Raw genomic sequence first — 62,094 nt, 5'->3', positions numbered from 1 at the left:
AGCACCATCTTTAATCTCTTTAATCTCTGCAGTATTTTGGAGATTATTTAATACTGCTTAACACTCAACTGCATGTTTGAGAGGCTCATTATTCTCATGGATCATTACGCGACTTTGTTCAGCAAAAGTTTTGTTTGTAATCTTATTCAATACACCGTGATCCATTTTTGGGCTTAAACGAACAGATAGTTGATCTTAAGTTATGGTTATTTCCTGGTCAAATAAGGGAAAAGTTTGTCTGCACCCTTAATTAAGAGGAAAATATAACAGAAAAACAGTTGAGAAATCAGTTTTCATTTTTTAATCCTTTTTTTTTTATAGCTGCACATCAGAGAGAGGCTTTGTGTGAAGAAAAGCCCTTCTCTGCATGAGAATCACACCCAGCTCAGACAGAAACCATTGGTTAGTGCACAGATTTACAATATCCATGAATTTATGACTCAACTTGTTATCCTTTACAGTCTCGTGATCACAGATTGCTACACGTAAACATGGGAATGTTGATTAAAATAAGTGTTTGGTGATGATATTATTCTTATCTCTTCTATAGTCTAATTTGATTCATATCCCTCACAATGTCACTTCTGACCTTCAACCTGACTGAAAATGAAGCTGCACAGGTTTTATTGTTAGTGCTCAAATGTGTTTGAGATCCTGGAGACAAGGACGGAGCTCATAAAACCAAAGCACTGCACGGAGCCGGAGCCAGAACGAACAACATCCTGTAAAAAGCCTAATGGATTGTTTCATTTATCACAGCGAGCATAAGCAAGCAACAAAAGGAAAACATGCGGTGGTGCTTCACAGGGCTCATTTTCCCAGGAGTGCGGAGAAAAATGAGGCTTTTTACTTCCCGACATAATGGTGTTCCGGAGCATTTGAAGGCCCCGACGGTCTGGACTGCACACTTTAAAATTCACACCCAAACCCAAACATCTTAATGCTCTGTTGAGACTTCAGCAGATTTAATGTTTGAGCTCTCTGTATCTTCTACCTTGCAATTTGCAAATCTGATGTGATATTTTGGATACTGATCGCCCAAAAAGCTGAGGCTTGTTTAAAAAAAAAAAGTTCTGCTTTGGAGTTCCTCTCTGTGAAAACTCAAACAGAAAAGCTTTAAAGCTTATCAGCTTTTATATGACTTAATCTTTTATGAAATCAAATAAATTAGAGTTCAAGCTGTTACTTTGTGATACAAGCGCAGCCTCGAAACATTGAGAAGCTGTTAACTGCAGCAGCTCTCCATTCAGCTGTTTACCAGGTTACAGATAATGTAGAAGAATAAATGCAAATGCACTCTCTGAGTACCATTAATTCACACTTTCAAACCTATGTGGGTTGAGTTGTAATGGAAAATAATTTAGCTAAAAATCACAAGCAAAAAACCTCAATTTTTAGAGAATAAGCACAAAGTCATTTATGGGACCAGTTATTACTACACACTGAAGGTTATCAGCCTATTTTAATTTGGATGCACAGTTGTGGCATAAATCATTGGAAGACTTGGTATATTTAGGAGGTTTCACGTTTGTAGGATTGGCCTTTAATCATTCGTGCTCCTGATCCTTCAGCAGTAGAACCGTTCAGAACCACGGAGAAGCTGGATAATAAACTGGACAGATCTGTCGTAGATTCAAAGGAAAGCCTTTGGCTTGTGTTGCAGAAGGCCTGGGAGAACATTTGTGTAGAAATATGACACACCAGATATTCAAGTTCAAAGTGGATAAACACAGACAAACTCAGTTCATCTGATATTTGGTGCGCTCTGATCAAGCTACTGCATATTTCAGGAACACTAAAATCATGTTTTGGAGACCGAAGAGTCTGTATTTCCAGATCAGTCAGATGGTCTAATAAAGGTGGCTGCCAATGTTATAAGAGCTACGAGCAAAGACAAAACAAATATTTATCTGGAGAAATTTGAGGGGGGGCATATCCTTTATTGCAAACCATGCACCACCACAGGCCAAATGAGACGTTTGGACTTAGGAAAAGATACACACATAATAACTCAGAGACAAAATACACATCTTTTTATTCTTCATTTCCATTCGCTACATCTCATACATTAAAGACATGAACAAGAGAGAGGAAACAGAGTCCAGTCACCGAGCGCGCACTGTGAGACACCGACTCCCTGGCAACAACGCATAGTCCACCATGGTCACCGCCGCTGTCTTTGAGGAAGAGGAGGTCTCTGAGCGCCCGACGCATACAGGGACATGCAGTGAAATAGCTGGAGAGAACACACTGTGTACTACTCTGCTCGCAGACGGCTGCTAGTTCACAGTTAGATTTGAAAAGTGCACACAAGGTAGTGATCTTAAAAAAAAGAAAGCCTGATGGAGATCTCCTCTACTGCACTGGATGGGCGACAGCAGTACGTCTTGGATGTAAACATAAATGAGGTGACATATACGATTCACGAAAACTATTGGAGTTGTTTTCACAATATCTACAGTCACAAGATGGTAGCACGATTCCAAGTGTTTATGTTTGTTGCCATTACTTTCATAATCATTTGGTCAGGATAACTATTTGACTACAGCGATTAACTTGTCGAGAGACTTGTATCAATGTGGCAGGTGATGTCATAGAAAACAAATACTGTTTAATGCCATAGTAAATAGCATAAATATACTCCTATAGTAATATACTCTTAATATACTCTTATATTATATAGGCTGACACATTTTTACTAATGTTAACTCTGGCCCTGAAAGCAAAAGATTTAGTGCACAAATCACACCACCCGTAAAAAATGCACATGGCAACAATGCAGAGTCATGTTGATTCAAACCCCTCGGGAACAGGTAACCTCGTCAAATAGTTAGTTTAACAATCGGGAGTCTTTTAATTAGTCAGACGTCACATGTTCCAGCAGAGGTGACGCTACAGCGACTCTGGGAAAGTTATCTTCCATCCACGTTTTTTTTTTTTTTAAAGTAAGATGAAGACATTTGCAGAGCAAACATACTACTAGATGTTCAAATGGGGGTCTTAAACTCAGGTATAAATATAATGTTCCATTTTAAAGTATGGTTTGAATGCAACAGTACAGTCACAAACGAAGACTTTCAAATCCTGGTGAACCATTTTTCTCTTCATTTTCCATTTCAACTAAAGGGGGCTATCTTCCTTTATTTACAGATATAACTACGCATCATTTGATTGAACAACGTTTACGATTTTGCTATATTTATAATTACATACATGTATGGATACATGTCATGAATTACCCAGTGTAACGCTTTTTTTTCAATGCAGACGCCATTTAAGTTGATTTTCATAGCTGTTAATGGGTCTCATGCAGAGAGAACTGCCATGTGAATGTTGTCTTTGGTCACCTTGTGCACAAGCTATGAGTGAATGTGTGATTATTTACAACTGAGATGACTTTGAGACAGGTTTCTTTACCATCTCCCAACTGCCACATGTCCAGCTTCTAACACGCACAACCTCGACCACATTACTGAGAAGAATAATGGACACATCGCATCTCTGCATCATCGTCTTGAATTAGCAGCAGCCAGCAGGCTTCAAAAACTCTGAAGGGGAGGATTCAGCTTGATTGGGTGGAAATGGAAAGAGTTATATAAGAAAATGAGACGGCATGCCCCACGGTGACTCTGCATAATTTTCATATGGCGTTAGAAAAATACAACTTGCTGCCTGGAAGTGTAATAAACAATGACACATTCACCTGGCTTGCAAACTAATGCGCCTGTAAAAATGTGATGATCTCCGCACAAATGACGTCCACATAATCACTGTTTGGGTCGAAAATGGTGAACCAGGAGATGAACATTCAAGCAGGAAGTAAACAGTAGTTTCAATCTCAGTACTTATTCATGAGATTACTAATAATTCTATCTAATCTATGAATTTCTGCAGAATAACGACAGGCACAACTCTAATGTTTGTTCGGGCCAACTTTTTCGTCTGTGTGCTGCAAAAGAAGGCTAAAAAATGAACCTGTGCTGGCCATACAACTATTTGCATCACATCAATATGCACAAACAACCGTTGAGAGTTAAAGTTTATGCAGATGGAGTCGAAGCTGTGAGCTGATAATTGATGAGTCACTGTTACATGAACACAAAGCCCTATTTCAGTGTGACAAAACACCATTATTGGAGGCTGCAGACATACACATGTACAGATTGTCATGCATTAACCTATGACTGATACATTATACATAGTTTAGTGTTATTAACACGGCTTTAAAGAGGCCACAACACAGCTGAGTCAGTCCCATACAGTCACCACGGAAGATATGTTTTTTCCACTGCATGCTGGGTTCTAAAGTACAGTGGTCATCAGTCTACGCTTAAGATAAAGCAGAATTCCCAGTGCATCATACAACATGTAGTATCAGCAGTTAACAAAAGTAAATATGTCACTAAACAAAAGCTGGAGACAGTCACCACAGCTACAGCAACTTTCCGATATTGATACATTGGGCCTTTGAAAAAAACAAAAAACAAAAAAAAAACATCAGTTTTGAATTTAAACTTTAGTTTCCTTTCATGGCAGCGCCTCCAACTTTGTTCAGAAAAACGACTGTGACAGTCTAAACCACAACAACATATTTGACACAATCAAGTATAAAAAGGACGGGGGAGGGAGGATGCTTCAATCAAAGTGTTGCTTATGGCAAAGCAAAAACGCAGATGGAGCCCCAAAACAACGGCTGCGATCTATGCAGGGATGCTGCATCTGGTAAGTTTGATGTACAAAATAATCTCATCTTCTTTATGTCACCATGAAAAAAACAACAACAAACGCTAACACTGAATTGGACATCAGTCTGAGGTAATGGCGGCCATTCGCTTCGCCAAAAAATACAAATGCACATGACGCTTGCCCTTCTGCAACAGCTTCTCTTTATATTTTACCGGGGGGGGGGGGGTCTTTTTTACCTGTCTACACTGATCATCGCGCCTAATGCTCAGGACTGTGGTCAGTGGGCGGAGCACAGCCACCCATTGCATGTGCGTGCTGTGAATGCAAGCACGTCATATTACTGTTAATTTTCTCCATCTCGTATGTTTTCACCAAGGCACATAGCTTCTTTGTCACTGAACATACTCAGCCAGTTAAAACAATGAGAGCCGCTGGACTGGAAAATGTACAGGAAACCCCGTGGGACGTGAAAGCAATTCCAGATAATACTGGGTCGTGTCTGCTGAGAATCAGCACGAGCTGAAGGCCAGACACTGACAATTATTAATGACGCTCCTGTGGAACTATACAGGCTGCCCCCGACGAACCCCCTGCAGAAAACCTACTGTCGAGCGGCTCCTCTGCCGCTTTACTGCGTCGCTGTTGTGTCTGCGCGCGTGCACGTGGTTAACTCGATGGATATGTCAAAACCCTCTCGTCTGTAATGAGCTGCAGTGAAGACTTCAAAGGCATGCCGGCTCTGGCTTATTCGCAGCAAAGCTTAAACATGTCAAAACATAGCGAAAAACCCAAATTCCGACGACTTTTACGGAAACAGCAAGCAATCAAGACAGCGAAGGGACACTTTGCTTACTCACAACAGAGGAAGAGGGCCAGAGCTAAGAGAGGAGGGAAGGAAAGAAACGCGGCATTGAGGCAGGCTAATGTGATGGCGTGCTCCCTCCAAGCTACTACGGGTGAATCTACGTGTTTAAAGTTGCTTTCATCTACACGGACGTGCAAATATCAAAACCTCGAAAAAACAAACCAAAAACACAACCCCAAAAACCTGATGTGAAATGTAAACGCGCCCCCTTCCGCTGGCAACCTCGCCCGCCCACGCAAACACACTCACACAAGGATGGAATGGACTCCTGCAAACACGTCTGCCCTTCCAGCCAAACAAGATCAAGCCAACATCGGGTGGGACTCAGTTTAGGTTGTTCGCGTTCATAATAATGGGCTTCCTGTTGATATATGTGGCCCAGTAGCCCAAGTTGAAGATGAAGAACAGAACTGGGAAAATGATGCGTGATATTTTGTCCACTATGCTGACTCGGTTGTAGGATTTCTTGGCCTCTGTGTAGGGGTCGTCCATTTTGTGCAGGTAGTGCTGTTTGGCCGGCGCGCCGGTGGTGGCGCTTTTGGAGATGGTGGTTAAGCCCTGGTCCTTCGCCACGTTGATGGCGTAGGTCGTCCCGACGATGTTGAAGGTGTTGTTCGTCTTTTTGGTCAGATTCTCAGATTCTCTCCTCTGAAAAGAGAAGAGGCCATAAAGCAGAGGTCGTTAGGGTCGGGGGCAACAAACTTAACAATACTTCCATTTGAACTCATGAAGAGGAAATAGAAGCAACACCACGAGACACGACACACACAAGAACAAAACAAAAGCCTAACCATATCTTTAATCCTGGCCATGTTAGCCTGAAACGGTTCCTGAAAAGAAAAGTAGAAAAGAAAAAAATGTTGACCAATTATATTAAAATTACCCAACTTACATACTCTATTAATCAGTGCCTTTGAACATTTTATGGCATCAATATTATTGATTTTAATCTACAATTATACAAGCCTGGAGTCCAGAATAAGACAAGATGATGATAATTGAGGAGAAAAAGGCCGGAGAAATTAAGGGACATTTCAATTTTGCGTGACGGCAGACCCAGGCTGGACTTACAGAGCCGGATTAGAGACAAAGCAAGAAACACAGCGGCTAAAAAACATGTCTGACAAACTGCATCAATGAGAGCAGCCAGGCCTCTTCAGGCAAATAAAACAAACGCGGCAAGAAGCTGCCTCCTTCCTACTCTGGTGACAAAGCTGAAGGCCGCCATTATTATTGAGTCGCACCGGGAGCCAGGGTTTTGCCAAATTGGCGCGCTCAGATGGCTAATCGAGCCTCACCAGAGATTCCGTCGGCCTTAAAAAGAGCAGCGAGCTGCATGTGGCCAACGTGCGAGGATAAGTAGGACGCCGAGATTGATCGCGGGGCTAATATTCAGGTTCCTGCAGGAGCAAGCAGCGTGTTGGTCCGTGCTGGAGGTCATTTTCTTCCCATTTATCCTCGCTGTGGCCGCTTTCATCGCGGCAGCTCGACGGTGATTTTTTGCACTCGCTGCTTCCACTTTTCGCAGTGAGTCCAGCTCCAACGTGTGCTCTACTTTTTCAGCTTCATTTAATTTTCTTTTCTTTTGACGCTATCTTTTCTAATTAGCATAACTAATGCACCCTCTTTACTCTCCTCCAAAATACTTCACGGTGAATCTCCTCCACCGTTTGTTCTCAGCTGCTATGTTTATTCTTTAGCCCAAATATTCAATCACTCGTAAATTACCAGAGAAAACCTTTACAAATACAAAGTTTCATGTGTGAGACAGACACTTGTGCCACCACAATGTAGATTGTGACCACCTCTCCATGTAAAATATAATCAGAGGGAGGAATAGATGTGATATTAGCAGTGAGTATCATGGCAGCAAGATGGATCTGGTGTTCAAACCCTGGTGTTAAAACCCCTGATGTGATCAGTGTTTGCTCTTCAAGGCAACTGGAGAAGGATGATTGCGCTCATCTGCAAAGACAGCAGCTAACAAACCTTCAGACAGCTGGTTGCATTAGGAAGAGAAACGGTGGGCTTCTGCCTGAAGGGCTCCATCTCAAGTCAATTAGAAATGGAGGGATGAAGAGGCACACTGTCACGCCTATGGATACCCAGATTCTTCTCCCAGGGTATTGATTCAAATCTAACACCATCTCAAGCTTCCTCTATCAAACCAGAGGCTTGCATCAGCAGAAAGAGGCATCACATGACCTGGGCCACAGCCCCTGAAACGCTTCCGTCCTCGTCGTGAAGGATGCTCTTCATGCATTTACGCGACAAGCAAACCAAGTGGAGTCATCTTCTACCGCTGCTTATTTATCCTGCGCTTTAATTTTTCATGGCTTAATTATTGGTGAAGGCATGTGCAGCACTGGACAGGGTGCATGATTTTATAAACCTAACGCGACACAGCTCATTATTCTCCTCTGGGCGGCCACCAATTCTTGTGTACGTCTCAGAGTCAGTTAGCTAGCTGCAGGCCCAAACACACATCGCATATATTGACCTTGTCTCTGTAATTTTTGCAAATGGTTGCATTGGAACTTCTTTAGGAGTGTGATTAAATACCCTGAGGCTGGTGTGGCTGCGTTCTGCTGTTTGGAGCTGGGTACTCATGTGTGCACAACTGAAATTTGAGACTGTCTGTCCTTATCGAAGGCGGGAGATGAGGCGTTGGCATATTTAATAGCCTCCAGTGTGTGGGAGTGTGAGCATGTGGATTGTATTTGGGGAGACCGTGTCTGTGTGTGTCTGTGAGCGCGCTAGTTTTGGACCACCTGTATTTAACATTAATCGTCCCCTTCAATTTCTTTTCCCTACTACCCATTCTGGCGGGTTTGTTCATTTATATGAGCTGAGGTGTGCTGCAGATCTATTAGCACGAGAGCTGATAATGACAGGTTGCGTCTCCAGTATCTTCAACGTCAGTAAACACCCAATGGAACTCCGGCCTCTGCTAAAGAAAACAGCACGAATGTCCAAACGCATCTCCGAGGGCCTCGAATGCACCAGATTTCTCCCCCCTCCGCTACTTTTGTGTAGAAAGCATACCTTCTGTATCGCTTGGACATCAGTAGTTTGTTAAATAGTTGGCATTTCTAGCTCATAGATGCTCTCCTTTTAGCTTCTCTCATGATTAAATAGAAAAATATATTTTGTAAAAAGGCTTTCTGCCGGCTTATCGAGGCAGGGAGTGTGATGATGAGAGCGCATTGTCTCCCTCCGTGACCCCATTCTTTTTTATCTATCGTGACAACTGCATGCTCAGCAAAGCCCCCCGAGAGTACAGCCCAGGCTGTCGCCATTAAGACCAGGCATCAAAAGGGAAGGAAAGGAAAAACGTCAGGAAGGGGGGAGGAAATGAAAACCTCACTCTCTATTATAATGATCACTGGAAATAACTGTGTCGAGTTTGTCAAACAGTTCGCACACTTCTGGGCTGCGTCCATCAGGGAAGAGAGGGGTTTTATGCTTTTGTTGAGGAAAAGAACCGTCACATTTTCTGGAACTGCCATGCACACAGCCACGGAACAGCTTTTGTTAAACACATGCAGTGCCAAACATGTGGTTTAAGATCAAATGCCCTGTTTATCCCCCCAATAGGCTGTCTTGTAGAAAACAGAAACTCAAACTGGGCAACCAGGCCAGCACCGCTCAAATTACATCACTGAAATGATGGACACCACTAGGATGAGCTCCAACTGGCCGTGATGGAGACCAGGAATAAGCGGCCATTAACAGGAGATGGATGGATGTAGTGACCGTCCGCTCTCCTTTTTGTTTTATGATGGCAATAGCTCAGCGCACGAGTTCATTTTGATATCGATCGCCAATAATGAATCCCAAAGCTGTTTTATTCATTTAAGAAAATCAATTCATTTCAGTGAGGCACAGGTGTTCCAGAGTATCAGTGTTGGTGAGGATTTTAGTTTTATTTTATCTCTTAGATGTGCGCTTGAGTACAGCCGTTTCTCTCTCTTTTCCCCATTACTTTCACCTGTTTCTCACTGCTGAAATGCAGATGTGTGGCAGTGACTGCCAGTAATCAGGGCAATTTTGTAAACCCACACATTTGGTTCCACCTTCATGTTGTTTCCTGTCAAACGTGCTGTGCAGAGCTGGCCTGCTGGGGTGAAGGCCTCTATTCAGCCACACTTCAGGTTACTGCATGTTTAGACCATTTCTCAGCAGTCACACAAACCACAATTGGCTACCTCTAAACAGAACTGATTCTCATGTTTCCTCTTGTGATCCATGCCAAAAATAGGAATATGCTTTCATCCCTTTCATTACTGGGAAGATGAGGCTCTTTGAAGGAGCGGCTACATGGATTCAAGAAAGAATGGAGCCTTTCATTTCCCCACTCTTCTCTGTTCTCTGATAGCCTCGTGGTTATCATTTTTTGATGGGTTTATTCCAGGGCTATTTAATAATACGTATCCTACCTCATCCTACCTAAGCTAATGTGCTAAGGAACATTTGCCTGAACTACACACAAATCAAACAATTTCAGCCTGATTTTGCCCATGTTGGGAGTCAGCCTCAGGTGAACCACAGCATGCCCAACCTGGCTGTGCCAACAAGCCCTGATTTGTCAAAAGACCAGGACGACACCTGAACGTATGCTGGGCCAGTGTTTCTGGGGGTTTACCTCTGGTTCTGCTCTCTCTGCTCCACCCTACTGTCCCTGTTCCATTTGGCTGTTAATGAATAAATAAAACCTCTCTTTCGAGTCTTTAGAGACTCGTAGTTCTGTTAGTGTTCCCAAAGCTCGAAACTGTGGCTTAAAAGAAGGACTTCCTCCACTTCTTGGGACATTTTAAGAAGGCTCTCAAAACAAAAACCAAACCAACGACAGAAACTTTATTCCTGAAACTATCTCTGATTTGAAAACAAAAAGGTTGATAAAGATGCGTGTGTGTCATATCCATTATTTATTCCGTATCAGTATATATTTGATTAAAAATCACTCACCCTTATTTCCATGCCCTCTTTTTTCCCATCCCATGCCCAGCTGCGTTTGGTGAAGTAGTTGACCGTCGCAAACTCAATCAAGGCAGAGAAGACAAAGGCGTAGCACACCGCCATGAACCAGTCCATGGCGGTGGCGTAGGCCACCTTAGGGAGGGAGTTTCTAGCACTGATGCTCAGGGTGGTCATGGTAAGCACAGTGGTGACCCCTGAGGATGAAAGGAAAACATCAGAACACAGATCAGAGAAGTGATGTAGAGGAAAAGTCGCTTTCTGACTTTGCTGCTACTAAAATGTGGCACATTTGAAAATTGTCACTTCAAAATTGGCTCAGATGGGAAAATTTATCGACACATTCAATGTTTTCTGGGGGCAAATTTCTTTTTTTTGCAAGCAGATTGCAGCTGTCCAGCATTACATTAATTTAAAACCTAATTTTATCTCCAGGCACACGTGTGCACCTCCCTCAAGTCCGTAACATGTGGAAATATGCAGGAGAGTTGGCTTTAAAAGCCGAATGCTGCAAGTAGGAGGACTTAGCAACAACAAAGTCTAATAAACTGCTGACGACGTGAAAATAAACAGAGTTGCTGAATTATGCTTTACTGCAAAAGCAGGACATTTTAATTACTACCATCACGTTATCTCAATTAAACGCATAATGGGAATGAACATCTCAATATCTAAATATCAGCACAAAAATTCTTCTCTTAGACTTTTGGAGAAACGTTTGCAGTTCTGAATGTTCGAGAAGACAAATATCGTGCCTCACAAAAATGAAAAGCTCAACTGTTTGTTTCGTTAAACTATAGGATTTGCGGGGGAGAATTCCTTGAAAACTTTCAATGCGGCTGGAATTAAATGTGGGTACGACAATGTTTTCCCCATCCAACCATGTAAAATCAATCAATTCATCTGTTGCCACCTATAAAGAAATAGAAACATTCAGGCTTCTAAAAATGAGTTTTGCACCACAGAAGAAGGAGGGGGGATGGGGAGGGGGCGCAACTCATCACACTGAGTCATGGATGAAGAATCGGAATTTGTTGTGACAAAAAAGATTGATTGGTTCGTGCCGAGGACGGAGATGGGTTGCAATCTCACAAGCTGTCTGACAACCATTTAGCCTCTGGCGGAGACGCCCAATGATTCGGGGGCCTCCAGATCACCCACATAATGAATCCCCGTCTTCTTCGATATGCTGCTCATTGATTACAGTGTGAAAATCTCGAGAATCGAAGTGGCTAAAATCCTGCATCTGCCTCCTGGACGCGACCCCAGTGCCACAGGAACACACCGGGTCCGTGATTCTGGCACAACATCAAAAAGTAAGAGCATTTAGTCTGTTGTGTATCCACAGGAGGATTTCCGTAGATTATGCATGACTTGAACATGTTCCAGCGCGAAGGGCCAACCGTACTGGGGTTTTGTTAATTAGGGAAAAGTAGGAGGGAATGTAGTTGATTAACCGTGCTACCCGCTAAAACTCTTTTGGATAATTAGAGGACATGGAGGAGGTTCACATACGAGTGAGGATATTTGCAATTAAAAGACGGCACAAATCCTGATATGTGGTGCTGTAAAACCTAGTGATCATCATGAAATCTCAAGTGATGCTGACGTGAAGGCAGAAAAAAAGGGAAGAAAAATAAGAGCAGTTAACCTGACAAGATTAAATAAAGAAAGCCATCTGAATGACGCGTCGTTTCATGTGATCAAGGAAGGATCCTGCAGAAAGGAAAGCTTTTGGGAACGCCGAGTCTAAATCTTTCAGCGTTCCTGCGAGGAGAGATGTGACGCTGATTACACTTCCACTCCTGACGATAACACGGCTGGGAAACGTGAATCCCTCCCGTGAGGTGCTCCGCGTGGAAATGTTGACACATGTGTGTGTGTGTGTGTGTGTGTGTGAGTGTGCAGAGGCGAAGGAGCTGTGATTATTCTGGGAATGAATGAGGACAGCTACCTGAGCGGCTCTGAGGTTGTCAGTGCTGCGATGCTCCACATGTTCTTTTCCACCTAAGCCCCGCTGTATACATGCCCCATTTTCCACATCAAAATGCTAATTATTCAAACAAAACATGTTTGTTATATATGCACCAGAAGAAATGAGGGAAGGATCATTTACACCTTCTAAATATGGATGAAGTGACGAATTGACTATTATTATTCAAAGTACAAAGGGGGGATAAGACGATCAAATGTGGCAGCCTTTTAGATATCATTAACATTGTGCTTGGACAATACAAACAGCTGAGCCCGAACTGAGGATTTAGTCTGTGTTTATGGAGTTTCACTCATCCTACCTTGACCTTTATATAAATGCAGTTGTGGGAAGTGGCCACTTGGGGAGCTTTTGAGTGGAGCCATTTGCATTTAGGGCTCCTTTGTCTGCTGTGTTTGCGAGTCGAAGTTGGAGCCGCGACCCCGAAAACGTTATTGAATTTGCCCAGGTGCAAGCGCACTGCAAAGGACTCAATTGGTTTAACAACTGTGGAGGGTTTCCTCTCGCGCAAAAGAGCCTTTGAACTACTTTCAAAAAAGGACTGAGCAAAACATGAATAAGTCATTCAAACGCAACCAAATGCATGAGGTATAATTATGCTAAGTGCATCTTTTTATTCTTTCAACACCCTATTTGTGTGGCTACATCATCCACCTATGTGAAAGAATTGTTTTGAAATTACGAACGGTTTGATTTCATTATTCATTGAAACATCGCTGAGATGGAATGAAAACGCAAGACGGCACTCACCGAACACGGTGCGAGCAGGGACCGATTCTCGGTTCAGCCAGAAGGAGACTTGAGACAGAATGACAGTCATGATGCACGGGAGGTAGGTTTGAATCACGAAATAGCCAATTTTCCTTTTCAAATGGAAATATGTTGTCATCACAACATATTCGCCTGCAGCGGGAGGAGGGAGACAGAGAGAGACGCTTGGGGTCAGAGCAAGAGGAGCTGGAGTATTCAAGGAAAGAAACGCTCAATTTCAACCAGTAATTCATTAAAAACACTGCTGGAAGTTGTGGCTGGTCATCAAAACAAATGACGCGTTGGCATTTTCTGGTCAGAACACACATCACATGCTTGGAAACACTCCAAAGTGATTGTGACAATAGACAATCTCAGCATTAAAAAAACAACAAATAGTTACATTCTCTTCTCTGATGCTGCCTCTCAGTGATGCTGCCTGCAGTTTTATGACCCTCGACAGTGAAAATTTCCCCTCAGCACCAGCCCTTTTATGCCATGTCCATAATCTGTGCAGCAAAGATATGAGAAAAACATTCTGCCACTCCCCGAGGTGCTTTTTTGCTGGAAAGATTCAAACCGGAGCTGAAATGGCTCCAATTCTCGTCTTCCCCCAGCTCTAAAGTTTATAGAAAATATGATTTATTTACAGGCTCCAGCAAAACCAATGTGAGTGGGTCACGTTGCCTCCACGTTGGATTCTATTACCTGCATGGGCTCAGCTATTGTCTTTAAGTGGAAGTGAGATAAAGGCCACTTAAAAGCAAAAATATTCAGTGAATGCAGGTTTCATAGGGATGTAAATGCTATCAAGTCGATAACATTTACAGCATCATTACCGAGCTGATGTCGAGTGGATCTCTGTGATTCATGGCTCACCTCCTGCCTGTCAGTAACTCTCCCAAAAGACGTTCTGCACTGCTTCAGCAGTTCCAAACTTTTAAGATAAATGATCATTTCTAAGGACTCCCCTACCTGCACTGAATCTGCAGCCACACTGAGGCTTTTTAGCTGGTTTGAGGTTGATGTTTTTTAATGCTGCCTGTGCTGACGTGCACTGTACCTGTGCTGGAGCTGATGGTTTCTTTGCCAATAACATGTCCCAGTAAATCATACTGGTTCAGCCTGGAGCCGTCCTCTGCGACAGACACAGACCTCTCGTCCCCCTGAGTCCACAGGTAAATCACCTCATTGTTGGTGTAAGCGTCTAGATGGAGAAGGAAAGGAAACAGGGGAAAACGTGGATGACAGATCAACGCGTCAGTGTCGATGCTTTAGTTTATCTAGTTTAATAGATTCTTAGTTTAAAAGATTCTTTGCCTTTACTTGGTATTGATTTAAGTTATCAAGCTGTACTTGAGATACAAGCTCCAAATACACGTGTCTTTGATGGCATCATATATTGTATATCCTCAAATATTTACTGATGATGATTGATTGATGATTTCAAATACTCCCCAGTACTTAAATCTAATGAGATTTAAATTTAAAGCTAATACACACACCCGCCTACACACAGATACAAATAAATATAAAGTCCTCCTGGTAGTTAACTGTTAATCCATCCATCCATCCATCCATCCATCCATCCATCCATCCATCCATCCATCATCCATCCATCCATCCATCCATCCATCCATCCATCCATCCATCCATCCATCCATCCATCCATCCATCCATCCATCCATCCATCCATCCATCCATCCATCCATCCATCCATCATGTAAACACATATTCAATTATTTATTATATCAATATTTTGCTCTAAGACACTAAAGTATACTCAATATGTGGTGTATTGCATAAAGAGAAAGTATTCTTTAGCAGTATGTTTGTGTGAATATATTTGCTTTGCTTATATTAATACATACAGTGATGTGGTAACGATACAATCTGGTCCAGATGCAAACAGAGCCAGAACCAGTGGAAGGAAATTATTGTTTGTGGTGATGCCAGAAGCAGCTGTGAGATTAGTTTGTCTGTGATGTCACATTCGACTTACAACTTCCAAACTTGAGAGGACAGGCGTGCGAGTCCATGGGGAAGTCCTCCAGGTGCATGGGGCACTCAGCGTGGATGGTCAACCTGAGGATGCAGAGAGACTTCAGTGCTCACGGCTCCTTTTGCAGACACAAATCACAGGATCTGTTTGTGAATCCTTCCCATCTTTTAGCATTCGGGGCCATTTTAATGTCACCACGCGTTTGTTTCAGGCTAAAGTGGCTGTAGAGTCTACAGTGTAGATGCTCATAACCACCGTTGGCAATGAGCACTGAGCTGACTGGCAACAGAGAGGAGATCACCAGAATTGATTTCATGGGTTAAAGCTGCCGAGCTGTACGATCTGCTCCAGATGCAAAAAAAAAAAAAGCTTATTATCTTGCTCATACATGTTTAATCAAGCTAGAGTGACGGGCGTCAAACAATGCAGCAACCTATAAAACCATCCGACAGTGGACAATGAAATGGACCACAAACCGGGTTCTAGTCACTCATCTGCAACCACAGCAACTGAAACACAAAACACAACACAATACAAATGAATATAAATGATGTTAGCATCTTTTTAAAAGTACTGTATCCAGAGGTAATGGAGAGATAAATAACATATATCCTATAAACATTTACAATGAAAAAGAAACGCGATTTCTTAATGTTCCAGTTTTAATGTTTGCTCCAGCTGCAGCCACAACTTCCATAAACCGCCTCACTTCAGGCAAACATATTGCTTTTAATGAGCTCATTGTTTTATAATGTCTTATTAAATCTTATTAAACTCTCTTGGCTGTTCTCTGGTGCTGACTCATTGCTGAAAAGTGGCTCCATAACTACGCAAAACAAATGCAACGCCGCATAAATCAAGCACGCACGAAGCACAACTGGCAACTAATTGACCATATTCGTCTCACTTCTATGCTCAATTTACATCCTGACGCAAACAAGCAAAATGAAACGTTAGTAGCGAAAGTAATCAGATGCAAACAAAAGACGGAGTTTGACCTTTAGTGCAAACTCTCGTGCAAACCAAAAGCACAAACATGGCTGCTGTTTGAAGGCTACTTTTCAAATTTTGCAGAAATGAGTATCCCCCACTGGCCTCGAGGGACAGCTTCAGGAACCACACACGGTTCCCGTCGGAGGTGCGCTCAGACGGAGTGATAAATGTGCCCCCTCGCAAGAATCACGACACGGCTGCAACACACAAGAGCGACTCCCTGAGTTCCAAAGTAATGATGCACTCCTGCAGTGGGGCCCTTTTCAGCGCTATAGATGTGCTGATTGAAGGGATTTAGGCAAACGGTTTGGAGACAAGTATAAATCAAACCAAGTGTCGCAAACTTTGCATGTAAAAAAAAAAGAGGCTCCACTTTAAAGGAGTATATTTGTCAGGAGTGTTTCAGGGAGAGATGTTATCAGTCTCCCTCTCCAGCATCTCCAACAGTACATCCAGATTTTCAATTGAACCCCTGAAATAAATAATCCAGTCCTTTGTTGCAATACACAAGTAATATACATCTATAAATCTTTATTTAGCATTAATCTTCTTCACTGTTTGCCACCAATCTAACATGTAATTTTCAGACAATCTTAACTGACACAGGAAAACTGCGACACTGTGGTCATAACAAATGATCGAATGAATGGGAGAAATTCAGGTATGTCTGCAAGTGTGTGTATGCAAGGGCATCTCAGGGTTGTGGAAATGATGCAGTGAGGCTGCGATGTTTGGCAGGGAGCAGCCGGCAATAACCGGATTTAAGGCACCTCTGCAGCAGTTAGCAGCTAACACGGAAAGGAAGAACCCAGAGTTACGGGATCGTACGCCATCTGACACAGACAATAAGTGTCAAACACCAGCTATTGTCGTGTCGGCCCAATGCTTTTGTTTGGAGCGTGCCAGTAATGGCTCATTCGGTACGTCACAGCTGTCCCCCCGGTGCGTTTGCGTTTCACTTTCTCCCTTGAAAATCAATACCGACCTTCTGGACAAGGTCGAAACCCAACAAAAGATGATGTATTTAAAGGAGCCCATGTGGACGGTGTCAACCTTTGATCAGGAAATGTGGAATGGCTGCAGATTGTGAACAGATACCCCCTGATGCCCCCATGAGAGGAACTCTCCAGAGTCTGTGTTTGGCCTCTCCTTTTCTGGGCTGCTGGCGGTGTGTCAAAGTCAAGGATGGTTCTCTGGTTGGAGAGATCCTCCACATCCCAGACGAGCCGAAGCGATCAGGACTAATCAGCTTGTTGGGCTTGGACTGAATTCATGAGATTTCATGACATATATGGAAATACTGTTTCTCAGCAGTACTTGATTAGCTCTATCCACTTTCTTCCTCTGCTGTTCACTCGCCAACAGAAATGGAAGCCCACGCGTTGCTGGACCCTGTCCCAGTGATCACTGGGTAACAGATGGGGATGCACGCTGGACACACCGTGGTGTGGTTTAGAGTCTTCAGTCTAGCTATTATGCATGAAACCTCCAGTTGCCATGAGTCATCTATGCTAATTGCTGCACCGCCGGGGTGCCCTCTTCAAATCTAGCCACTCGGAAAATTCTACATGGATAAGATGATGTGATCCTCGAGAGGATGGCCGGGCGCTCTTTATCGATGCAAAAATGCTGAGCGTTACCGTCTAGCTGTCTGCTCAATGGCATAGCTTTACAGATTAAAAGTAAGGACAAAGAAGTCATGTTAAAACCGCCTCACCTCATTGTATATAGAAGCGTGCCGTTGTCGACCAGGCGCAGCAGTTTGTTCGGAGTCGTCATGTTGTGGGCAACAGACTTCTTTCCGTTGTGGAAAAAGGTGTCAGGAGTCCAAATCTTACTGGCCAGGAGGTTGTTCAGGGGTAGAACCTGCATAGGTCCATCAAACTTTAGCCTCTCGTCTCTCCAACTCTGACGGAAGAAGACGTCGATGGTGTACTCCTGAGGGAAGCACATGCAACGCAGAGTTCATGAACGCTGATGCCCTTTATTAACTCTTCACAGGCTTTTCCAAGCCTATATTTTGAAATGAGGGACAATCAATGGGGAAACGTGTGTGCCCTGGCCAAAAGGATAAAATCTAAACATTTCCTTTCAATAATATATTGCATCTTTAAGATGATGCATGACCACCACACTGTCACACCCCAATTACGTTATTCATGCTTTTGTTTATCCTTCAAAGAGCAACATCGGACCGGGGCGCAAATGAGAACCAGCTGAAGAAAAACCCTGTAAAACATTTGTTTCATGTTTTATTAATATAAAGCAAAGTTTCTCTGCTGTTGCCAACGCACTAAGTGTAAATAAAAGGGAATGAATCCAGGAAGTCGCCAGTCGAATGCAATTCATTTCACGCGATTCATCCAGCGCGAACTGTGTCCTAGCAACAGAGTCACTGCATCAGCTGTATAAGAACGTCTGTGCAGGGCGACTGCAGCTGTTTTATCAGAGTGAGATGGAAGCAAGCGGTCGTGCAACACTACAATTGTCAGTGAATAAAAGTCACCATATATGCCCATTTTTAATTCTCCTTGTGCTGCTGCCGACAGAGAAATGGGACTTGCGCTCTATACTCTATACGAGCTGCAACTGATTTCTAGGAAGCGCAGCTTTCTTTTCAAGTTGTAAAATGACAACCAGGTAGAAAGGGCTGCAACAGTCTGTAGCAGCTTCATCAATCATAGTGACAAAATGGAGCCAGAGCAAGATTAAAAGGACTAATGCTCCTTTAGCATAGGTACAAATGTTTTGCAGCCTATAATTATTTACCCTGAATCTGCTTTATGTGTCGACCAGATGATTCTGCGGAGGCCACAATGAAACAGTTGCCTGTTTAGACGGGGCTGCATGTGAAATTGGTGTGTGAGTGCGTTTCAGTTGGGCTTTTTTGAGCCGCTTTGTCTTCACACACAACATATGAGCCCTCGACGATTTCAACCGCTTCAAACCCCCAATGACCCATGACCCTCTAGAACTGCTTTTTTAATAACTTTTTCCCCGGTTATGATTAGGCCTATACACATGAGAAGAAAGTTAATATTCGCCATGACATCTGAAATAATACAAGGCAGGATATTGAATGGACTAGAGGGCACTGCCGACAGAGATTGACTGCCATGTCATTGATCCCCTGTAGCCTGCGTGCGGGACCATAATATAATAAAGAAATAGTTTTTCTCTCACAGCAGTGCACTTAATAAAGCCCATAGAAAGTGCTGCAGCCTCCGTCTTCAAACCTTTAAGTCACCATTTAATTTTAGCCGCTGCTCAGTAACATTCCAGGTGTCTGCAAACAGAATAACAACAGCAACACCATTTAAAATCAGGCTTCTAATACAAATTTTTTACACCTATTTAAAAGGAGATTTGCTTGTCCTGGGAATGGTCTTCATCAATACTTTCTGGCAAAAATGTGAGGGAAATCCGTTCTATGCTGGCACGCACAGAGCTGGGAGTGTTTAAATCTCCATCACCACAGTTAAACGCTGAATTACAGACTTGTCTTTTCTTTATGAGCACCAACCACGTTGCCAAATCTTTCCCCAATCAATACAAAACATTCCAGTGATGAATCGATGGTTTTGGCCCAGCTGGCGGAAGCTTTGCCGCTCCCTCTGAATGGAAGTCTTATGCACAAATAAAAAAGAAAATTAATCCAAAGATTGAAAGGAATGAGGAAAGATGCCGCCATCTCCCAGGCAAGGCCAAATTGCAAAGTGGTTCAGGTGCCAGCTGTGTTCCTCCAAGGACCCCCATGATTGATTTGTCCTTGACGACGCCGGGCTTCTACCTAAAACGTCTTTTAAAAAAAAGGAGTCGGAAAAAAGCTGGACTCAACTCAAAGCTAAATGACACTTTAAAACACACTCGCAACACCTGAATGACAAGATTACAAATTCATGAATACAGAATCACTCTTCATGAATATGGATGGTTTTTATATGGCTGTAAACTGATTTCCTCTAATATGCTGCGTTTATTATAGGGACAGACGGACGAGAAGGCGGCAGCTGGCAGCTAGTGTGAAGACAGGTCAATATTTTAAGTCTACTATAGAGCCAAACCACAACTGAAGTTCTCTCAGAACACCATCGATGGATGGTTTTGACTAACTAGATAATAACAAAACAAACCCACTTATCCGTGTTATAAAGCATCTGCTCTGGCACAGAAAATAGTCCCTGTGCAGGTGTAGTTCTGCCATGAAACACCTAAAACATCAAAATGGCCTTAAATGAATATTGCAGCTGTAATAATGAAATTGGTCATAGAAATTAGGGAATAAAAGAAGGCTGCAAACAGTGTAATGTAGGAAGTGGAGCTCATCATTTCTACTTTAACGACATAATAAAAGGTCAAATAGGAAGCGCGGCCTGTTATAGCCGGCTGTGTGAGGGATTTTCATCAGGGGAATATTATTTCTTTTCATTTTCTGTGTAAGGGTGTAAAGGCAGGAAAAGCATTAATGTATGTTAATATCTGCATCTGAGGGTTATTGCATATTGATTTTTTGTTTAATAATGTCTGCCAGGTAGAGGCGTTCTAATAGAAAATACTTTTTATAATTGGAGTTGGAGACCAATATGTTTATATTTGTTTCTGGAGCATGTCTGCACATGATAAAACAAAAATGTATTAAAAGCTTCACTTGCATTTCTCAAATGAGAGAATAATAGAATCTAAAAGTGTCTCGTCTGTCACGCTGTCCTGGTTCAGGTGAAAGCGTTTAATGATGCAGACCTTATTCTCATTGGCATTCGTGCTGTTCATGAAAACTGTCCTAATTTGTCACCACACATCACAAAACTACAGAGTGGAGCTCAAGAATGGCTTCATTTGCAAGAAGGAGGGAAAAAATGATCAAAAGGAAATGAGGGAGCCGGCAGAGAAGGCCGCAGCTCCGGATGTACAGCAGACTGGACTAAATGAGTCTAGACGGCAAAAAAAGATGATAAAGGCAGGAAGATTGTGCCTAATACATGATTAAATATTAATGCAGCCTCCACTCTTAAATTAATGACTTCATTAAATTCTAAACATTTAGATATGAGATCATCTAACTTTTTTCATAATTTGCTCACCCACCTGGACGTTTTGCTCTGCAGCCAACGTGAAGCCTTTTTCTTTTGCGTCCTGAGGTTTTTGGGCTTTACAAGTGTATTATTTCAACCAACTGCAAGTCAAAGATCAGGTGAGAGTCTTTCTCTCACATGTGTGCGGTTCACCCGCCTCTGCTGGGATTCAGACCTGCCTCATACTCGCAATGAGCTGTGAATCCCACTCCGACTCCAATTAGCTACAGCGTTCAGCAACTTCCGCAGCTCTGAGGCAAAATATTTTTTTGCACTTCACGGCGCTACGCGGCAGTCATCAGCATTTAGTGGTCTGAACATCTGTAACATCTGTAGAACATCAAGCAGTTCCTGAACAGACCTGTGACGGTTGCTATTTATATCACCTATCGCTGCTTTTATAAAAGAAATGTGGTCTGAACTGCCAGTATAAGCGTTAATTATGATGCCCAACACAAGCCTAGATGTCGTTCTTATCTGCTTCCAGCTTTAATAACAAACCACTGTATGTTTCTGGAAGCTCTCTGCAGGCTGTGTTATAGGAAGGAGCAGTCACCAATCAACCCAGGGTAGAAAACCAAGCATCATTGTATGCAAACAAGTAATATCTGACAGCTGAATCTGCAACCTGTTGAACAAAAGCCATCCTCGAGCCTTTAATTGTTGCCTTTCTCGATGTTTCTTTTCATCAGCGGCGTGTCTGAAAGCGCCGTACCTGCTCCGCTTTCCATCTGCTTGATGAATCACGTTGAGAAGCCGAGGAACGTAATGACTTGCCTGGCGAAGGGAATGTAATTAAGAAGTATTTCACGGTAGTTTTGTTTCTGAGATGTGCCGAGACGCTGGGGCCAATGTGAACTTCTCACAAACACAAGTATAAATGGGTGTCCGAGTCTCTGAATGAGGTCAATGTGACTGATGCTCGTTCCTGCAGTTCACCCTCAAACTTCACACAATCATTTGTTCCCTTCACATCACCTTGTCCGTGCAGCTCCGTCTAACTTTCCTGTATTTAAAGCACACAACTGCAGGCTAACTAAAGCTTTTCCCATTGATGGAATCCTGCTCAGATCTGCCCCCCCGACACTGTCAAAACGACTCCACCTGTGACAGTCCCGATCGCCTCCAATTTTGTCAGAGCCGACCTGTCAAACACCAGCGGCGAGCGGTGACACGACCTACATGTGAATGAGCTGCGACTCCGGAGGGAAACAAAAAGAGCAGGAAAACACCCCCTTCCCACATACTTACCAAAGATCAGCATCAAGATCGTCGTGGGACTTGGAGTGACGCAGAGATCTGCCGTGGTCGGGCGTGACTCTGAACACTGTGCCCTGGTTTTGGCCCAATATTCCAGTTTCAGTCCGATTATGCAATGCCCCCCCCCCACCTCCTGTGGCCACAGTGGGACAGTAAAGGCAGATGTGGCGTCTTGGGTTGCGAGTGAAGGCAGAAGAAGGAGCCCTCGGGGTGAACGAGAAGCAGACATTTCTAGGACACTTGATGTTATGGAGATGGGTAATTGGACCACTGGATGTACGCGATGCCTTGGGTAAAGAGTGTGCTCTGCCTGTTTGAACGGTTCCGCGCAGCGTTTATAGTCCCTTTTTTGTTTTTCTACCCATGCTGTCAGTGTGGCTTTAGGGACCACAATGACAACCAGTCAGTCTAGCATTCGGGTGCAGATGGAAGTATTTTGACAATGCGAAAATCCTCCTAACTGCAGGGCTTGTGTGCAATTTGTGGCATCTTTCATTGCGAATTCACCTGAATGGGAAGATTGGTCCGATTGACTGTGTTTTATTCCGCCGTACCTCCCTAAGGGGTCTCCTTGACGACGGTCGCATTCTCAATGGCTGCATCCGGAGTGGGCGTGTCCAGCATTGTGCCGTATCTCGGAATTCTAAAGAAGTCAAATGCTGTTGACGTCAGATTTGAGCTGCCCTCACATCCAACTTTCACCTTGTTGTAGCCAAGGACCGCGCAGCCCAATGGCACTGCCTGACGCGCACAATAAAAAGTGTCAGCACAGATGCAGCAGTTTCGGAGGTTGTCATGTCGTCTCGCTGGTATCAGGACTGTCAGTGTTGAGTGTTGTTGCTCATCAATAATCCATTCGATAAAGCAAGAAGAGGCATCCTCAAACAGATGCCGAAATCAAACGAGGTGACAGTTAATGTCGGGAGTGTGCTTCGAGCGGTGTTGGAAGTGACATCTTCTGAAAGAGTAATGGCGAGCCTGACGGGTGATGCGGTAGGAGCAAGAGCAGTAAAGCGCTTTCGGATTGTGCGTACTTATCCCCGTCCCTCAGTTCTGTCCCTTTCAATTTAAAACGTCGACCTTTAACCTCTCTATCATTCGACAATCTAAAGGAAACTATTAGGCCAACTATCACATAAGCCATTTGCCTGCTGCTCATATAACAGCTGTTGACAACTATATTTGTACATCATCCCCAGCAGGGGCCCGTTTCTCATCAGTAGTGATGGTGTGATAGGGAGGTGCTTTGACTTCTGAAAAGATGCAAAGTAGTTTTGACTGAACACTAATGCCGGGATGAGGAGATCAAAGAAGAAGTCCAGAACTTAAAAGATTCTTAACAGCTTGGAGCTGATTGTCTCCGCCGGCTTTTAATGAGCAGAAAGCAGCTCTGAATTAATCTGGCGGATTGTCTCAGATACTGAACTTTCCTTTTGTGAACACATCAGTGAAATCTGTGTAAAAGCTCCTTCCCACCTCTCCAATACCTCCAGGATTAGTCATTGACTTTTCTTTAACTGACCCAGAAAACTGGCCCCTGTGTTCGGTTCCTGCGAACTGTTTACCGCGGTGCCTCGTCCTCCGAGGCGCTTCAACAACACATCCTCTCCATTCTGAGCTCAGTAGCCTGGAAACTCATGGACCAGTAAACGCAAATGCGTGCCCCTGACCTATTGTAGATTCGCCTCCAGTTCCACAGTGTCTTCAAAGCCCAGATAAACTTTTCTGAAAATTGGGAAAATGACTCACTCCGAGCACCGTCACTCATTTATCCTTATACGCAAACGTTAGCCGCCCACTCGACACCGTCGCCCTTGCTAGTCTCTCTATCACTCACTTCCAGGGGCTGCTCCGCTCAGATTGCTGTGCTTCGGACCGCTCGTTATTAAAGTCCAGCGTCAAGACCTTATTTTCCCCAGTCTGCACCACCTCCTGACTACATCCCCACACTCTATAAGCGTCTGTCTTTTCCTTTCATTCCGCCAGCTTGCTGATATCTGTGACCTTTGTCCTCTCCATGGAGATCATCTCACAACAGCCCTGCAACAAATTCAATGAGAAGGTAACGATTATAAGACACGGCAGAGTGGAGTTTAGAGGTCAGCCTTTCCTGTGAACATGAACATAAATTCCTGTCTGTCCGTCTGTCCATCCGTCCACCCATCCACTGTGACACTACTAAAGGATGACTTTGACTGCTATAGTGGCCTGAAAACAGGCTTTGATTGCAATGGTATTAGCATGCCGTGTCCTCCCGTGCGTCATGTGTGCCGCTGTGACCGTTCTCTGCGCCGCCTGTCATTGATTCATGACTTTGCCGATGGGAACGTGCCAAAGAATGATCCAGGGAAGATTTGAGTCCTTTGAGAGACCCCAGAGGTAAGATCTGGTGAGAAAGATAAAGTACTCTATTGTTATGAAGAAGAAGAAAAAAAGAAAAGAAGGAGAAAAGAAGAAGAAGAAGAGTGCTCACTCTTGATAAAAAGTCAACAGACCAAGGTCTGTACCGGCAAGATGGCAAACAGGATCTTAAAGAGGAGGGCTGAGAAACTGATTATATAAGAATTGAGTTTAAGATTTCAAGGGGTCGTTGTTATAATATTTGAATTTTCAGGATACTAATTTGATCAGACTATTCTCTGATCGTCTAACATGATCCAGTACTTCAGCGGTTTTCTGAAAAAGAGCGATGGTCTGGGTTGGTCCAACATTTTTCCTTGCAGGTTGAGTCTAGAATATCCCTTAAGTCAGAAATAATTAAAGGTTTTAACTTTACTAGTTACATTTTAAGAATAATGTTAGCGTGCAAAGTACCATGGACAAGCAGACCTTCCTGTGTGACACGTTCCTTTTTTGGCTTCAGGCTCCTATGATGTCACACTGTTCTGTTTCAACCCGTTAAGACGGAACATGAACTAAACTGCACCACTTAACGGCCATATGAGTTAGCACAGCTCATAAGAGAATGGGTCAGTGGAGACGGAAAGCGGGAAACTGTCACATCCAGATGCTGAAAATAGACACTTTGACATGAGCGTGACACAACCCTCAGGAGTTGCAGCACAACAGTGATAAAAGTTTAGCTACTTGCTTAATTTGCACGAATAGGCCTCTCAAATCACCACCAGCTAGACTCTTTATTTTTATAATTGTTGGACTTTTGATTTAAACAATTTTGCTTCTTAAAACAACCCAACGCTTCATTGTATAGGCAGTGAAAAGGTACCATTAAATACATTGCATTGGTCAAGTTAAGGCAGCATAGCTAAACTTCAATTGACAGTATTTGTCCAAATCAAATGGGAAAAGCAACTTTCAGTGAGACTAATGCATTTAGCAATTTGTATGGAGAGCTGCAGCTAAAAGAGCTGCCTTTTTAGACTGGAGCAGAAGAGGAGACAGAATGTCGGCGTGAATACCTGGGAAAGCTTGAGCATATCGATCGAAGTAGCACAGCAAGTTCAATATGGTTTGTTATGATCTGACAAGCTGTTACTAAATATCTGGCTGAGGAGGCTGATACAGTCGGTACGTATTGATGTGTCACACATGGGTTTGACGCTCTTTCTGTAACTGCTGATGTAGCTAATCATCTTAAAGGCTAGAAGACCTTTTTCTAATGAGCATAACGAAAACATTCCCACCAACTTATTTAAAGTTCTGCTTATGGATTGAACACACTTTTTTTAAGCCATTTTGCGGACCTGATTCGCCCCTGCTGGACTAAAGGTTAGTTTCATCCAATTATTCATCTGTGTGACGTCATTAAAAGTATTTTACTGCACTAACTTGAGTCTCAGGTAGCTTTCGGGCAAACAAAGAGCATTAGTGGACTGAGAAGCATCACCAACTTATGTAAACTACTCAAGTAGTTTAGATGGAATCATGTTAGTTGATGAGAGATTCTGTGAGACGCCATTGATGTGTTGGTGTCTGTTGTGTGATGTAAAAACATTAAAATGTTCATATCGGTTCAAACTATCCCCCTGTTTGTGGTCCCTCGGGGTTGAAACAATTGGAAAAGTGTGCTGACAGCCTTTAAATGGCCTAAACTGGAGCGATTCTGGGAGGAAACTTATCGACCCTGCTCACGAAAGAAGAAATCCAAGTTTTCTGACACTGACTAATCGCAGTCCAGCATACAGGCTGTCATGCTAGCTCAGCGCTGAGACGCTGGAAGAACCCAGGGCTCAGGGCAGTCAATTAGAGCCGCATGATCGAATAAGTCAGAGGCTGCATAACGTCCCTAGACAACGCACATAACATCACCAACATCTGCTGTTTGAAGAGGGGAATTTCCTCCCCAAGACTGGAACCACTTAGCCCAAAATGTTTTTGTCAGTGGTCTCTAAACGCCAATCGCTCTTACACGTGAACCCTCGGAAAATCTCCACTCAACAGGAAAGATTTTTGTGGCCGTGGCCGAATTTCAGTGACTCACTGTTGCGATTAAAATGCGAGGTGGTGGAGGTGGGGGAGAACACACTCACCATGTCTGTGTCTGACACGGGCCCGAAACTCGTCACGTAGATGTTCGTCCTCACTTCTGTCACGCTCTCTGAGGGGAGACACAACAAGAAACAGGAAACAATTGAGCAAAGCCATCTTTGCCCCCGGTAAGCCGATTGTTTGTGTCCATGAAAGGGAAAAAGTCCGTCTGCTGACATTTAACTAAGCTCGCGGAAATATGCCACTGTAATCAATGCTGCTCGGTTAAGACTTTTATCCTCTTGTTGACAGATTAATACCGATACCAACCGTGTTTTGTTTATGACTCTGAGATGAGCATTACACGCTTACATTAAGAATGTGGGCTTCAGCACCTTAACACTGGCTACATCACAAGTTCCTGGCTCAGAATCCTTCTTTTATTCCTCAAACGATGGTGTAAAGAACGCCGAGAGCAACTTCGCAGATGTTTTTTAAAGCCAACGGTTCATTAACGCGACCGCTGCTTTGGCTCCAGCCGGTTTGTCCACGACAGCATAAAATCTGCTTTGGGCGCGACCCAAGTCTTTATCTGTGGAGAGGAGACATCTCATCTGACCCAAAATGATTTTAGTTGGTCTGCCCCTGAACATTTAACAGTAGCCGAAGGACTCTTGGCTCAGGAGTGAAACACAGCAGGTCGGCTTTAATGACTCTGCTGCCGTCGCAAAATCTGCACCTATAGACGTCTTTGATATGATTAAAGTATCCCTCCAATTATCCTTGATTGTAATGTTGCATCCGAACCTCAACTCTACGAAAGATATTCCAGTTTTGTGGTTACAGACTGACTTTTTACTACCTCACAAATGATCTGATTGCGACATTAAATAGGGCACGACCTCAAAGTCTAGACAGCTCCAAATCTGCCCTCTGTGGCGTGGGATGAATCAGCTCCTCTGGGCCAAATGTGCGAAACAGGCTTTTGGACCGCTGGTGAGACAAATAGCCGCTCCCAGTGGCTCAACAACCGGTGAGTGATGAGCCCCTTTTCCGAAAGTGAAACAGATCCTCTGCTCTAACTGTGTCCTGGATCTAAGTGGCCACCCACGGGTGACGCCGCCCATCCATTGGCAAAGGGCCCCCACGAGAGAGGAGATCCACTCCCACATTAATCATCGCTGCGACACAAATAGCTCCCACAAATATGTGATTATCACAACACCGAGTCAGCACTTTGCATGGGGGGGTATGAGTGTTTACAACAATGCACTGGAGCGTAGGGCAGAGCTCATAGAGGGCAGTGGAAGGGGGCAAAATGCTCCTGGTTGATGCCCCTTTCTCTGACTGGACTGGACTGGACTGGACTGGACTGGACTGGACAGATAGACAGATAGACAGATAGACAGATAGACAGATAGATAGATAGATAGATAGATAGATAGATAGATAGATAGATAGATAGATAGATAGATAGATAGATAGATAGATGGAGGGATGGGTAGTGCTGCACACAGCCACAGCCAGCTGTGCAGTTAGTCATTCAAATACAAATTGAAGCCATTGGGCCCATAAGCTCTGATGTGCCTCCTCATCTCCTTCAAGCTCTGCATTGAGGCAGAGGGCCACATTAACGTCTCTCTGGTTGGGGCCGTGGACTCCAAGTCATTTGGCTTGGTGGCTCCACAGCCTGCTGAACAGCCTCGTGGCTCCAGGAGCACTCAGCGGAGCAGAAATGACCATTCCAGCTGGCTGGCCGGGAAACAGCAGGGCACGCTTAGGCGTGCGGGGACGCTGTTATGTAGTGTGTTGTCCTTGGGGGGATGAGGAGGGGGCATTTGGATAAAATGGCATCAATTATAGAGATTTCCACTGACAAGCTTCTTTGCTGTGTGGATGCAGCTGAACAAAGATGTCCACCCATGGGAGAGCAGAATTCTGACCTGAGATCAGGATAACCCTCCTGTGCTGTGGCACCAGTATGAGACACACAGTCTTCTAATGTCCTCAAGCACTGGGCACGTTTAGACCGAGCTCAGGGTTACAAAAGTTACAACCAGATACCAAATTAGCAAGCACCAACACAGGGAATGGACAGAAAAACAGCTGATCAATGCTGAAATATTCATTTGGGCTGTTTTTTCTCTCTTTCAACCCTTTAAATTCATAAGAAGGAACACAACGCTTGGGGGCCTGCTTGACTGGTGCTCACCTCCCAGGCCAGGACGTAGCCTGTTGTCGTATCCATCCAGCAGCCTGTCGAGGATTCGGGTGAATATGGTGATGTTGTCCTTGCTGTCATCGGGTATCGGCTCTCTGTGTCCAACCACTGCCCTGCAGGAGGATGGAGACAGCAAAAAAGGTCAATAGAGCACCGCCGGAAAACCTGCTTACAATACAATAATCGGATTTTAAAGAAACTGTGAATTTCCCACCAAGCGAGAACTTTTGTTAAATAAATCTGAAATGACCATTGGCCACGTGTCACCCACTGCTTATTAATTTACCCCTGTAGAACAACCTAGCGGTGAGATGAAAAGGCCTCTCTACTTTATGTGGAACAGTGATGAGTTAATGAGAACTGGCTTTAATTAAACTTAAATCCCCTAAAGAGCTGATCTATAATATCCCAGTAATCACCCTTCAACAAGCGGCCCATGTCCTGCTGCACTATCGCAGAAGCAGCATTGTGCGGCTCACTTTAATGCTGGAATAATAACCAGAGTATTCAAAAGGAGCAGTGTTCTCTCAGCATCGATCACATCTGTCTTTGTGAGGCTTAGTCTGTCTTGGCTCCCCGCGAGAGTCCGTCAGTGCCACAGCCACATCCATTTCAATGCTAACTGGGCTAAAACGGCTACTTGGAACTTTCCTCCGCGGACAAAAACACTTCAGAACTTGGAATAGTGGAACAAAACGAGTCCAGTATAGTCGTGTGGCTTTTATGGACGTGTGCGCTTGTGAGAAACAACTACATATAAAATCAAGCCTCACACCCGCAAAGAGCACAGCATGTGTATAGCTGTTCCTAGCAACGACTGCCATTTTTAGCCCCAATTATAGTCTGGATTAGGAAATGTCAACTAACAGTGGCTGCATTTTGCTGAAATCCTAAGAAATCCTAAGAAGCCAGATGATGTCAGATATTACAGGCAGGTTAGCTCCATACTGAACACCACTGAGACTCAGTCTTTCAACTCCAAAGTCCTGATTTGCAGCTCACTGAGTTCGCTTGTCAAATCAGGACGGCACCTGACTGTATAATCAAGCTCCGCCAAATGTATGCTAAATTATGACAGCTTCTTGGTGTACTCATAAATATTTGAGAGTGAGGGAAAAAAATGCATTTCCTGCTTTTCATTTACACGCCTTATCAAGAAACGCCAGGCAGACTCATTTGAGCTCAGATGCACCAAAATCCCCAAAAACACACACGAAAAAAGCTTTAGGAGGGCCTTTGACAAGTTGAACGGCAATAGGCGATATCTTACTGAACGGGAGTCACATATCAAACAAAAGGCCTGTTTGGCCTTTCTGACAGAAGCTGCGGAAATGAATGAAGAACCTTTGGAGGTGGAGAAATCACTCCACGCTAAAAACATCCACTTCAGAAAAAAACAAAAAAAAAAGTGCTTTTGTTGCAGTGTTAGCATCTGCGTGCTTCACTAAAACACAGTAAAGCCTCCCTCCCTCACACACATACGCACACACACACACACACACACACACACACACACATTTGGAGCCAGCTGCTTAAATTCCCTGATGAGGATAAAGAAAATTTGACACAATTTGTTGTTAAAACACGAGTTCTGCAATAATGGGGGCTGCACCACTCTCCTTCTTCATATCCCCTTTATTTTTCATGCTGAAAGAAACAGAATAAAACAATTCATCTGTACTAGAAATGGATTGTTATTCATTAAAAGTTGCCTAAGGAAGAAATATGACAAACTCACTACAGATATACTGTGATGCACTATATAGTCCTGCTTCAATGTGATGCTAGGTCAGGTTTTCATAATGTTTATATAGATTTTTTTAATAATTTAACCATCATGCTGACAAGTTCTATATTATATACAAGAATATATTATATTTGCTGATACAGCCAAGATATATTGGTGAGACTAGAGCATGAATTTATGCACTAGAACAGTGTTCTTGTCTCCAGGTTCCGCTGAGGCAGATAGGATTTGCACACTTTCATCACATTAAAAAAGACGTGCCAGTTTTGGGCCACGTTAGTTCATACTGTCTGTAACCTTTTTCCACGTTTTGCCTGTAAAAATGTTGGGGAAAACACAAAAACGACCCGTCAGCCACACATCACAAACCTGGCGCCGTAACCAAATAATGTTGGCAATATAAAACAAATATCGCTTAATATTTCTCTTCTGTGTCTATTTCGCTGACAGTAACAGACTGTTACCAAGAGCACCCGGAGACAGCTTCTATTCTTTTAAGAGGACGTTTGACAAACCTGACAACCCATCAATGCCACATCCCACAACACCTCAAACAATGGAGCAGTGAAACGTGACACTATTAACCTCAAGCAGGTATCAGCAACACTGTTTTTTCCTTGGCCCAATTATATTTGACACCTTCTTCCATCGCGAATTGCTAAATGAATCCACAGTTTTTGTGCATTTAATAACTTCACCGGGAAAAAAATTGCTTTGAGCGTACTCTCCGATGCAACGTTTTCATGTTGTCAGCACAGGACGGGGGATTTTAAGACATTCAGGTCAACGTTATTACCCTGTGAAATCCAAGGTTACTAATTTCCCCAGCTTCTGTTTAAGTCATCCCCTTAAGTATGGCTAAATCCCAGGGATCTACACCGCTCCTCGGCTGAAACGAAGACACAGAACGTATTTGGGAGACTGTAAAATATTAAACTCCTGCACGAACAGGCGCTGTTTAGAGGGTACGTTGTCAGCCGTGTATGCTTTTACTCCGCCGGTTTTATGAATGTTGCAGAACACAGAGTTGCAAGTTCCTGCTGGACTGTTCGGGTCCTCTGTGGTGGCTCATTCAGGGACTTTTTTAGGCTACTGGAAACAAATAAGTAAATAAATATATAAGCATGTGTAGGCTGGGCGGATGTGCTGAGGACTGGATCTCCTTAGAGGTTAGTGACCCAGTGGACCGCTCTGACGGGTGAGGAACCAGAAGCTCGGCCGGGGGGCTGGGGTGGGGTGGGGGCGTCTTGGTATCTCGGGGTGATCCCAGCCAGGAGGTGTGAGGAGGCATGGAATGAGGAGGAGAAGAGCGGTGAGATCGTGAAGTGATTTCCTGAGCCGGGCAGTTTTCCAAAATATTCCTGTAAATCACGAAAGGATTAAAGTTCTTTCCAACTTGCCTCATTTTTTTTTATCGCTTTCATAAAAAAGGATTGACTGTAACTGTAAAGAATATTGAGAGCAGCAGAAAGGACAAATTCACAGTTGTAAATACTGGAGCGCCACACACCTCCGCTCCGGCCATGTGGTTGGTTCAGTGACTGACTTGGTCAGTGATCCTTTATCCTTTAAGCAGTGTGCAACGTTTTGATTAAATCCTAGTGTGAGCGCAGCGGGGCACGTTTCATTATGAGCTGAAGAAATACGGAGCGTGTAAGGCCAACGGGAAAGTCAACCTATTAAACGTGCGGTCCGTGGACTGCAAGTGGATCGGATCCCAGCACGTGATTTCATTTTTACATCATCTGAACCTGAACATAAGTCTCATTTTACCTTTTTGATGACTCTCGGCTGCCATTTATACCGTTTTTAGGCGCTTTATGCTTGCGATTCTCACTTTTCTGTGCATTCACATATCTATACTCTGCAGGGGGGGGAAATGTGCGTGTTTGATGTAAGTGCACCGCATCCAGCTGTGCTGCAGCCTGCGATTTCAGTGGGCCGGACACCTGGTCATTGCACGTTTCACGCTTCTCTGCCACGGCAGCGCAGACTCAGTGGGGGTCGTTTCCTCTCTGGATGTGTGGGAGCGGTACGACCTATAAAAATACCTGTTGCAACTCTCTTTCTGCATTTGAGTGAGAAGGTTCCTACAACTGTAGGACAACAAATCTTAAAAAAGATACTGGTACTTTTTGCCAAGTTTCATGTTCCACTGACTTCCTGTCCCCTTTAAAAGGATTCAAACACCCCTATTTTCAGGAAACCCGGAGTTTATTTTCTGTGAACCGTCCTCTCTTTCATCACGCAGTCTCTCTGATTTACTCCCATCCCAGTCCTAACAAACATTTGGCTGCAGATCCCACTCATGAATCTTGAATTCACTCTGTCTGCTGCGATGTGTGATAAGAATCCCAATATTTTAATGCTACGGTGCCCACACCGCCGAGTGGAGGGGGTCCGGGAGTGCGCTGGGAGCTGTGCAGAGGAAACATGAAGGAAGCCGATGCCTCTTTGCTATTGTGTTATTGGGGCGCTGCTTCATTTATAATACAGACGTACGTTCACTCCTGTCATCTGACTTCCAGAATCAGGAGGTGTGTGCTGGGGGAGGGGAAGTCTAATTATCACATTCTTTATAATTGAACACTGAATTCCAAGGTTGGCTCCATGCGCGAGTTAACCTTTCCAGCATTACTAATCTTCGCCACCAGATCCTCCCACTTCCATTCTGCCCCAGTCAATCAACAATATGCTGATGATGTTACGCAGCAACCCATCATGCGGCACGTAGCCTCTCACCGACAGCTCACTCAAAGCCTCGACAATGTGACTGATTTCCCTTGTTTGTTTCTTTCTTCTGTCCTCATCTCGTCTGTTTCTGTCTGATAATGCGCATGCAAAGAAGCAAAGGGATGGCGGCGGCAGTGGAGGGTGTGGGGGTGCGACAGCTGCTGGCTTTACCCGATTCAGTGTTTCACTCCCAAACCTACAACGCGTCATCCTCCACCTTTGGAGAGATCTGCACTAACAACCTATTTTGTACAGTTGGAGCTTAATACCATGTGAACACATGTCATTTTGATCATTGTAAGATGGTGTTTTGTTGGTTCCGTGTCAGTACCTCATGAGGTGGAGGCGGCAAACCTTCAGAATCCTTCCCATCAGTTTCAGACGCTCACGCTAGAAAGGCTTCTTAAATCTGTTAAGTGGACACTGGGTTCTCTCTGGATTGAAGTTTAGAGGTCCACAGATGACGGATTCTGGGGTATTTGCCTCAAACTCCTTAAATGGTTCTTTAACCATGTTTGCGTTGTAGCAGGAGCATTATCCTGCTGGAAGAGGCTACAGAGAATATAGTTCAATATAAGATCCACATGGATGATAGGACTCAAGGATTTGGCAGGGGACGAAGCACTGGTCCGTGGCCATGAAGCTCTATATACGACTCTTTATTCAGACACCTTTCTGTCAGAACCAGCATCAAACGCCCTCAAAGCCAAACTCTTACCCATTTTTTTCTGTTTCTGACACTTAAACTTTGAAGACAAAGTTAACGTCTGATATATTTATATAATATATCCCAGGGGCCATGATGAAAGATGGTGATTATATTCAGTTTAGCTGGCAGTTTCTGCAGTTTCCAATAGTTCCAGTTAAGGTAGAAGTGGAGGCCAAGTTAAAGTCGCCTGCACGGATCCCAGTGATCCTCATTAGGAAGCTAAAGTTAGAGAAACTCAACAAGTGCGGTGTTCTCAGATAGTGGAAATCAATGACCAAATGTAAATTTACAGCGAGTACCAGGAGCAAATTGGCCAACAAAGCACTTCTATCTGACTGGCTATGGGGGCAATGGGAGATTTAAAAAAAGCCAGCCATGACTGTTGTGTCTGCTGGCTCAATAATTTCTTGTAGCTCATCCCAGATCTGCCTTAATGGTCAGCCAGTTTCTGTGACTCAGGTGCTGAAGGCCAGCCTTGACTCCTTTACAATCCACCCACACTAGTTCTTAGCTGTAAAACTACCTTGTGAGATCAAGGATTTTTATCAGTTTTGCAAAGACCTTGGTGCCCGTGATCTCTGGCTGGCTTCAATTTATTGCCTTGGCAACCGAGGTCAGGGAGTTAGCATTTCCGCAGCCGTGTTTCCAGACGTTCTGCGTTAACGGTAAATTAGTAACGTGACGAATGGCGGCAGTTATATTTAACATTTCACAGATACGTTTGTAATTAACGTGTTCCACGCAGGTGGGAAAATGAGAAACAGTTCATGTAGCGCAGGAAGCACCTCGGTGAAAAGCGCTGGATAGAATAATGCATCACTTGCTACAGCAGGAAGTGATCCAGCGCAGATAGGATCTGGAATGGGAGGTATCAATGTTTGTGACATCAACCCAGTTTCTGAGGCATTTTTAGAACAAAAACAGCCGTACCTCTGTCACTCGCAGCACTCGTCTGCTGTATCTACTGGGATAAGGAAGGCACAATCACCTGCATCAGCAGCACTGAAGACGTCATTTGTTACTGTAAGGAAGCTCAATAACACGCCGCTCCTCGCTCAGTTATTTTTCACGACAAGGCTGGAGACAGATTCACGCTAGATTAAAAACAACCCGAGACCTGACGGGGTTGTGGATGGCATTTACCTTGGAAAATTGAAAATCTTATCGCAAATTCTAAAGAAGAAAGCGCACACTTAGCTGGATATGGAATTCATAAATGTATCTGGACCATATTGGCTTTAGCTTTGCAGATATTTACATCAATCATGGACTGCACGCACACACACACACACACACACACACACACACACACACTCACACACACACATACACACGTGCACACTGGTCTTTTTATGCTCATGTGGGTGGCTATGCTACATCCTTGACACCAGGGTCCTCTGATTGTTTTCCATTTCTGTAACACGTGTTCCTCATCTCTCAGCGCTCCATTGACCATTTTTCCCACCCAGTCTCTAGCAGAAAATGTCAATATTTCCAACCCATTTCAGGAGCTAAAAGCTTCACGCTCTATTAATCTAGAGCCCATTTCTCCCATATACCTGCTTTTGTTAAGTGCCCCTCTCTAATTTATAAATGTGCCATTTCATAAAGTGGGCAAATGATGCTTTATTTGATGTGATTAACTTTGTGCTCACAACTCCAAAGATATAACACAAATGTAATTCCTCACTGCAAACCAGTAAAGAAATGTGCTGGAATTTAAAGGATGATGTTAAAACTAAGACCTCAAAATTGTGTATCCACACAACTGTTGAGACAATGTGTGCAAACTAAAAATAGAAGAAAGTCACAAGAGGGGGACAACACCTGGTCCAACCTCTGCAGCCCAAAACAACTGGATTTTTGTCTGTTTTCCTTCGTGCACTCACTGGCATCCTCAAATGTTTGGTATCAAAAGATAGTTCCACATCTTCAGAACTGCTGATGTCACCTCATGCAATTATCCTCCCCACAATCTTCCTCACAAATTTATTTTGCTGGATCCTGCGAAAGCTCCTCTCCTGCTTAAATGTTTGTGGACACAGGATTTACAGTAGTTAACAAAGCTTATCATTAATGCCTATTTCCTGTTTAACAGGATACCATAAAGTGCTAACTGTGAGCAAATCAACATCGATAATCTATAACACAGCCACATGATTACAAGGATGTGCTGGCCGATAACGGTTTGCTTAATATATATATATAGCTTAAATATTTTCAATTCACAGCTTACATGGTTTTCGGAATTGGGTGATTTACTGTAGAGGCTGGTTTTACACAGGCTGGGGGAACCTACCCACCCTGCAGGGGATATGAAATGGTCTGTATACAAGATCCTTTTTCAAGACTATATAAGAACACTCATATTTTGCTTCTGTGTTCTTGCCTTTTGTACGTTGTGGCATATCCACAACTTCTTGCTTGTAGTTTTAGAGATCAGACAACCACTGTAGCCAGGAGCAGAACATAATGGGTATTGGGGGAACAGCTCACCTGCATTTGTTTGCAACATTTGAAAAGAAACATGTGGCGTATGTGGCATCAGCCTCAGTAAACAGAATCACATAAAAGCAGATTTGATTTCAGACTACAGACTTCTCAACCACCCACCTACGCACAGCCTTGAAAAAAGCCTTTGTTCCACACACTCAGAGTAATTCTGGGAGAAATTACGCATAGAAAGATTTGAATCTGTATTGAAGTGACTGTTTAGCCACAGCCAGCCTTCAAATGGAGTCGTGGGTGAAAGACTGAATGTACCGAACGGTGTGTTCTGAGGGGAATCAGACAGAAGCAGGGCTTCGACTGTGGTAATGAAAGAAATACATCTAAATACGAGTGAACATGTTTGTCTTCTTCCTTGACAGGCTGTTGTTTGTTCACTGTCCAGGCACCTTGTGGGGAAATCCATTTAAGACTCAGTTTGATTCATGCCTGCTGGGGTTTCCCACTAATTGGTCACTTTAAAGATCGCCAGGCAAACTCACTATATCGATAAAAAACTTGCCTGGATCTTGGAAGCAATTAGAGAACAGATCAATGACATTTTTTGAAGATTTTTTTTGGCCACAATGACACAACAATACCATCCGTACAGGCGTCAAATAAACTTTCTGTAGGAACATCAAGCATTTTTAGGTCCGACCAGTTAAAAACAGTCATATTGTGGATGGTTTTCTGTGTTTCTATAATGTCCTGTAAAATATCGGCTGTTTGTGGCACCGTGTTGCTAATTCGGGTGACTCGATACAACGTAAATTGGCTGTTGATCTGTAATGTACAGGAAGCAGCGTGATCTTCAGGGCTGATTGATACACTGATGCTATAAACACTATACAACCATGCAATTTTCAACAGCTGTAGGCCTTTTCTAAACCTATCTGTAAAATAAAGACCGAGTCAGCCAAACTGAGCATTTAATCTTAGGAGCAACGGCAGCGCTCTCTGGTACCACTTCGACCTTTTTGTACTTAAACTAATTGTGCGTACATGCAATTCTGCAGGGCTGAGATTGATATGACAGGAAGTTGGCCTGACCCGCTGCTTTACACCCACAAAGACGACTTGAGTTCTGACTGACCTTCACTATAAAAACGGCTCCATAGCTACTTCTAAAAATAGCAGTGCCTATCTTACATTCAGTGAGAAAATGGCAGTGTAGTATTATATTTGTAGCTGGTAAACTCAATCATTAGACATCATAATTATTGATCATTTCTGATCCTGGGAAACTCACCCCAAACTCACCTCGGGCTTGTTGTATGAGTTGTTTTGTACGGTCATTCAATCAGTAAAGTGGCTCGGCTGTGAATGCATTGCCCTTGTCTGGACCTGTGACACAGTAACCTTGACAACACCACCAAAATGCAATGGTGTCTGTTGACCAGGTCGCATCTCAAAGCGATCCCACGCAGAATGAATAATTTATGGGCGTTTGCGATTAAGGAAAAGGGGGTCAAGGCCAGTCAAATTCAGACCCAATCTGAAGCCAAAGTGTATGGCTGGAACTCTCATTCTTAACGCTATTGATTATGTGCCATGTTAGCTAGCAGGTTGGTAATAGATGATACACAAAGCAGACATCAAGAGCGTCTAAGTGCCCTCCCTTATTAGATGTTGGCTGAGGACAAGGATGGTGGAAGTTTGGAGGTGAAGGCGAGCGGATGGATTTCGTCACCAGTGTGAAAACACACTTGTTTGGATGTAATACATGGATTCTAGGGAATAATAACATAATCAGCTGCGTTTTCAGTGGGGAGAAAAAGAGGAAATTTGGTGAGGTGCGGAATGACAGACCCTTATACAGAGGATTTGTCTGTCACACCTTAATCCGTTAGGAAACTCTCCCACAGCCTCAGCTATGGCAAAGCCGATTTGGGAGGTGCTGATAGCATCGGCAGGCTTCAGGGAGGTGGCGGATCTCACAGGCAGGAGCGCAGTGCTGATACGACACCTTCTGCAACGTATTCCTGTTTTGAATATTATTTCTAAACTTCTGCAACTTGAACTTTACTGGCCAATTAGCGCTCAAAGTGGGATTATCGACATTGTTACAGAGACATTTGATTCTGTCGATAATTTTTAGTCAGATTTAACAAACTGATGGTGCCAGTTATTTATTTTCCAAAGAAGACATCTGACTGAGGATTCAACACTGGTGCAGAGTGGTTTTATATTCAAATGCTTAAAAATATTGATACTAGCTGATGTTTTTCCTGGTCTCATGTAGAGAGAGATGCTACAGGATCACCTTAACAAGCTTTTGGTTTAATTGGGAAGAAAATGGAGTCAAAGTTCGGGACAAACGGCTGCTCCTGGTGGATGGAATTTCGCCCCCACACCTCCACATCATGGTCACTACTGACTCCAAACGCCGTCGCACGCACAAACTGGCAGCACTCATATCCCTGTTTGTTTCTGACCAGTGAGAATAGAACTGTGTCATCAATCTTAATCAAATGGTTTCTAAAGGACGCTTGCTGATTGACCACAATACTGCGAAGACTGCTGGGAAAGAAAATCTTTGATTTTATAGCTCTCTGAGTTTTGTCAGTGACAAATTGCCTCAAACTACCAGGAATCCTTTTTATGCTGGAGAAAATTTAAAACTATCGACATGTTCTTGCATCCCCTGAGGACATACAGCCAAATCTATCCACAGCTTTGACTTAGAACGTAATAAGGGCTCATTTTGTGCCAACATTACATTTCCCCATGAGCACAAACAATCTCAGACCAGCGCACACGATGATTCGATTACGGTACGAGGATGCCAACAGCAAGCTTTGCCCTGAGTGGTTGGCGGTGATTTGCATACAATACATTTAGGTCCTTGAATTACAGCCGAAGCTGGCTCCTTTTCTGAGATCTTGCCAGGCTCGACCATCACTCTGGCCGCATTGTTTAATTTAATAAACGCAATTACAACCTCTGTGTGCTCGGAACAACCAGGCAGAGCCAAGTGGCACAAAGAGGAAGTGAACTGGGCTAATCCCTGTCACACTGGTCTGATTTCCTTCCTCAGTCGGCTTTCTCCCAGGTTGGGTGAGCTTTTCCCGATGTGCAAAGTCTTTAATGTGATTTACACTGCACCCCCCCTTCCCCCACGGCTAATGTTTGGCTTGACTGTTGGAGGCTGATTGGAAGGACCAAACCCAGATGATAGAATTTTGGATATTTCATGTTTATAATATGACATTTAATCTGATTAGAGTAATCTGATATCAGTCTGTGATGGTGTTGTCTGGTGAATCTGATTGATAAAAGAATTTCTTATAACAAATCACCAGGATCGAAGCAGCAGTGTGAAGAAAGAAAAGGGAAAGGTGAGGGGGAGGTAAATAACATCCAGTCTGCACTGTACCTGGCTTCAGGGAGGAGGATGAGGAGCAGGAGGAAGGTCAGCAAAGCCAAATCCAGTGATCTGCGCTTCCAGTGTGTATCAGCCATGTCAGCTGGACCTGAAGACTCCTGAGAAATTTGAGGGAAATGAGACAATGACTTGAGAATGTGATATATAAATAAATAAGAAAAATATATAATTAAAATAAATAACATGACTCTGCTCAGTTTAATTAAACAGGCCTCAAGTTATTGACAAAGGCTGTTTTATTCAGGCCTCAGTGAATCCATTTGTGATTTATTCTCTTGCTCTTGAGTGATTAATGAGTCTGTTTGCTCTTGAATTCATAGCACAGACATTTTATAGCTAACAGCATGTCGAGCAACAACATGGTGCAAGGCTTTTAATGGTTTCACATCAATCAAAAAGTGTTTCGGAATTTTACAAGAGACAGGGAATAAAAACAATATTGGATTGAGTAATTTGTTTCATAAAACGGGCAGAGAGAAGAAACAGGTTCAAGTTTTATTTCTTTGTTCCAACGCAGCCCTAATCGTGATAGTTCATGATATCAAACATATGTTCAATCTATTCTTTCCAGAGTTTTTTCCTGTTTCAGAGTTACTGAGCCCATATAAACCTTCAAAACTTTTCACCTTGAGCGGAGTCATGTTACGTGTTCACACCCAGCTGTTTGTCTCCCCTCCCGCTCAGCAGTGAGCAGGAGAGGCAGTAATTAGTGTAGGTAATGATATTCACCAGCACGCTGTCTGCTGCACCTGTCTGGAGGAAACCTTCTCCTGCACGTCTCTGCCTGCTGATCCATAACATACTCGGTTTACATGGCAACGGTTGGATAATGAGGATCAAATTAGGCACGATATCAGATCTACTTAGTATCATGTTCCATTAGCTGTCTCTATCCTTCAAGATTCACCTGGATTCGCTTCTAATTTTGCACAATATATCAGAAAATATAACCGAGATATTCGGACTGGATCGCAGCTTTTCCACACACAAATGTGAGCTAAAGTCCCCCCCCGGGGTAAAGAATGGGCTAAACACAACACTCAGCAGTGCACAATGATCTCTGCTAAAAATTATTATTTGTAATTACTGAATGTGGCTGCAGGCTGGCCATTATAAAAATCAATTCAGTGACCCCTTGTGCTGCTGGATCCGGTTTAAAGCAGTGATGAAGTGATGAAGATGAGAGGTGCTGGAGCCGAAGCACAGCTGGGATGAGCTGAAAAAGCTGCCATTGTGCTTTGATGACACTTCGGTTCCCTTTACATTACCACAATACAGAGAGGAGAGCACATATAGAAAAGAGGTATGTGCTCTGTATATGTGTGTGTGTGTGTGTGTGTGTGTGTGTGGTAAACTGAAGGTTTATGTTGAAATTGGGGCTTGCATTTACAAATCCAACACAAACACAGACTGCTATTCTACAGGAGATGAAACCACTTCTAGGCACAAACTTTTGTATTGATTTTAGCACAAATGCAGCATGAAAGTTGCTGCCGACGATGCTGTTGATGCTGTTAATTGATGCTATCAAGAACCAAGAACCCCTTCTGCTCCTGAAATCGAAATCAGCCATGCGAGATATGGACTTTACCTGTTGCGGGCTCTCGTTAAAACCTCTGCACTAAACAGTAAAACGGTACGTTTCTGGTCAGATAAATGCTCACGAAACGTCGGGTTTACAGAAGACACGTTTCCTCTAGAAAACAATGTTAACCAATGCCGCTGCGGGGGAGTCGTCACGGCACACTCACTGTACACAGCAGGCATTACGTGTAATTAATAAAACGATGTCCCGCTGTCATTAATTAAGCTCCCATAATTAATTTTCTATACTGCCCTAATTTCATTACAGGACCGGACTCTACGCAGTAACACTACCATATCAACAAGCTCAAACTAATCTAACATTTGGGTCATTTTGAACACACTCATCTAAACCTGACTCACAGGAAACGCAGCCAATTAAAACAGATGAGTCGAAACACCACCCCCCCTCCCCCACCAAAATGCTCCTTTTTATCAAATGTTAAGCTCAAGGGCAGCAGGAGCTCTCAGACTGTGTCAAATTAAACCAGCCTCGTGTAGCTCGACGAACGCTGACAAAACCGCGGGCAGCTCCTTATTTCTGCCGACCTTCCCCAGTAGATGCTCTGCATATTAACTTAAGGTTGAAAATAATTCAGGAGCCTCATCCATAAAACATGTTATGCCCCCATAAAAGGCCAGGACAACCACTGAAATCGGATCGATCCTCTCCTCGCTGTCTGGAATTGCAGTGCTGATGTCCCGGCGCATTTATCCCGATGTTACCTCGTCCCCGCTGCAAACAGACCATCTTTATATCTGTGCCATCTTTGAGGATATACACGTGCTGAATGAAACAAACCTTTTCAAAAACCATTGATTGCTCTAGTCCTCAAGGCTCGCCCATAACTGGCAGTCACCAAAGGAACGATCTCATTAAAGAGGTGCCGAATAAATTTGTGCACAAATGCGCACACAAAAAAAAGCAAAGAATGGATTATCAATATTTAAACAAACGTTCCCAGTCCGTGCTGCGACGAAACGTGGTGCAGAACCGTGACCAGACGGAGTTGAACAACAAACGCTTCCTATGTGAATAAAGCTCTGAAAGCCTGGCTGCTGGCCCACCCTCGTCTGGGGCCCCACATCCGATTTACCAATACCTGTCATGCAAATGAGCGGCTCAGCGTTCCCCGCGGCTCGGATTGTGCTTGAAACAGTATGAAGGCAGCGGCAAAAAGGCATCGGCGCCTTTGTTGGCAAATTAAAAATAGCTTGCCCGAGGTGCCACTAAAAGCACCCTCCATCTCGTAGCCCCCCGCCCCAGCATTTACCTGCAATTTTGCTGTGAAAAATAAACATGGAGAGAAAAAATGTCCACAGCTTTTTATAGGGAAGGTCAGCAGAAGTGGGCGAGCTGTGAGAAGTCATTTTTCATTCCTTTTAACTGTTTGAATGTCATTCATTAATTAAAGGCTATCAAATGTGATATTTCATTCCAAAAATCATTTTGGCACTTCTATCCCAACTCTGTGGACATGGTTCGTCAATAAACCCCACAGACTTCAGTAATTGTTGAATATAGGACACAGCTCGGTAACCATCTAATCTCTGTTTCGTTGGGCTCAAAATAGCCCCAAACCTGTCACATTTGATGGTCGTGCGCTGAACGTTCACTACTCTGTCAGTGTAAGTAAATGCAAATGTGCAAAACTGTTGTTTATAGGGTTGATGTGGCAGCCAGTTATCCCCGTAAACATTTGCAAAAAAAAAAAGAATCTATCTGATATCAAGTGAGGATCGATCTTCATTACGTTAGCACAGAAAGCTAACATAAATAGTCCAGGAACTGAGCAGGTGAAACATGGAACCCAGAGCACAGGAGGCTCCAATGACTGATGACAGCTTTTGTTTTGGGGCTGAGGGCCTTAATATGGTCATTAGAGCTGATGATCACTAATTGATCAATGTATTAAACTGGCAGACAGCAGTATTTCCACTGGGACCCACTGTGTCAAAGCACACCCACACACACTCACACACACAGACACACACAGACACACACAGATTTCCACTGGCATTTGCACATTGTGCTTTGCCAATGTTTGGCTTACTGAATGTGAGCGTAAGTAACTACTCAGAGGTGTTGAAAGCAACTATAAAACTAAAAAGGCCCAACTGTCAAACTAAAACCCAGTTTAGACCAAGTTAAATATGTTCACTCTCCTTTGAATCCAAGGTCGGGAGTCTTGATGGATGTTTCCATTATCGCCAAACTTGGCCGCACTGAAAATAATAATGGTTTTCACTTGCCAAGATCTACTGAAGGGGCCTGCTCCCTTTGGACGGTGCATCTTCAGAGGTGGAGAGAAGTGTGACATCTTGTATTTGCATAGAATTAATTAAAAAAAGGGGGGGGGGGGTTATTTTTACGGAAAGAGATGAGAACTCCACGCTTCATGCATGAATTTAGAGTGACTATAATGACCTGCAAAATGAGACCAGTAAAAGTAAAACTTAAACATCAGCTGAGCTGCAAACTATTTTCTGAGGGGGGAGGGGGCACAACCTGCAAGCTGAAGACCTCTCCGGGGAGAAAGCAGCACACGTGAAGCAGACGTGATAGTGGACAAGGCAAGGCTTTCAGGAACTCAGGAGAACAGGCAGCCATTGAAACGGCAGCGAAGTGCACATTCTTGTACGTACCCGGAGATACAGAAATGTTTGAATCCACCGACACCTCCCCCCCCCCGCTTGCTGCTGAAACGACCTGATGTAAAAACTGTTATCCGTGACAACCTGCTTCCTCTTTTCTGTGTCTGAAGGTCTGGATTGTTTGTCGCGTCCTCCAGTGCCGTGCGTGCCCACACGCAGCCACCCGTCAGTATTACTAGCAGCGATCGGGGCTTCTCACCTGTAAAGTGGCTAAGGGGTCAGATCTGTAACGCTCACGTCGGTCGCCATGTTTGTGTGGCTGAATGTTTCTGCCGAGTCTGCAATATTGGATTCCCATTTATCAAATCTGCAAATTACACAATGTGGAATTAACAAGCCTTTGGTATGATGAAGCCTCGATGGTGTTGTCACAGCAACCCTGAACACTGGGGTGGGGGGTAGATCAATGTTTGTGTGTGTGTTGGGGGGGGGGCACATTACATGTGCTTTAGACAATAGGACCACGTGAACAATTAGCCATGCACTACAAAGAATGAAGCCTTGTCTGTTTCTGTTGTGTTTTCGAAGGTTTGTGAAACTGTTGGATGGATTTGCATCGATTTGCACCCCCCCTCCTCCTCCCTCTTTACCCAGCAGGGGGCCCCTCCCATTTCGGCCTGCCACAGCCTGCCTCTGTTGCTTGTTGAGGGGTTAGGCTCCAGGTTTACGGAGAGAGCCAAGATACAATTTTGGTTGTAACAGACACGGTATAAATAAAGTTGAATTGAACAGTGCAGCATTCATTACCATTGCAAAGGCGACAGTCAGACAGTAACATCCATTTCCCTGCTGGGATGAAGAGATTAGCGGGATAGAATATTCCTCCCAATTAGTGTGACCATTACAATCAGAGAGAGCAAACTCCTGCAGATACACAGACATGGCACAAGAACTAAAATGAAAGAAAGGAATTAAAAAAACAAAAGAAAACAGGAAGGCAGCTGTTAGGGCGAGGGACAGGGTGTCTGCCTTGTAGGTGGAATCTGTCAGAGTTTATCAAGCATTCCTGGGGAGGAGCAATACTCTTTGTAGCACTCACCACCTGTGCTCGTGTTTTACCTCAGGTCAGTTTCTCTGCGCAGTGCAGAACTCAACCTTCTTCTACAGTCCGACTTCTGCTGAGCAGTAAAGGAAACCACTAAAGGAGTTCGGCCGCCGTCGAGAACATAATGAACCCATGGAGTGATTGTAGGGAAATCTGGAACGGGTGTTTTGCTTCGTTTTCAGGGCTGCTGCAGCATCATCGCGGAAAAGAACACAAACAAAAAACAAACAAAACAGAAGCAGATAAAAGCAGCAGAGGTCTGCAGCCAACCTGCACTGAAAGAAAAGCAACATTCAGCTGGAGCGGGAGGTTCCGGCTTGCTTTTAGTGGCCTCGGAGAATCACATTAGGCAGCATTTCGCCTGTCAGTCCATCATGATTCAGATGATTCAGTTTAAAAATGAAAATATGGACCTCCCTTTGAATTGACTTAAACCAGCAATAACCCATAAATCTAAGATGATGACGGTGACGGCGGCAATAAAATGGAACATCCTGCCTGCTGACGTTTCTCTACGCATCCTCAGTGCAAATGAAATCTAAGGCTGTGAAATTCGATGTCAAACAGAACATTTGCGAAAGGCTTAAGCAGACAAAGCCACCAAACTGTGTTACAATGAGCTGAAGGGGGATTAAGATGCATGTGAAATGATAAAGACTTATTATGTTTCTATCAAATTATGCGTTCTGCATTCTGCAGAAACACAGAAGTCAAGTGGAGCATTTGCTGTATGGCTGAAACTTAAGCAGGGGCCAGAACGTGAGGCTCAAGCACAGCTAACCCATCACCTTTATGCTAGAGCTGCATCCTCCAGGCTCAGCTTAGATGTCGGCAGGATATCAGTATAAAAACATGGTGCATGAAAGCCTGGAACCTTCCTGCATGGATTCATTTGGCTAGCTGCGTTGTATGTAATCTAGAAAAGCAGTACGTTTTTGATGCTGACATCTCCACAGCTGGCAGATCAGCTCTTGGGAGGTCCATAAGTCTTCAGGAATTGGGCCAGTTTTGTTATTTTGATAACGTCTGCAGAGAAACGGCTCCATCCCCACCTTCCCACCTATGTGAATTTTGCATGTCATGATTGGAGCCCATCTTTAAATGAGTAATCTCTTCATATATGGTGCTTCTTCAGTCCCCTTCACACCTCTTCTTAGTTGTCTGCATGGATACATCTGGATAGCCAATCAGTTCACAGGGACGTTGACACAGCTCTGTAGTGCACAGGGGATTATATAATGGGTCAGAACAGTATAGCCCACTGCTGTGAGGTGTCTTTGGGAATATAAATGAGTGTGACATACTGTAGAAAGACACGGTTCCAGCAGAGATACCACTTTCTGTGGAAAAGACAAACACGGAGAGCTACCGAGTGGAATGTCTTAGCTAATGAGAGAGAACAATGGGTCCCATGCAGGACTCCAGGTACCCCCTCAGAATATGTCAAACACACAATTTCATCGCACGTCAACAATTCCAAGATGTGCGATGCGATGCTGAATCGCTGCTCCATCAGGTTTGTCTCCGGATGGAACATTAGCATCCAGACAGGACTTGATATATTATAATTACGTTCATGTCCATTTTTCCTTCTCAGGCGTCTCATGAAACATCTGCCCATTACAGCGAATCGTAATGAACCCATCATGCTGCCAACATTTGCAGTGAAATCAACCCTCAGTTCATGTTTGAAATCAGCATTTTAGACCAGCCAACCATTAGTTTAATGGGTAGTTCCATATTCTGTTATATACATCAGGAGTTTATCCTAATTGCTGTAGACCAGAATGGCAGGAACATCCTGCTTGGTCTGGAAGGTCATTAGACCAGAACTGTCTCGTGCCCAACAGTGTATAATTTAACTGTTGCAGACTGCTGCTGCTTAATAGCGTTCTGGACATGTAGAGAATGTGAAAAATGAAACAACATTGACACTTCATTGCAACAGTCCATTAACAGGCCTGATATTGAGGGGAAGATAAATAACAAGATGAGCCCAGACAAGGGCACATCTCTCGGCTTTGTCTCGTCTTCTGAGTGGCTTCGCCAGTGCGAGAACAAGAATGGGCTGATTCTCATCCTCTGATGGGACATCAGGGTCCCTGCCATCAATCAGATGCTCCACATATCACCTGCCATCACGGCCGTAGTAAAGATAGAACATGTCAGGTGTTCCCCAGACCTTGGTTCAGTGTCCACACTCATACATCACTTTTACCTGAGTGTGATAGATGGGTATTAATGTCCATCTGAGTACTGACCACTTAGCTCTCGTCTGCTATTTGCCTTATTGCCAAAGAAATGTGCTGACATGCTTGACTGTCTTATCTGCGAGCAGCAAAAGGTCTGCATTTATCCAGGAGAACATCTTCGATCTGATGGGTCTTAATTTGACTTTGATGACCTGCTAACATTTCCTAAATTCTCTTCATTAAGTTGACATTTTGTCGGTTCTTCACGCTCAACGCCTCAGAGTTCTATCACCTGCATCCTCGCCACGGCCTTATTGGAAGCAGCTTTAATGCAGTTTCAGGCCGCGCAGAATATTTGTACAGTACTTAAAACACTATAGAAACAACAACCCCACTGTTGTTCACTTGATGACTGTAAACTCCCCCTCAATGAACTTCTGCTTGCTACAATACTCAGTGCTCTTCATTAGTCATCATCCAAAGTGACCTTAATTCTGTTAATGCTGCTCACCATCTCATCAAATGTGCATAGTGCCAACACTATCAGCAACAAAGCTGACTTTAAGGAATAGTTCAACCCAAAATAAAAGTTAACTTCTGATCCCTGTGTCGATGGAATTGTGAGTTAGAAGAAGCAGAATAAATTCTGTGTTTCCAGAAACGAGAGCTGCAGCCTTGTCCAATATTTCTGGAAAAAACTGCTTCTAAAATTCACAAGACTTAGAAATATACACATAGTAGTCATTTAAATCAATATGGTCTTTTCCCCCACTAGCCTGGGCCTCATTTACACTCTCATTAGCTCATGATCTTCGCAGCATTTGAAGTGATCACTGCATAGTCTGGGTATTTATTTTAAAGTGATGAATAGATAATGAATAAAATGTACATCTTTGGAGTGAGCTACCTACTGTGTAATCCCTTTGCTTCTACTAGGCCACTTATATGTGTGTTTGTGAGTGTGTGTGTGTTCCTATTATATTTTAAGTACCAAAGCACCCATTCAACTAGCAAAGTGAGGACATTTTTCCTGGTCCTGGCAATTTTAAATGACATGGTTTTAAGGTTGAGGTTAGATTTGGGTTTAGGTCAGGGTTAGGGTTGCCATTAACTGGGATGATTAAGGTTAACATATGGAGCTGAGTGATACATGATGTGTTTCTGGGTTTTAGAGTTGGGCATCCAATGAAGCACAACTTTTGTGAAGCAGGAAGCTGATCCAAGCACGTCCAACAGTCTTCTGACTCATGGCTAGTTTGCAACAGGAACACGCACAAAAGAGAAGCCTTTCAGATGAGAGGTGAAAACTCTTCTGACAAGATAATTGGACTGCAGTTGGCCTCTCCTTAAGTTCACAACAGGAGTGGTTTATTCATTCTACCTGGAGGGGACCAAATCTGAGTTTGGAATCGATGTCTTTGACTGTTTATTTGTGGGGGAAATGGCTGCTGAGAAGGAGCTCTAATGCAGAAGAGGAAACCAACAAGGGAAAGCACTCCCTGATCAACCAAGCACTGATTTGTATGCAATTATTAGATCTTGAACTACAGCTAGAGTCAAACACAAACATGTGATTAAGAGGTGATGGGCAGTCTAAAACCAGGCGAAACACATAGATACTCTCGTTCATTTACACAATGAGAAGGCTTCTGCCGGGATCAGAAGCTATTGATCAAGCCACGGCTGGGATTGGAGCTGCAGCCATTAATAATGTGAAAGACAGCCATGCAGCCTCCGTGTAATTGGAATGCAAGGTTTCTCTCTCAGGTAATAGCCATACAAAGAGCAGTTGAGTTCAGCACATGCAATAGAGCGGCCCCGCCGAATAATTTAAACCATAAATCACACATCTGTGCTTGCTGTTCACCTTGAGGCTTGTCTTTGACACTTAGCTAGAAATAGCACCGAGTCCATATTCTAGCTCTTTAAGACGTTTCGAGAAGACTTCGAGGAGAAAATAAAACATTAGCAATTATGTTGTGATGAATGGGGCCAGTTCTCTGAGCTGTTGCCAATCCTACAAAAAAAACCCCAAAAACCTTTATTTGAATTTATGCAAACATTTGTCACCTTAAATGTTTAGCAGTTTTGCGAGAATCCGAAAACAGAAATGGAAAAAAGATTGGAATCCAAACATTACCCTGATGCATTAGAGCTATTACCCATGTAGATTTCACACGCATTTGCATAAATATGCAATCTATTTTAAACTTTGTATAAAATTCAACGTGCTGAAATGCAGAGGCTCAGCATAATCCGGCAGACACTCGATTCAGTACCATACATATTATTATAAATGCTCTTATATTGAACCAATGCCGTTGTCTGACTGCATTTTAAACAGGCAGATTATATCTAGACCCATGGTCACCAGTCAGATATGTAGGCGTGATGTGTAGCTGCAGGCGAGGCCACTTCCTTGTACGGCTCAGAAGGATATTGCTGATGGTGACTGTCTCTGAAATACATTAGTCTTGCAAGAAATATTTTGATCTTATCGGGCTGAGCAACTACTGTGCATAAAAAAAAAAAAGGCCTGGCGCTGCTGTTGCGGATTTCACAGATTTCAGATCCATTTTCATTCCCATTTCCAGGAGACATATTTATATTTGATAAGGCAACATAAATAAATTAATTGATAGCTTCCCCAGGACCTTTACCACTGTACCTCACCTCCTTCCATTGGTAGATAAGAATCAGTGTTTCTTCAGGAGGGGATAGGGGGTGTGGGGGGTGTGTGGGGGGGGTGGCTGTGATCAGCTGCGGGCACTGCTGTGAGTCTCTGGGGTAAACGTTTGGAGGGCCTTCTTGTGTGGCCGGTAAGATCCCACTTAGTGTGAAGGATGGCAGCTGTGAAGGTGCCTCTGGCGAGTGGGAGTCCAGCCCCGGCCTCATGCAGCACGCAGCACCAGCTGCTCAGGCCGTGGAGCACCCGAGTGAGCGTGACAGACTGGCTGAGGTGAGTCTAGCAACAGCGACAGCCCGGCAAGTCCGGCGGCGGCTGCCGAAATTGGAGGCAAACCTGAAATCTCGCCGCATCGGGCTCGTGGATCTCCGCCGGGGAGGATTTTGAAGGCTGCGGAGGCGCTGCAGTGCTGAAAGAACGTGGCGAAAGCGACTCCGACCCACCTGCTGGTGCAGCCAGAAATCACCCCAGTGGAGATTAGCGCAGCTACGAGTGTGACTGTGTGCCGCTGGCACGGACAAGCCTGATTGGGGCATTACGCACGTGGCTCTGTCTCCAGCAGCAGTGGAGTGTGTTCTTGATAAGCTCCAGTACTCCTGTAATCTGGACACACACTGGTAAGTGTGTTCCAGCTCGCAGATGCAGACAACAACACACTCATGGTGGTACAAGCAGAGGTAAACGTGACCTAAGTGGAAGACGGGTGTGCTTGGGTTTTCCGGGGTGTGTCGACATGGAAACATCAACACGCACCTGGATGATCTACTTAACTACGCCAACTGTTGTATTTGCAGTGAAGACTTGCCATCGACATGCCGGTTACGACTAAATGAGCTTTTGTTGTTCAAAATGATGCTGGCACGGAATCAAGCACTCCCGGGAGCCAATGGGATCCAGAGGAAGTACAAACCTATTCTGGTCGTGACTGCAGTGCTTGGATCCAAAAGGCATTGGTGTTTAAAGAGAAGACTAAATCAGATCTTAACTTGAGGATGGTTGGTCCAGTGTTGTTGCTGGCATCGTCCTCGCCACGTCAGCGTTATCTCCAACCTGACGGTATGGATTTTGTGGGATGAACAGGTTGACTGAGCCTTCAGATTGATCCCGGCAGCAAAAGTTAGCTTTAAACTATAACTTTCTAATGAATCTAAATTACATGTAAAAGGGAGGGATTGTCCTAAAATCAACGATCCGAGAAACCACAAGGCTGCTTTATTTACTCCCGTTACAGTCGGTGCAGTGTAAAGCAATAATCAATTAAGAAAATAACTCAGCAGTAACGATGAGGTCGTGAGAATGAACTTTCCCACATCAAATATTCTGTTGCATCTGCAGAATAGTTCATTAGTTGGATCCAATGAAATTATCTGAATTGATTTGAATACTTTATACAGCGTGCAGACTGGATGTCTAATCAAAACCAATATTCACAATGTACACTTATTTAAAAAACAAACACAAAATGCAAATATGAGAAATTATGAAATGTAACATGACACTTTTAGTTAAAAACCTCCTAAACCAGGTGCCTAAAGAGCCCTGTGTAGCTAGGAAAACACACATTTATGATATTTCTTGTAACCAAAGTCTGTCCAATTTGGCAAAATGGAAAGGAAACAAGGCAAACTGGTTCTTTTCTATCAAGTGATGCAAACAAATATGGTTAATCAACACAGAAAATGACAACAGGAGTGGCTGAGGTCATTTCAAATGGGCAAATATTGCAGAATAAGAGAAATTCTGCAATTGTGTCTGTCTCATTCTGACTTTTTGGTCGAATGGGGAGATGGCAGCTGGCGCAGCTGCCGTATTTGCTGTGCCAAAAGTTGAATGGTGTTTCCATCAGCCTTCTCTTCTCTCGTGCAATCAGAACTTACATTCATACACAGCTGAAACTAAACTGCAGCAGTAAAAATAATGTTACGGCGCCGCAATTAAACTATCGGCCATGTTCAAAACCACCGCCTAAAGTCTTAACCTGTGCAGGAACGATCGACCCTCAGAGTAAATGTTTTCTCTCATCTATCTAAAAGCTAAGTTAGCAACATTACTGCTGATTCTCCTTCAGTAGACATCAGAGCCTCGCCTCTGACAAACGGAGGCTGATGGTGCCAACAAAGTGTTGACAGGCTTCTCACTTCCCACCGCACAGCTCAGAGTGAATTTAATGTTTTCTTGTCAGTTCAAAGATGTGATTATATGACAGCTGTGTGAATATTTTAAAGGAGTGCCGCTCTGCTGGGATCTATACATCAAAAGCAACGTTTCAATTGGACTACAATGCCGTGCCATGACATTCAGTCATAAAACAACAATGGCTTCCTCATAGTTTGGATCCTGTTCTTTCTCTCCTCATCCATAATTGAAAAACTCGCAGACGTACTTCTTGGAAACCCACTCAGCTGAGCACTGAGCGCGCTTCCTTTCAGCGTAGCGTCTGCACCTTGGTAACAGTCCTCCGCAGACAGGCGGCAAGCATCTGAGTTCACTTTTGCGGCCACGGTACGGCCCTCTGCGAACGTCCATAAGGACCGAGAAAAGAATAACAGGAGGTCCTTAAAGGTGAGACGGTGCAGACAGTTAGCCTAGCACGCTGCATCACCCTGGATCAATAAAGATCTCTGCTCTGCAGGATTCCCTGTCAGGTGACACAGAAGAGACATTATTATATTCGCAGATTCCCATTCTTATTTTTCCTTTGGGTCCAGACATGTTGCAAACGTAAATGGAGCGTTTGGTGAAGGCTGCACCGTGGGGAGCGTGGCGTCAACACAAACGGCGACGCTGAGCAAATTGATTAATTAGTCAGTCAGAGAGGAGAAGAGGGTCGCGCTCCCCGGGGTCACTGTACACAGAGCCTCGGCAACAGCCTGCAAGTCATCCTGTCCCCCCATAAAACGTGCTCTCTGTCTTGGCATGAAGTCAGACTCCTTCATACAGAGACGTTCGCTAGACTGTTTGAGATGTTCCTCGATACCTTACTGGGGTAGTGGTCTGCATTCAAGCGGCGTTGCTTTCTTTTTTCCGTCAGTCAGGTCCAGGTCATCATATTTCCTGTTTTTGCATGCTGCCATCAGAGCAACAAGCTGACAGAACATGCGCAGATGAGGTGTTTTCCCATCTGTGCTGTTAGACTGTTGACACTGTAACGTTTCTGATGAGTGTTGCGCTCTTGTGGTTCATCTTCATTCATTCCATTGAGATGTATAGAAAAGGATTCCTGCCGACTCGCGCTCATGTGAATGCGTCATGTTCAGACCTTTAGAACCGCTCTGGCGAGCTGAAAAACAGCACCTCCCCCTTGCTTTGGCGATCTTTTTTCTTTTCTTGTCTTCTCGATATGTGCTAATCTTTCAAGGACCTGACCCCAGAGCGTTGTTGCGTTTGAGATCCTGGTGACCCGGTTCGCTCCTCAGACAGGAGCCTCCTGACAATCTCATCTTCAGGGTTAAAGACTAAAGGTGACAATGCTGTTGCTGTCAGGACGCAGCGCCTGAGAACAAGCTGCTTCCAGCACAGTGACATCTGAGGTCGGCCCTCTATAATCTCTGACGTTGATCCTTCTAGCAACCCGCGCTGCCTCATCAGCGGAATATTTCGCAGTTACCCTCAGTTTGCCAACGCAGGAAATAAGATGCCCATTGTTCTTGAGTGGACGTGTTTGTGCTATAATTTAGATGGAAATATCCCTCCGTGCATATAAGGGATGTATTTCGATAGCCGTCATGACGCCTCCGCCGCTTTTCAACGTGCCAGCAGAAGACTGATGTAAACTAAGCTGGGTGGAAGCAACGCGTCTGTACCAGCTGCAACAAAGAGGAGGCTGAGGCAGCACGCCGTTAGCCAAGCCCTCCGCAAATTAAAACGCCCACGATGGTGTCATTATGACACCCTGCAATTTTAAAAAGAAAAAAAAAAGCAATGAACGGAATGATACCACAGACTGAGAAGTGGCGCTAAAGCTGCAACGGGCACATTTTAATAATTTAATTATTGATTTCTCTCAGTTCTCGGAAAAAAGAGAACATCGGTTTGAATGCAGTAATGACGATCAGACTCGATCAATTTTAATTAATTTTACTAGATGAAACGGTGAAGATCTGGGGAACACCTGCTAAAACAGCAAAAATGAGGAAACCGGGTCTCTTTCTTGTTTCGGCCAGCTGCAGAACAGCTACGTGCAGCCTGCTGTGGTTCTGGAACAAAGGTGATCCACACTGAACTGCTGTCTACGAGGTGTTTAACACCATCTCAGGTGAAAGTCAGCCATGGAGAGACAAAGCCAGACACAGTTCCATATTTACAGGAGCTCATGCAACTAGGGAAGCAGATAATTGTTTATTCCAGTGTGCCTGCAGCCTCAGGAGCACAAAAGGGAACAGCCGGCCGCTCACAAGCTGCAGATTCAGAAAATTCAGAAAATTCAGAAATGATTTGGGTCAGAAACAAAAGGTGGCCAGTAGTTTTCTTCTGTTTTATAGGCATCTTCCTGAGTTCTCTGCCAACATTAATCCCAAATTTGATATTTAGGCCTTCCGTTGCCTGCAGATCAGATGGAATTGGACAAACTGTTTGCGACAGTTTCTGGCCTTAATTAAATCAAAAAACATTTCCGAGCGTATGTTCTTCAGCGTGGTTTCATTTTGCTTCTGGAAGATTCTGACATTTCAGGGTTTGACTCAATGTCAAAAAAGGTCACAGTCATCCCTGAGAGACACACGTTTGAGGGCAGCTGCTTATTCTCTTCATTTATTTATTCTAAACTGGCTATTTGAACAGAACGGGACTAATTGGATCTTCATCCCTTTCTGCACAACAGATATTAATGCCAAATGTCCCAAACTGCCACTAAAAAAGGAAAATCTCTATTTAAATATCAGCGTCTCTCTGACTGTTTTCTAGCTCAACAGCTGAACTGATAAACTGTGACAAACAGCTTCACTGTCTTGGGTCGTGCACGTGGATTCATGCACGTCTGGCTTCGACCACTGCACAGGTTGGTGGTCTGGAGGTTTCAGCCTTCAGATTAATGCTGATCTCTTCCTGCAGAACAAGCCAGCGTCGGCGTTAGTAGGTAGTTGGAGGTAAAACTACTCGTGCATGCGTCTTCATCGGCCCGCTCCACTGCCTACAGGATCGTAGCTTAACGAGACAGGAAAGCTCAGGTGAGCAACCCGATTGGAAGCCGGGAGAAATTCCCGGGGATGCAAAAGCACGCCACATCCTTGATAAATATTTAACTCCCGCAGGTTGTTGTTTGCCGCTGTTACATGCGGTCGGTGGGGGTTAGCATCCAGACATCTTCACCCTGCTTTGTTCCGGTTTCTCCAGCCTTCTGAAGCCGAGCGGTAAAATTGCCTTGAAAGCCCTTTGGTCATGATTGACATGAGTTTGTCTGAGGCTTCAATCTACTCCGAGGGCCCTCCTGATTATGTCCTGCCAGCTGTTATAATCATCATCAGACGTTAGCGTCATGGACCAGTCCCACCTACTCATGGTGGATCTCAACTATTCTCCCCAGAGGAAACCAAACCACCACAATGCTGCTTGTTATTAAGCTTTTACTGATGCTTTTAAAAGCTCTTGCTCTCAATTTCCGGCATATCATCCCTGCTAACTAAATGCTGTTATTGAGTATTTAAATGGATCCAAACCAGACAGATGTTTTCCCTCGTGAGGATAAAAATAAGAGCGTAAAATGTAGTACTCAAAGAATATATACAATGCAAACTTTGAAGTATTTTTTCATGGTGTAAAGCTGCGTGATGTCTTCAGTCTAAATGACCTTTCTGCAGACATTTGTGTAAACATTGCCAAGTTTTTAATTAAGTTGTGCGTCTCTTTTCTTCTTCTTCCACTTTAGCTCTCAGTGGATGCTTCAGAGTCTTCGGTTGCTCAATACAACACTCATCTGTCTGTGATGCAGAGCTTGTTGCTTGTTCATGCTTTCAGCTGCTCAGTAAAGCCATACATCAGTCAGTACTATTGCCTTTTTGCACATATTGCGGGTTTCACCACTGTTTAAACATCAGCTTGTGATCACGTTGGCTGCTGAAAAAAGCCCTCACAGCTCCTGCTCTATTATACATCTGTCCTCTATCCTCATCTAATCTCTGCAGAGCCTCGGCTCTCAGAACATCATGCAGAAAATGACTCAAACTTTGAAATCTGTCTTTGATTCTCTCGGCGCTTCCTTTGTCAATAAATGTGAAACAGCACGTTTGCATGGTCACAAAGGAAAAAGAGGGATGACTTGATTGACTGATGACTTGATCTTAATTGACTTGCGCTGTGCTGCAAAACGTAGCCAACTAGAATCATTGATGAGGACATTTTACAATAGCTTCTGCCAGCTGGGTGAAATTACAGTGGGGCGTCAAATTCTCGGAGATTAGCTGGATTTATGTTAGCTGTTTGCAACTGGATTGCAAAGTCCTTGCAAGGCTGATTAGTATCTTCTAAACTGCTGTAGCTTTTCTGGTGTATGTGTGTATGTCAGTGTGTGTGTGTGTGTGTGTGTGTGTGGTGTGTGTGTGTGTGGGGGGGGGGGGGGGGGGCGTCTGTGCTGACTGCAGATGTAAACAGTAACACTTTTAGTTTGCCTACAAAATCATTATCAAAGCGCATTGTCCCCATTAGCATTCATTTATATGCAAACATTTGCTCCCTATAAAGAAAGGAAACCCCTTTCTTTCACCGCTGTGTCAGACATTATCCTTATTTATCATAAACTCACAAAATTCTGCGCGTTTTACTGCATCATGCCTCGCTGTGCCTCCAGGAACGATATGGAAATGTTAATCTCTGCAACAATCTGCTGCCGTCTCTGCTACATGTTTTGTGTGACTGCTTCAGTGTGCAGATGCCAAAGAACGGCAATTACCCAACAGCCTCTCTGATCGGGCCTCGCCGAGATGAAGCTGAATAAAGTCACAGAAGCACGACGTGTCCATCTGCAACTCTTGGGGAGATAACACCTTCCTCTCTCAACCAAATCTGCCCGCCACTTCCCCAATAACAAATCTGCTGGTTGCTGTAAACAGGAGAAGAAAAGTCACTTGCTTTTGGTCGCACTCATGAGTCTTTTGCAGGAAGGGGGGGTTGGGGGTGAGGTATCAGCGCGGGACTGCGGATCAATTTGTGTTTTACACCGAGAGAAGGGCTACACGTGTGAACACAATGAAAAATACTGCAGGCAAAGGGACAAAGAGAAAAACAGGGAGAAAACCAATCCCTCCTGATGTGAAGTCAGTGGACGTTTGTTCACCTTCACACGTGTTTGTACTGTCGAGCTTCATCATCGCTGTCTTGTCAGGCAAATCCAGGTCTTTCTCACCCCACCGTGCAAACAGCTACATCAGAAGTAATCAGTGATTCAACTATAAAACCAAAAAAAACAGCTCAGAGGTGATTTAAGACCCTGTTTCTTCTCTGGCTACAAACAGGCATCAGTGGAACAGCAGCTCCCACAGTTTGTCTCATTGTGGAGTCAGTGTTGACCCAATTTACTGTGATTTACTTTTGGGAGGGAGTTGGGAGGATTTCTGGAATGTGTGAATTATTGAAGGTGTTGGAACTGATTTATGTATACATTAAAAAAAGAAAGAAACATCATTGCGGTGTGTCTGTACGCATGCTTATTCATCTCAGCCATGCTGGGCAGAGCGCAGAGGAAGGGCAGGGGAGAGATCTCCTGGAAACGATGCAGGCTTACATCTTGCCTCAGCGACACAGAATAAAATGATAACGAAGATCACTCGAAACCAACATCTGGAATCTTCTCTTTCCATCTCGTCAGTATCAGATTTACTCTCCATCATTTGCACCACAGCCTGATTTTTATGCCAGTGTTGGTGTTTGGCGAGGAGAGGGTGCATGTGCGCAGACCCCTTCCCTCTTATGTTGTTTTTTTTTCTATTTTCAAGGTTAACTTACAGCCTCAGCTCAACAGTGTTGTCACTGGTTGCAGACGCTGGGCTCTGACAGCACTGTCAGACCGGGGTTACGCTGCGGTTTATCACCAACACGTTGCGCGCTGTAATTGCCCATTAACGGTGGAAAGTATCCAACCTGGTGTCGGAGACGCGGTGTCGCATTGTGCGGTCGTGCCAGAGCCCCCCGACAGCCAGTCAGTCAGCAGCAACCCCGCACAAGTAAAAGGCATGCGATGTGAGAAAAAGCATGAGTTGCTTTAACAACACTTCCCTCGTGGGGAAAGCGGATCGCGGCAGGCATGACGCGCAGGAACACGCAGCGCACCGCATCCTCCTGCACATCAAGCGCCGTCACCTCTAGAGCAGGCGAGGGGGAAACCTGTTAAACCATCAATTACTCTGCGGTGGCTGCACAAACAGCAGTTGTTGCATGTGAATGAGAAACTGCCCGTGGACGCGTTCGCGACCGTCCGAGGCTGTTATCCTGACGGCGACATGTGCGGACCCTCTCAGATCATGAGCCACGCCAGAGGTAATGATTAATCCCAATGAAAAAGAGAATGAGCTCACCAACAGCAGCGGTGGCGGCAGTACCTTCTCTTCCTTGTCTCCTTTTCCTGGAGTTGATGAGGTTCCGACGTATGCTTCGGATGACTTCTCCCTCTGCGTTGATTGTCCGCCGGGTTTGGATCTTCCCCCCCACCCCCCCTCTGTCTCTCTCAGCGGTGAAATAATCAGCGTCCTCTCTTCAAACTAACCTTCCCGCCCCCTCCTTCTACCCATCTCAGATGAGAGCTGACCAAGAGGGACAATCCCCGAACCCGAGGGCTGCCTCACAGGTGCAGCAGCGCCCACATGGACCCACTGGAGACGTTTCTTTTTGGATTAATTTTGCGGGAAGGCTGACTATGGACCGAGCTGCCTTAGTGATGCTCTTTCTCTTTTCCCCTTCTTCAACACAACTACCACCAACACCACACCTCCTTACTGCACAACAACCTCTCAGGCGAGAGAGAGGAAAAAAAGCAGATCGCGGGGCCACTTATTCTGCGCGCTTTGAGCACTGACGCAGGTGTCCGGGGTCCAACCGCGGCTGGCGGAGACGCAGAGGCTGTGAGCCGCCGCTGACAGTGATCTAGCAGCCTCATCTGAGTCACTGCAGCACCGGGAAATGGGAGCGCATCAGTCCCACTCAGTGACCTTGGGGTGGTCTCACCAGTGAGCACGGCTTGGGGGGGCAAAGGGGAGGAAACAAATGAGACGTCTCACCCTCATCGCGAAGAGCGCGCACAAGGTGCCTTGCGCAAGGCAGCTCTGGTGTCAGACAATCCGTCAGGTTGCGCACCTGCTGTGCGTTCTGGACGAGTCAAATGACACACCATTCACACCGTGGCCTGTTTGTTTCTGCCAGTTGCTGCTTTCTTTTCTTAGAAACCTTTAAGAACACGTGAGACACTTTGTTCCCGGGAAAAAATGCCCCCCATTATTTATTCAAATGAAACCATTCTCCAACATCAGCCCAAGGTCGACACTGTCATCTGTCACCACTGTGTTGAGTCCATTCCTAAGGAAAACCCTCATATAAGTTCCACTCCTCTGCTGAACCATACATGAAACCCAGGAGGTCGTGGCAGATATTAAGATACAGTAATTACAGAACTAACAAACACTTTGTGTCCACGAGTAACAGATGAGCGCCATGTCCAGATAACCCCCCACAGGCGCCTGGACCTCGTTAGAGCAGCAGTCACTTCTGTTGATTGAATTTGGCAGGATAAACAGATTAAAGGAAAGGTTCTCTGCTTTTCCAGTATTTACAGTCCACACACAACAGCACGCAGCTGTCTGCACACGAATCCCTCCGCCTTTCACCTTGACTTCACAGGTGTAGCAGAGCAGCATTCGGCCAGGAAACCTGTTGAAAGTGCTCCTCAGGCTGTCTGGGTATTTCTGCTGCATCGGCACTGTAAGAGTCTTTTTAAAGGTTTGCTAAAGGGGCCGAGGAGCTTTTATCTATTTATCATGTTCATTTGCTGCCATGCAACCTCTAATCTTTGCCGTGTGCGCTTTACAAAAGTAAATCTGTTATTTTAATTCAGTTTGATCTTATGCAATATATGCTCAGATCTAGTTATCATTTGAGATGATTTTTATTCTTTAGACGTGATTAAGTTTTGAGTCCAGCACAATTTGCTCCCATTCTAAATGTATCACTTGCCTTCTAGTTCATCTTCCCTTAATCATTCCTTTGCCGCTAATAATGATAAACTCTGACTCTCAGATATGTGTGGCTCTCTGCTGCTTTATTAAGCAGCCCCAGCTTGTTGACAAAGATGCTTTTGCTTGTGGAAAACCGTCCAAACACAAAAAACTACAGAGAAATATTCCCGTTCTGCAGAATTTTGCAGGACTTTTTTTCTGGAAAAGCTTTTAGCTAAATTATTCTCCTGCATAAACCGGATTGTTTTTGCACCTCTGACATTTTGAGTTGGGTCTCCTGAAGCCTGCAGGTTCAGTCATCCCTGTTCTTCTCACTCGATCCCATCTGGGGGTCCAAATGAGCGGAACACCGCCGGCCACGGTCACATTATTATCACAGGACAATGACCTCATTCTTTCTTCTTCACTCCTCACCTAATGATTGTGATCTTCTCGGCATTTGTCATTCCAGGAAACGAGCCCGCTGTTTTCCCAGCATTCATTATAGCACATCGAAAACTCATCTGAGGGTCGGCGTCCCGGCTGAGCCACAGGTGTGAGCGTTGTCAGGCTGACAAATAAACAAATAAACACAGGATGATATGTAGACTCTTGGGTTTTTTTCCTCAAATGAAGATAAAGTAGCATGTCAGAGGCGGCGAAGATGGCTACGTCGAGCCCCCACATGAGAATAATCATTTTTTAAGCAGCCTCAGTGACGCTGCTTTGGTCATTGAATCAAAAATCAAATATGCAACCACCTATTAAACTCAGTGTAAATGAGATGTTAGAAGAAAAGAAGAATCAGAACACTGATGATTGCTATTATTACTGTATTCCTGTATTATGGATGGATGGATGGATGGATGGATGGATGGATGGATGGATGGATGGATGGATGGATGGAGGGTGGATGGATGGATGGATGGATGGATGGGTGGATGGAGGGTGGATGGATGGATGGATGGATGAATGGATGGATGGATGGAGGGTGGATGGATGGATGATGGATGGATGGATGGTGGATGGATGGATGGATGGATGGAAGGGTGGATGGATGGGTGGATGGATGGATGGATGGATGGCTGGATGGATGGATGGATGGATGGATGGATGGAAGGGTGGATGGATGGGTGGATGGATGGATGGATGGATGGATGGATGGATGGATGGATGGATGGATGGACGGACGGACGGACGGATGGATGGATGGAAGCAGGTCGGGTATGTGCCTTTACTAAAGCCTACCTGCAGGGGGCAGTGTATCTCTCTCTGACTCCAGTCCTCAAACTCGTCCATCTTTAGGTCCAGTTTATCAGTATAAAGTAGTGGTTTAGAAATGTGCTCTAAACAAGTGAGCTCAGGTCAAATCTTGACGTTACCGCCCAATATTCTGGCACGCTGAACCTTAGTGAGTGAGATAAGATATTTAGTCATTTTATAGGAGCGCAAATGAGTCGAACAGAATATTCCAGAAACCTCAGACAC

The 62,094-nt window shown here is 44.2% G+C and overlaps 1 protein-coding gene across 4 annotated transcripts; it reads right to left on the bottom strand.

Annotated features, from left to right (window-relative positions):
- Positions 1 to 2,018: 2,018 nt before the first annotated feature.
- On the bottom strand, positions 2,019 to 59,113 carry gabra3 (gamma-aminobutyric acid type A receptor subunit alpha3). 4 transcript variants are annotated; one of them, XM_057054688.1, is made up of 12 exons: positions 41,903 to 42,093; positions 41,041 to 41,095; positions 40,303 to 40,409; positions 29,239 to 29,360; positions 27,089 to 27,156; positions 17,984 to 18,204; positions 15,274 to 15,356; positions 14,335 to 14,478; positions 13,272 to 13,424; positions 10,520 to 10,725; positions 6,343 to 6,381; positions 2,019 to 6,199 (listed from the first exon to the last, which is right to left on the bottom strand). In XM_057054688.1, exons 1-12 carry the CDS (start codon positions 42,076 to 42,078, stop codon positions 5,876 to 5,878), a joined length of 1,698 nt encoding a protein of 565 aa, XP_056910668.1. In that variant the 5' UTR covers positions 42,079 to 42,093; the 3' UTR covers positions 2,019 to 5,875. The 4 variants fall into 4 exon arrangements, with proteins under 4 accessions (XP_056910668.1, XP_056910672.1, XP_056910670.1 ...); XM_057054692.1 differs by lacking the exons at positions 41,041 to 41,095; positions 41,903 to 42,093 and adding an exon at positions 59,002 to 59,113; XM_057054690.1 differs by lacking the exons at positions 41,041 to 41,095; positions 41,903 to 42,093 and adding an exon at positions 58,978 to 59,100.
- Between the last annotated feature and the right edge of the window lie 2,981 nt (positions 59,114 to 62,094).

The sequence above is a fragment of the Takifugu flavidus genome, chromosome 14 (genome assembly GCF_003711565.1).
Source record: "Takifugu flavidus isolate HTHZ2018 chromosome 14, ASM371156v2, whole genome shotgun sequence".
Taxonomy (NCBI): Eukaryota; Metazoa; Chordata; class Actinopteri; order Tetraodontiformes; family Tetraodontidae; genus Takifugu; species Takifugu flavidus.
This window is presented reverse-complemented; position numbering and strand designations above follow the sequence as displayed.

Coding starts and splice junctions, on each gene's coding strand:
- gabra3 (XM_057054688.1), bottom strand. CDS start 42,078: ATGCCTGCTGTGTACAGTGAGTGTGCCGTGACGACTCCCCCGCAGCGG. Junction 27,157..29,238: donor GCTACGTCCTGGCCTGGGAG/GTGAGCACCAGT, acceptor GTCTCCCCTCAG/AGAGCGTGACAGAAGTGAGG. Junction 14,479..15,273: donor TCCTCTCAAGTTTGGAAGTT/GTAAGTCGAATG, acceptor TTCTCCATCTAG/ACGCTTACACCAACAATGAG.